Source organism: Schistocerca piceifrons, chromosome X (assembly GCF_021461385.2).
Source record: "Schistocerca piceifrons isolate TAMUIC-IGC-003096 chromosome X, iqSchPice1.1, whole genome shotgun sequence".
Taxonomy (NCBI): domain Eukaryota; kingdom Metazoa; phylum Arthropoda; class Insecta; order Orthoptera; family Acrididae; genus Schistocerca; species Schistocerca piceifrons.
This window is the reverse complement of record NC_060149.1, coordinates 576037021-576109109: the sequence shown is the minus strand read 5'-3', so window position 1 is coordinate 576109109 and position 72089 is coordinate 576037021. Positions and strand designations below refer to the sequence as shown.

The 72089-nt window shown below is 41.7% G+C and overlaps 1 protein-coding gene across 1 annotated transcript; it reads left to right on the top strand.

The window, feature by feature from the left end:
• Positions 1 to 15015: 15015 nt before the first annotated feature.
• On the top strand, positions 15016 to 59770 carry LOC124721106 (phosphatidylinositol 3-kinase regulatory subunit alpha). The gene is made up of 10 exons (XM_047245926.1): positions 15016 to 15679; positions 18426 to 18560; positions 46889 to 47384; positions 54304 to 54432; positions 56506 to 56713; positions 56822 to 57052; positions 57242 to 57518; positions 57625 to 58049; positions 58134 to 58382; positions 58470 to 59770. Exons 1-10 carry the CDS (start codon positions 15095 to 15097, stop codon positions 58723 to 58725), a joined length of 2991 nt encoding a protein of 996 aa, XP_047101882.1. The 5' UTR covers positions 15016 to 15094; the 3' UTR covers positions 58726 to 59770.
• The last annotated feature ends 12319 nt before the right edge of the window (positions 59771 to 72089 follow it).

Below are 72089 nucleotides of genomic sequence, written 5' to 3'. Positions count from 1 at the left end.
AGGTGGGTTGCGGAGTTAGAGCGGCACGCACGAACAAACCACGTACTCATATTTTGATTCCTGTGTCGTGGCAAACGAAAATTTCTGCTATACTGAGATCCGAACTGTAGATTTGAGTTGGTCCTGGGAGCGTGCACACTCATGGCATTGTCTGATCTGTTAGGAAGGCCATCCATTTTCAAATCCCAGTTTGGAACAAATATTAATGTTCACGGCACACAAAAAATATAGTTGGAACTGCAAGAGTTGATTTCAGTGTTTCCATATATTTCTAGTTCTTTTCAAATTTGTGTGAAGTTCTAATTGTCACCGTCATCCCCGTGAACTTTTCAAGCAGCTCACCAAATGTTGGTTCATTAAATTGTTTACTGTCGAAATTATTTGGCACCGGACTGTAAATTTATGTATAGTACTCCTGGACTCACTCATTCCCAAGGTACACGTGTCACAGTAATGAAGTTTCTAACCGAGTGCTTAAGTAATACGTACCCAATCGAACCTTTACTCAAGCTGTTCTTAAGAATAAAAGAAATTTATGAAAGTTGTCTTCAAACTAGTACCAGTTTATAATGAACAATGAATTCACTATGCTTTAACTTCAGAGAAAAATGGCCTGATGATATCTTTGACTCACACGAGTCCGTTGTTCCTTCTTGAGTTATTCATTGCTCTTCGAGTAGATAGGGTTGCCATAATATATTGAATGTTCTCTCAGCCAATACGAAACTTCAGTTAATACATGATTATTACACGTCGTTGGACGTTCCCACACATCGCGGTCTCTCTCCCCCCCCCCCCCCCCCCCCCGACCCGACTCGACCAGCTTCCTGCTTCCGACTGCATCAAATAATATTCCATCCTGTGTTGATTAGCATAGAGCTGACGTTAATCCACAGCAATTAAACAATTAATGTTCTCGCAAAACTTGACTCAGTAGGACGCGCCATGGCGCGCAACCGCGACCTGCCGTACAGGTTCACGCAGTCTGAATCATACCTGATGTTACGGTCGCAGGTTCGAATCCTGCCTCAGGCATGGATGTGTGTGATGTCCTTAGGTTAGTTAGTTCTAAGTTCTAGGGGACTGATGACCTCAGATGTTAAGTCCCATAGTGCTTAGAGCCATTTGAACCATTTTGAATCATACCCTGGCACCAAATCGGCAGTCGCCAAAATCACAGCTAACAGGGATGATGAGACATTTTCGTGCTCCTGTGCTACTCCGAAATGACAAAGATAAGTATGGGTAGATTTGCTTCGTGAACTACGCTATCGATGTATGAACTCTTCCGAACTGTAGAGTACTTCCACTTACCTTTATACGTTTACTGAAAGTATATACACCATGGTGATATTTGTTTACATTCTAAACTAGCAATAAGTTCTACCTTTCTCACTAGCTCATCAAATCATAAATGACTTTTATTCCTGTAAAAGCCGGAGAAATAAACTGTTTCTGTAATGTACAGTTGTCACTGAGGAAAATGCTTGCTTTGATGATTCCGATACGTCAAAGGCCGTGTGAGAAAATGCTGCTATGACCTATCTACAAGAAATCGTTAACTTGTGCGATAATTAAGCTTTGTGACCATGACGAGTTCGTCAGCAAGTTACTCAGTTGAAGAATAAAAACTCTGTAATCGTGTGCATATTTATGAGATTAAATCGGGTGAACGTTGGTAAAACTCCCTGTATTGTACAGCTGTTTTGGAAAAGGATGTTAAATTTTGCCATGATGCTGGCGGCTGTGACTTAATTTTCATGGAAAACGACTACCGTCCCCATCGAAACGCCCGCGTTGGTGTGATATTCTTAAATGAGGATACCGCTCGAATGGAATGGTCTGAATACTCATCAGACTAGGGTTTTACAGCGTTTGTATCGGATACTCTTGCGAATGTGTTGCACTGCTGATGACCTCGCCGTTGAGCGCACGTTAATTCCAAGATTTGTTGCGCAGAGAATGGCATCACCTGAGTTAACAAGAAACCCGAACTTTTGAACAGCCTCATTGAGTGTGTCTGAAATCCTGTCATATCACACACAGCTGTCTGCGTGATGGTGGTCCCAACTGCTTCTTTTTTTTTCCAAGCATGGGGCACAAACAAGAACTGTCTTGAACGATTTTCCTTTAGAGTGCCCGTGGTGGGAATTCCTGCCGTCGGTATATTCAATATAGACAATCTACCAAAAAGATGCAGCGCCCAGAAGACATGATCGGATGTCAGTCTGACTTCACACACACACACACACACACACACACACACACACACACACACACACACCAATCGGCGTGTATCTAAAACTGATTAAGAATTGCAGTTCTCTGTGACAGAACGGCCATCAGGGTTGCGTCAGTGCCGAGCGGGGTAGCCGCACGGTCTATGGCGCCTTGCCACGGTTCGCGCCGCTTCCCCGCCGGAGGTTAGTCCTCCCTCGGGCATTGTGTGTGGTGGTCTTTGCGTAAGTTAGTTTAAGTAGTGTGTAAGCCTAGGGACCAATGTCCTCAACAGTGTGGTCCCATTGCCACCGCTTGAGTGCACCAGTATTGTTTGTGCTTAGTTTTGTTACCATACCTGGTAGGGTATATAAGGGGCGTGAACACCCCCAGATGTTGAGCGATCACTATGAAGGACACGTAGATCCCGCATACTCTTCTGAGAGAGCGTTTTCTGAGAGAGCGGTATCAGTGCCTGACAGTTTGAAAGAGGCCTCATTGTGGGTGTCCATTTGGCTGGCTGGTCGAATTGTTCAGTATCCAGATATGTGGGGCATTTGGATGTGACAGTGGCCCTACGTTGGACTGCATGGGAACGTCCCTACGTTGAACTGCGTGGGACCGTGAGGGCAACCTTTTCGTTGCCAAGTTTCCGGTCGACCCCGTCTGAAAACCACAAGGGAAGATCGTGGTATTGTGCACCGAGCACATCGTTATCCTTCACATCTGCGTCAACCATCCGAAAACAAGGAATGTAATTTCTGCAACATTTTGGTCATCCCGCACCATTGGTAGGAGGCTAGCAGCAGCCGGACTAGAGAATTACCGTCCCATACATACACTTAAGTATTGGAGGGCAGCGTGGAGGGTAAAAATCGTAGAGGGAGATCAAGAGATGAATACACTAAACAGATTCAGAAGGATGTAGGTTGCAGTACGTACTGGGACATGAAGCAGCTTGCGCAGGATAGAGTAGCATGGAGGGCTCCATCAAACCAGTCTCTGTACTTACGACAACACATACTTTGCCGTTAACACCACAACACAGAGCTGCGATTAGAGTGATCCAGTGGCCGGGAAGCGCGGACTGCTGGTAAGTGGCTTCCCATTGTTTTCAGCGATGAATAGAGCTACTGCAATACTCTGGATGACTATCTTTGCGAGTATGATGGCGAATAGAGGAGAAATCCCATTCTTCCAATGTTTGGGAGAGGCCCGGTGATGTTAATGTGGGTGGCATGGTATGGGCACCGATCGAGTGTGATGGTAGTGATGGAGAGAATTCTGACCGAACTACGGCATGTCATGGACATCGTTCGACCTTATGCTACCTCTCGTGCGACAGTGTAGTGGAGCCATTTTTCAACAGAACAATGCTCGTTCACTCATGGCTTCTCAGTATGAACCGTGTGCGTGATATTGAGGTATTCCCATGGCCAGAAAGATCCCCAGATCTGTCTCCTATAGAACATGTGTGGAACCATCTCTGGCGTCAACACCGTCCCAGTGCTAGTGTCCGGGCAAGCTTGCCGCAGGAAAGGATACAACGGATGTATGCATAAAAGGCCAGAGCGGACGCAACGTCATACTGATGTGGGCTCATACTGCCAAATTCTTTGTAAACTTGGCTCGATTTTGTAATAACTGAAGTAACATCACATATACCTTCAACCTGTAAAGTTCCATTTCGTTTCCTCCTCCCTCCTGAGTGCTTCACTTCTATTGTCTGGTTGGTTGGGCCCAACCAGCGAGATCATCGGTCCCATCGGATTAGGGTTGGATGGATGAGGACGGAAGTCGGCCGTGCCCTTTCACAGGAACCATCCCGGCATTTAAATGAAGTGATTTAGGCAGATCACGGAAAACCTAAATCAGGATGCCCGAACTCGGGTTTGAACCATCGTCCTCCCAAATGCGAGTCCAGCGTGCTAACCACTGCCCCCAAATCGCTCGGTTTTTTGTCATGTAGTGTGTGTTCTCATGAACTTCTGATGCCTCAGCCCCCACGTTAACAGAATGATGATCTATGATAATTCCTAAAAATGTAATCAGTAACAATTGTCACCTTTCTTCTTCTCCTCCACGCTCAATAATTACAAACCTTCTAACAAAAATTAAAAAAAAATTGAGACAGACTGACGCTACTAATAAGGGGACCTCCCCATCGCACCCCCCTCACATTTAGTTATAAGTTGGCACAGTGGATAGCCCTTGAAAAACTGGACACAGATCAATCGAAAAAAAAACAGGAAGAAGTTGTGTGGAACTATGAAAAAATTAAGCAAAATATACAAACTAAGTAGTCCATGCGCAAGATAGGCAACATTAAGGACAGCGTAAGCTCAGGAGCGCCGTGGTCCCGTGGTTAGCGTGAGCAGCTGCGGACCGAGAGGTCCTTGGTTCAAGTCTTCCCTTTAGTGAAAAGTTTACTTTCTTTATTTTCGCAAAGTTATGATCTGTCCGTTCGTTCATTGACGTCTCTGAAATATGTTTAGTGTCTGTTTTGCGACCGCACCGCAAAACCTTGCGATTAGTAGACGAAAGGACGTGCCTCTTCAATATTCATTGACCTTGTTATTGAAGTCGCGAGCTACATTTGCTGGATTCATATTGCCCACGGAATACATCTCAGGTATTTAATGCACTCTCGTCCAAAGTAGCGAACAGTCAACTGCCAGCCAGGGAGCCTCGTTAGCAGGAATACTCTCTCTTCCGTGCGCTGTAGTCGACTGACGTCGTGAGTTTCGATGTTTAAGTGTAGCGTCCCCATACTACGGCGCAGTTACCTCGCATCGGACGGACGGACGGACGGACGGACAGATAATAATTGTCTGAAAATAAAAAATTAAACTTTTCACTCGAAGGAAGACTTGAACCAAGGACCTCACGATCCGCAGCTGCTCATGCTAACCACGGGACCACGGCGCTCCTGGGGTCATGTTCTCCTTAATGTTGCCTATCTTGCGCATGGACTACTCAGTTTGTATATTTTGCTTATTTTTTTTTTCATAGTTCCACACAACTTCTTCCTGTTTTCTCGATTGATCTGTGTTCAGTTTTTCAAGGCCTATCCACTGTGCCAACTTATAACTAAATCTGAGGGTGGTGCGATGGGGAGGTTCCCTTGTAAGTGCTAAAGTATGGAGTGTACATCCCTCTCCCATCCTCTATACCCACAAAATCCTAACGCGACATATCATTGCTTTAGCTAATTTATCGTGGGTTTCTGTTTACCTCATGTTCCGTTTCTCCTTTCGAACTCTAGAACACCATGTTCAGTACTTCCTTTATCACACCTGTTAATATTTCTGAGAGCCCACGAACAAGTCTGCAGTAAACCGCTTATCCAGTGCAATTGAGCTGATTAGTTTTTATAAAACTGACCCCAACGCCATGACACTGTTAAAGTTCGAAAACCATTAGCTTATTAATACCTACGAGAAAACGTTTCTTAGTTCCAAGACCGGAAGAAGGCCAACACCGGTCGTCTTCTTCTTAAGTTGCCAATCCTAAGATTGATTTGCAGCAGCTCTCCATTCAGTGCGATTGTCGGCCAGCCTCTTCAATTCCGTGAAACTTCCGCATACTAGGTCCTGCATTATCTGGCTTATGTACTTTCTTCTAGGTCTGCCTCTTGCCCTTTTGCCCTCCACAAGGCCTTCCGTTATAGTGTGGAGAAGACTTTCATGTCTCAGAATGTGTCCCATCCATATATCTCTCCTCTTCTTGACCGTCTTCCAAAGAACTGGAACTTCCTCCGCTCTCTGCAGGACTTCTTCATTTATCATCCTGGCCGTCCATGGAATTTTTAACATCCTTCGCAGACACCACATTTCGAATCCTTCAATCCTTCTTCTTTCGTCCTCTCCAAGTGTCCAGGTTTCGCTGCCGTAGAGAAGCACACTCCCAACAAAGGTCTTTATTAACCACTTCCTTAACGACAGACTTATCATATTTGATGTGAGGAGTCCTTTCCTTTTATAGAATGCAATCTTTGCCTGATTTATTCTACTTATTACATCTTTCCTACTACGACCATCTGATGTTATTCTGCTTCCCAAGTAGACAAAGTCTTGTATTTCTTTCAGCTTCTCTCCATTCAGCCTTATATTCGTAATTGCTTGATTATTTTGTTTGCTTGTAACTAAGATTTTTGTTTTTGACTTATTAATTTTCGTGTTGTACCGTGTAGCAAGAGTGTTTTCCATTTCCTCCAACACTACTTGTAATTCTTCCTCATTTTCCGCTAGGACAGCAATGTCATCCGCAAAGCGCAGCATATCAACTATTTTTCCCTGGATCCTGATTCCATTAGCTTGTCCTAACTTTTCTCTGACCTCGTCCATTGCTTTCTGTATGTACATATTAAAGAGGACAGGGGAGAGTGCACATCCCTGTCTCACACCCTGTTTAATTTTTGCTTGTTGTTGATGTTCCCCACACCTCACTATTGCCACCTCTTCTTTGTATATGTTCCATATCGTTCTCCTGTCCTTGTACTTAGCTCCAGTTTCCCTCAATATCTGGAATAGTTTTTTCCATTCAACCTTATCAAAGGCTTTTTCGAGGTCAATAAATGCTATGTAGGTGTCCTTTCCTTTTTCCATTCTTTTTTCTATTATGAGCCTTAGGGCCATAATGGCTTCTCGCGTACCTCTCTCTCTTCTAAAGCCAAACTGGTCTTCTGTGAGCATGCATTCCACGTTCCCTTCAATTCTTCTGAGGAGGATGGTCGTCAAAATTTTTGATGCATGTGATGTTAGGCTGAGGGTTCTGTATTGTGCACACGATTTTGCTGGCATTTTCTTTGGTAATGGAACAATAATAGACTTTTTGAAGTCCTCAGGCAGCTCTCCAGTATCATATATTTGGCAGATTAATTTATACAATTTATCTTTTATTTCTGTTCCAGCTGCTTTGATGATTTCTGCAGGCAATGAGTCAATTCCTGGTGCTTTTCCGTGCTTAAGTGCCTGTAGTGCCTGATCAAATTCAGACCTTAGTATGCTGTCTCCTAGTTCATCTTTATCTACTTCGTCCTCACTTTCAATCATGTCATCTTGTACGTTGCCTCCATATAATTTCTCTAGGTATTCCTTCCACGTAAGTGCTATATCTTCATGATTATACACCATCTTATTATCCTCTCTTATTAGGGCATTACATCTAATCCTTTGTCCTCCTGAGAAGAAGCGTTTCACTGTTTTGTATGCTAATTCAAGGTTCCCTTTCTTCAGAAGGTCTTCAACTTCTTTGCATCTGTCTTCAAGGAATCTTTCTTTTACTTGCTTCAACTTCCTGTTGATTTTGTTCCTAAGCACTCGGTATGCCGTTTTCCCTTCTTCCGTTTCATTATTTTTGAGCTTCCTTCTTTTCCTCAAACATAAGTATTATTTCATCAGTTATCCACTCCTTCCTCTTTTCAGGTTTTTGTTTTCCAATTATCTCTTCAGCTGCTTTTATTAGGCCATCTCTCATATTTTCCCAATGTTGTTCTACATTCTCTATAGGATGCTGTTGAATTAGATCCTTAGCCCTTTCTTGGAACTCCTTCTGCGTCTCACGGTTTCCAAGCTTCCCTATATCCAGTTTTCCATTTCCTATTTTCTTCCTTATGCATTTGAACTTGAGTCGGCATTCCGCAACAACCATGTTGTGATCACTCACAATATCTGGGCTTGCGTATGCTCTAGAGTCTTTTAGTTGATTTCTAAATCTATTTTTGACTAGAATGTAATCAATTTGGTATCGTTCTCTATCCCCTGGTGACTTCCAGGTGTATCTTCTACGGGGGTGATGTTGAAACCACGTGTTCGATATTATCAGTTGATTCCTGTTACAAAATTCTATAAGTCGGTCTCCTCTATCATTCCTTTTACCAAGGCCGTAGCGTCCAACAGCTGGCTGTACCTCTTTATCACCTACTATTGCGTTCCAGTCTCCCATGATTATTAAATTTGTTTCTCCTTTGATTCCTCTCAAGGTTCCATTGAACTCTTCATATACAGCTTCAACTTCCTTAGCCTCCTGGTTTGTGGTAGGCATATAGACCTGTATCACAACCGTCTCTGTAGATTTGGTATCCAGACTGACAAGTATTATCCTTCCTCCATATTGTATATATCCCTTCACTCTCTGCCCCAATTTTCGACTCATAACTACTCCAACCCCACCTGCTCCAGGTCTATCTTCTATCGTTCCTCTGTGAATTATCCTGTACTCATCACTCCAGAAATCTCCGCAGTTAGGCCATCTCATTTCAGACACTCCTAGTATATCCAACTTCATTTTCTTCATTTCTTGCTTAAGGTTTTCAGGCTTCCCCCATCTGCAGTAAGGTGCGGACGTTCCACGTTCCAATTCTACTATAGCTCTTTTTATTTCCTTTCTTCCTATGAACTGTTGAAACGAGATCTCTGGTAGTCCCCTCCCGGAGAACCGAATGAGGGGCTATTACTCCGGATTGCATTTTTACTAGAGCTTGTTTCATATTCATATTATGGCTGCTGATACTTGAGAAATCTAATTAGATCTTTAATGAAGTGGTTTCTCCTTGCCTTCTTCATTCTATGCCGTTGGCCATCATGTGGCTCTTCCGCCTTTAGGGACAGTTTCCCATCCCAAGGACAAGATAGTGCCCTGCCTCTACCTGCTCATCCGCCCTCCTAGGAGGCCGTTTCGCTTGGTAGAGGGTGTCTCCTTATTCCGGGAGATACTCGGTCGCCATATCCTCGTTAGTGGTAACAGGGTGTACCGTGCAGCAATCCTTGGCTGCAACTCGTGAAGGTGAGGTTGGCATTTGTATGGAGAGGCTGTTTGAGACGCATCACATACCTTACACCGGTCGTAAAATTTTAAAATATTTATTGCAGATCAATTTCAGCTACTGTGTTGCTATCTTCAGTGCTGCAAGAATGGAAGACCATAACGAGAATCAGGCATTAAAATACAGGGTGACAATTACTGAACTATATCAAGAAAACGTAAATTAGTTACAAACTACGGCGTGCACACACACTTTATTCCACCTGTAAACGTCACTACCAGTATTCGGATTTAGGTTATGCCATGTTCGATATGCCTGCCACCATTGGCGATGATATGGCGTAGATGAATAGCGAAGTTCTGCATGAGCCGCGGAAGTCTCGGAACATCGATGCTGTCGATGACCTCCTGAATTGCTGTTTTCAGCTCGGCAATGGTTTTGGGGTTATTGCTGTACACCTTGTCTTTAATGTAGCCCCAAAAAGGAATCTCATGTTTTCAGATGCGGAGAATGACGGCCAATCGAGGCCCATGCCAGTGGTATGTGTGTACCCCAGAGCCAGAATGCGGTCCCCAAAGTGCTCGTTCAGGACATCAAACACACTCCTGCTTCGATGGGGGCGAGTCCCGTCTTGCATGAACCACATGTTGTCAAAATCAGGGTTACTTTGGATAATGGGGATGAAATCATCTTCCAAAACCGTGCCATTAGTTTGTCACTGTGCCATAAAGGAATATCGCTCCGATTATTCCGTGACTTCACATTGCACACCACACAGTCTCCCGTTGGGGTGAAGAGACTTCTCGATCGCGAAATGCGGATTTTCAGTCCTCCAGGTGAAGAGACTTCCCGATCTGGAAATGCGGATTTTCAGTACCCCATTGCTCCATTTTTGCTTATTGACGAACCCATCGAAATGAAAGTGGGCTTCGTCGCTAAACCAAACCATGCGCATGCGCGTACTAACTCCTATCATGCCCCACGGCCAACCGTGCAGTTTGAACGTTTATATACCAGTTATAATCAAGCCATGATGACTCATCGTAAGTAAAATCGTACATGATACCACACTACTATTAAAAATAACAAACAGTTAAACTGAACTTGCTGCTTACATTTCCAGCAACTAACCTCGATATGTGACGTCAGTATTAATAGCGCCCTCTTTCTTATTGTCAGCAGTATACTAAATTTTTCACAAATATTTTTTAAAAAATAAAATGTATTAGTTTTACGGAAAATTACAGCGGCATCGTTAATACTAAAGTATATTCATTAATTGTGCTAAAACTAGAAGTAAGACTCCACACATAGGTGGCGCAAATTGAAATACGAATAACATTTGTTTTTGTATAGAACAAAAAATCAACACGAATATTTAAAAAAAAATTACAAATTGTGGATACTTATCGCACCCACACAGGGAACCCATTGAGTGTGAGGCCGCAAAAGGCCCATGATGTTTACGGCATTCGACGCCAGAAATGTTGCCTACTATGTAACTACAATATTGCCTACTAATGGCAACAGAGGGACGGCACTGGAGATATCCAATGGTGAACACAGCACGCGGCTACGGAGCGTAGTTGAACTGCTTAGTCGACGAGTAACTCAGAACATAGCTACAGTGCTAGCTAGCGGTGTTGATTCAAAAGCACCGGGCGAGGTGGCGCAGTGGTTAGCACACTGGACTCGCATTCAGGAGGACGACGGTTCAGTCCCGCGTCCGGCCATCCTGATTTAGGTTTCCCGTGATTTCCCTAAAACGCTGCAGGCAAATGCCGGGATGGTTCCTTTGAAAGGGCACGGCCGACTTCCTTCTCCATCCTTCCCTAATCCAATGAGACCGATGACCTCGCTGTTTGATCTCTTTCCCCAAACAACCCAACTCAAAGCAGAGCAATGGCAACTATAAACAAAGCAACAACGGTTGCCGAAGTTGACATTTCGTCAGAAAGGAACGCAAGGAATTTTGCTGAGTGAGAAAGAAATGGCAGATTAAATATTAGCGTTCCTGTAAGATGAGTCAGTAAACTGTGTGGTGTCGTATACGCTCGACTGTGCGGACAGTGTACGCGAGGAGTACAATGACGACAATATGTGCTTAAAAAGTGAGAATGATATTGAAACGTATTTCGAACTATGTAGTCCATCATCATTGTCTGACAGGGAGCCACAAATCCTGTCTCCAGTGAAACGTAGTAGGGGACAATCATTGTCAAAGGAGCGGATACTAAACATAATTATGTACATAAAAGATCACTTCAACATAGTAAGATAACAGTTATGAACATATTTCGAACTACAAATGATATCACATTAAGGCGGGGATTCACTCCCTTTCGCTTGTTGCCTGCTAATTTTTTTTTTTTTTTTTTGGTGGTGAAGACTAGTGAAAAATTACCACGGTTCATGTATCAAATACAGAGGATGAGGAACAAAGTGTGAAATCAGAACTGCGACCACTGTGACATAGAAATGTTACCTAAGGAATTGTAACCGCAGACATACACAAATGACCGCATTAGGACTCACATACAACCCGTGGGTATGTACGACTGAAAAAAAAAATGCAAACCCTCAAGGACTGTGTTCAGAGGCAAACAGAAGAGTTGCAGTGTTAGTGATTCATTTGTTGCGGTTATCGGCGATCAAACGGCGCTCAAGAGGCCTGTCCGTGCACCCTCTGTTTTGACTCTGCAGCCAGTAAATGTGCTGAGTTTAGAGGTGAATAGTGTTTGCAACATTCATTCTACGGTATAACCATGACCACCCTTCCAGTGCGTACTCCAGGTGGACAGCTTCAGTCGTTTGAACAGGGTCGCACCGAAAGATTGCGGGAAACTTGGATGGTCGTATCGACAGATTGCTGCACGTGTTGGGCACAGTGTATCGGTAGTGTGTCGTTGCGTTCAACAGTGGTCTGTGGAACATTCGCACACCCGTTGGCCAGGCTCTGGACGTCCTCGTAGTGCAGACGCGCGTCAAGATTCACGAGTTGTGCGAGCAGCGGTAGCCGACTGAACGTCGTCCAGGGGCGAATTCCGGGGACACGTTAGGCTGCATCTGGTGCGACATAAGGGACCATTGGGAATCGTCTGCTTGCAGTAGGATAAGATTACTTGTGTCTTTGGGCAACCTACCACTGGATACCACAATGCCACCAAGCATGGCTACCGTGGCGTAGTGAAAGAGTTGACCGGAGAGTGGAATGGTGCTCTTGTCTTCAGTGATGAGAGTAGGTTCTGTATTTATGCGAGTGATCGACTTGCATGTATATGGCGTAGACCTGGTGAGCTGCCTATTCCAAAGTGCATTCGTCCACAACACACAGGTCCCATCCCAGACGTCATGGTTTGAAGGGCCATCAGTTACAACTCGCGATCTCATTCGGTGTTTGTGCGAGGTAAAAGTATGTGTCGCTCGCTACATAGCATAGGCTGTTACCCCCGTGCTACTGCCATTTCTTCCACAGGAAGAGAGATGCTTTTTCAGCGGGACAGTACACGTCCACATACGGCCGCTGCGACGCAACGTGCTCTTCTGGTGTGGCCAGCAAGATCACCAGATCTCTCGCCAATTGAACGTGTATGAGACATGATGAAGCGGAAGCTTAGTCTTTCTCCAGGGCCTGCAAGAACCATTGCCGAATTGTAACAAAAGACGCAAGACGCTTGTGACAAACAGTTGCTGGATACCAGTCTGCACCTTTACGATCATTTGCATGCGAGAATACACGCCACCGTTGTCGCCAGAGGAGGGTACACTGTGTATTGATGCTACTGTTTGGGCGCCCTTTACTGTGAAGTGTGTGTTTCATTTTGTCTGAATTTACCATATACTCCTCACTTTCCAATAAAATGATCTTATCCTTAAGGGTGTTGCATTTGTCTCGGCAGCCTGTATCTGTTCAAGGAAAGGAAAACTAAACTAAACTTGTGAATACAAGCTTACCAAGTTGGCAACTTAATAAGTATATATACTTTTCTGCCTTCTTCTCAAACCTGTGTGAAGATAGCAATAAAAAAATTCAAATATAACCGATCTGTGGATTTCCTGCTTATGTTTATACACTAGGTAGTGTCTACAAATGGTTTAGTATTTTTTACGGTTTGGATATAAGGAAAAAATCTGAAACTGAAATATTATGAAACGTATCAATCCCAAATGAGTCCCAAAAGTCAGTCTGTGATAATTTTGCGGTTCTAGCTTGTCAGTGTTCTATAATGCTTTCGGTGTCACGCTGCTGTAGGAACATGTGCGGAACTAATAATGAGCCTTTTGTGACGGGAAAACGCATGATACGTTACCCTAAACAAACGATGGTACAGGGGAAAAAAGCTATTCTGTAGTTTTAATGAAAGTGTAGAAAAATGTTTTCTGCTGATTTACGAGGGAACAGCATTATAAGGAATGGCTCTTCAGTACCTTTAGCAACTCATTTCGATAGAGCTCATTTCATAGTTCATTTTCAGCGACTTAAGTTCATTGACGCCCTTGAATTTAATCATCAGTAATTGATTATATCTCTGCGTCGGAGAAGGCCTCGGAAGGCCCAGCGGTACTGACTGACCACCGTGTCATCCTCAGCAGATAGGCGGATATGGAGGGGCACGTGGTGAGCACAACGCTCTCCCGGCCGGTTGTCAGCTGTCGTGACCGGAGCCGCTACTTTGTCGAGTCCTCAATTGGCCTCACAAGGGCAACTGATTACATTGGTGAATCAGTATTCCATTGTGATGAAGATGGGTTATATTTTTGGCTGCATACTCCACATTCGGTGTTGTCATTGCATGGTGATAGTTGTCATAATAAACTGATTAACTCGTAGAGACGTTATACACTTTCTACAAGTCATGTAAAACGTCTAGATAGACAATATTCTGAATGGTTAACTTATATAAACTCCATCTCGTTACAAAAGGGAAAGTTAACGAACCTTTGACGCTTGATTGGCGACACAAAAAAGGTAGAGATTATGCGAATAATATTTTGCAGCCGTTCGCTAATGCTCCAGCAATATCATTTCATAGGTGAGGCCCAGTTTTTCAGAGTGGAGGTAGAGGATGGCACCTGCCCTTGATTCAAGATAAGTGATATACGTGTTATCTTCTTTGTTTTTCGGCCTCTTTTTTTCTCAGTTGCGCGCATACTAGTTGTGTAGGCCAATTGTCTTTAGCAGCCGAATAAATCTTATTATCATCATACGCGTTACGCTTTATTTTAGAGCATCTTCAGTGATTAGGTTTTTTTGTTTATTGCATTCTTCTTCGTCTTCCACATATGTGCTCGAGTTTTTGTAGAGGACAGTGATATTTCCCCATGCAGAATGTGAATGTGCAGTGAAAGTGCTGTGTGCAAAAATTGAACGCATACATGTGGAAAACGAGGAAGAATACAATAAACCACAAAAGAATCTGACTAATGAAGATGTTTTAAAATAAAGCGAAACGCGTCTGGTCTTAATAAGACATTTATTGCCGTTGCTAAAGAAGGCACTTAACCTGTACAAGAATTAATATGCGACTGATGATGCTTTGTCTTTGTCCCCCTTACACTACTAATACGCAAACTATTCTAGATTAGAGAAAGTATTTAAGAACAGTCATAACATCACCAACTGGATATGCAGTAATACACACACTATGGGGTCTCCACAACCCAGAATTTAACGTTAACACTGCTCATTGATAGTCAGCAAATTGGGTTCTGTCGTGGTCTACCTTAACAGCAGTTGCAGGAATGAGGGGAGGGGGAAGAAGGGTTTACTTGGACGAGAGGCAAAAATAATCTAGAAAACGTTGGCTGTGCTAAATGTGAGTACGTGCGCCACGGCGTTGCCCAGCAGCCGGCAGGCTTTGTTCTGTATGTGGCGAAGGTCGTGCCAATAATTGTGCCGCTCGGCGCGCTGCGTGCTGGCGCGCATGCTCTGTGGAGCGGCTCGGTTGTCGGTGGGGGGGGGGGGGGGGGGGGTGTCGAGAGGAGGGGGAAGTAGCGGCCTCGCGACTACCTTGCCAGTGCGAGTGAAGCCGGCGACGTGCGTGTACGCCGCACTGGCCGCGTCCCAGGCGCGCCGCATGCGCTGTCGCAGTCTCCGTGCACCAGCGAGTCATGAGGCGCACGCTGCTAGTAGAGTCTAGCGTACCTTCGTCCAATGCACTCAGTTCTGACAATGACGAAGAAGACGACGTTGTCTCGGTGCAACAGCCAGCCTTGAGACGTTCGCGGCTGCACAAGTCCAACATACCACTCCATTCTGACGACGATAACGACGATGGTGTCACCGAGGAGGGTCCCTCCTACTTTAAGCCGAACGTGGACGAAACTGCCAACATTGACTCTGACAGTGACACCAAGTCGTACGATAGCAAAATGCCAAGTGCTGCCGGCGCGGTAGCGTCGGCGCCGCCGATGCCACTGAACGTGGACGCGGACAACTACATGTTCCGGCCGCGTTCGCTGAGCTTCACTCAGGCGTCGGCGCCGGCGCCCGTACCTGCGGCGGCAGTGGCTAGGACGACGTCGCTGCACACACTCGTCTGCTCGTGCCACCTGTCATGCTGCTGCATGTGTGTGTCGCTCTCTGCCACAGATTGCCACGCCTGCTTCCACAACGTATGCCTGCGCTTCGCCAGCAACCATGTGTGCCAACGAAACAACGAGATCTTGCCGCCCATCACCCATCACAAGGAGAAGGTAAAAGTTTCTCTATTAACCTTATTTTGTGCCGACAGCTTCGCACGGTAGAACGTGGAAATTATATTAAGACGGCCCACGACCTGCTGTGCATGCTTAATGATTGCGTGATTGAAATTTATAAATTGGTAGTTACAATTAAACACGATTAAAATAAATAGTTTGTCTAGGCTGTCGTATGTTATGCGCGTTTTATGTTGTAGTTTGTGTTTTATTTGTACCGAGTACCGCCGGATAATACTGTTTGGTCCATGGTGGTTTAGGTAGTAGGGAGTCCCCTCCATTGTTATACCTTAATGGAAATAGCTTGTCATTTGTATAATTAAATCTGCCGTTCAGTGATCTGTTTTCTGATCCATGGTTTATTTACGATGTGCTTGATTTATTGATTCATTGTGTGGGTTGTTACAGAAACATTGTTGAGAGTCCCATTCTGTGAAGGTTTCATACGTTTTCCATAGTATATGTTGTCCTGGAAAATACTCGTAGAATATTCACTTTTTCATTTTGGAGTTAACCCTCCGCCACTTGTTCTATAACGCGGCAATTGCGGTGTCCGAAAGAACGGATCGTCTATGGAGAGCGGAATGTGAAAACAATTTTCTTATCGCTGTGAAGGGTTAATAAATACTCCGAATTGTAATTTACGTATTTTTGCCCAAATGCGTTTCAGGCCTATAGCCTATTGTTTTAGGCTAACTTTCTTTGCGAAAATTAAGTTTCTTGTTATAGTGCCGTAATTGCATACATCGTCGTGTATGCCACAGAGTGGAGAATCGCCTTGACGGCAAGAAATTTGCGTAAGGTCAGTGCCACTGTTCAATGCCAAAGATTCAAGGATTGCTCCTTCTGCCGTTTTACAATCCGGTGCAGGTATGTCGCGTTGTGCTGTTATTTTGTTTTGTGCCATTTAAAATAGATATTCGATGTCACTCTTCACTGTCGAATGACATTTTCCATAGTACGCCGGGTACAAAAAGTCAACTTGACATTTCTGATACGGGAAAATTCATTTTGATGTAGTCAAATGCTGTGCAGTACACGACTTTGTTATTCATTATGCTAAAATATCAATTTATCAGCTCTGCCGCCACAGGAGAAACTGTGCGCTGCATAGGTACAAAGGCCTCGTTATTTATATCTTATGAAATAACGGAAAAAAACTTTTTCATGTCTCGCCAGCTCTGTCAGGTAGACTGATATTGTCATTCCGACAGCCTGTCGTAATTCTAAGTCTGTATATGTTACTTTTTTGTTTGCTAATGCGGGACCTCTCGTCCCCCTGTTCTTTTTTTTTTTTTTTTTTTTTGTTTTTTTTTCAGTTCATGGAAAATGAAGTGCAGCATAGTGTGATTAAGGAACTTTAGAGTATACTGCTTCCTATTGGCCCTCCACAAAATCATTGATTCTCGTGAAAGTAAGTTTGTGTCAGCCAAGTACGTTCCCTTGATTACAGCGTACTGTGTTCACCGCTGATCTTAGATAGTATATCAAACTCCCTCGTGACTGTAATAGCCCCCCCCCCCCTCCACCCTATTCCCCAATGATCAGTGTGTGTGACACTTGAGAGTGCCAACAGAAATAGCCTTATCTACACATTTACTCGCGCAAAATTCCATTCTACATAATTCAACTATGTATTAACAATAAATCGCCGTTTTAATTACCTATTCTTGTCACTGTGTCCGCTAAATGGAAGCTATGTAAAACGCGACAGCATTAGTAACAAAATGGTTAAACTGTTCAGTAATGTGCCACGATGTTAATAAATTGTCATCTTACTGGAAGTGCGAAAGTATTTTGTTCTTTTGCAATCTTCTTTCATCAGGGATCCGACCTTAAAGTGAAAGTTGAGTTTTATGTATTTCGTGAACGAAATAAAAATAGGACATACATTTCATGAAATACTTGTCCCATTTACATACCTTGTATATTGTATAGTCACACCTGTTAAGATTTCGTGTAGTCTGTGATGCGGTTTGTGCCTGTGGAAATCTTGTTTAGGCACAAACTTACATGCTACTTTTACTGCGGATCATACAGAAAAGATGCGTATTGTTGATCGATGACAAAGACGAGTGCGTTACGGACTTCAAAATCATTTCATTGTATATTATTAATTTTCGTAATTGATGCTGATTAGGCTTTGATTTCAGATTAAAATTTGTTACTTAAAGCTAATACCTCATCGTCACAGTAACCACCTATTAGTGGAAAGGTTTACGCACGTCCATCTCAAACTGTAAGAATTGACGCTAACCAAACAATTTACGAAGGGGCGTTACTGGGAACCCCGCCTTATTTTCTGCTGCAATTCTCGTCTGCTGGGAAACAGATTCCCTCGTTCACGATTTAGTGTTTTCTCTCCGTGTTGTTGAAAAGGAAATAAATGGGGCAAGTGTGCCTACACTGTATGGTAAACGTTACAAAAATCGGAATTGCCCGTATTTTGAATGCTCGAAACATGGCTGTGTTCCACTTTGAGGTCAAAGCTTTGCATGTATGTGGCAACAGGGTTCAGCTATGCCGCAGCTCAAAGGCAGTCTGCTGCCATTGGCAGACAGCGGGCCAATCACAGACAGGCGGCCACCAGCGGCTGTGAGTTGTTGCCGGGCCACTCCCTGGTTTGCTATACATTAATGCCGAGTAACATTTTATGAATATCGTATTAACCCGTCCTCACGAGCCTTCGACCTAAAACCCAATAAAGACTTTCTTCAGACTCTTTCTTTCTCAATTTTTACAGCCCATCAGCGAATGGACGTCCGCCAATGTTGTGGAGTGGATGGCAGCTCTCAATTTGTACCGCTATGCCGGCGTGTTCAAATCGAAAGATATCAAAGGCTCTGATCTCATTCTCTTGGATCGCGAGAAGCTGATGGTAAGTATACGGTAAATTTTATTTATGATTGTACATGATTTTTTTTAGGACCCAATGATAATGAGAAGAAAATTGATTCTAGCTGTGCTGGCGACATTGTCAGAATTAAATAGAAAGCATAAATTTCCACAACGATCAAACTACGTACGTAACATCAGATGCCAGTAAACCCGCGACTGCATATAATAGGAAATTAGCAATCCATATAGAATGATTTTGTTTTGGTCTTCATGTGTTGAATATTTTTCAGTTTTCCTTAATTTTATTGTTGTTTTATCCCCCTCCTGCTCTTACCATGTCACAGCTTCATCTTATAAACAGTGATGGGGTAAATGCTTTTCGTAAGATTTCTCAGTGTATGCTGACGCTTTCTGTAACCAGTCACCAGGAGAGCTGTACGTAATACTTGTCATGTTTATTATTAAGAAAGCGCTCTACGTTCCATTGTTAGATTTTGCATTTGCGTTGAAATACAGGACTCCTACCGGAAGACACCCATTTCTCAGGTGTACAATAAAAACAGCAATGGAAGTAAAATTTAACTAGTCCTACGTTAGCTACAGGGCCATGTGTAGAATATAGTTTCGAAAACATCACAATATAATTACTGTTGCGTATCTGAGTAGCGTCCAGTTCCCGTTCTGTACATAGCCTTTTTCTGCCCCATATACTTATAGAGCCTGTAGTGTCGCGTTGTACTTGTACTGTCCATGCATTTATCGGGCATCTGTACTGAAAACTCATTTTCAATAAGCTGCTCTCTTGCAATGTTTAGCAGTGGGTTCATAGAACCAGTTTGACTATTTCTCGGTTGTTCCACTCTGGAATGGCCCGTGGGAAAAACGAACACCTATATCTTCCCGTGAAAGCTCTGCTTTATTTTATCACGACGGTCGTTTCTCCCCAAGTACGTAGGAGTCTAAAAAATATTTTCACATTCGGGGGAGAAATTTTTTCATTGAAAATTCGTGAAAAGATATCGCCGCGACGAAAAGAACCTTTTTTCGTTTTTTAACTATGCGACCTAACTTCTGAGGTCATCAGTCGCCTAGAACTTAGAACTAATTAAACCTAACCAACCTAAGGACATCACACACATCCATACCCGAGGCAGGATTCGAACCTGCGACCGTAGCGGTTCTCGGCTCCAGACTGTAGCGCCTAGAACCGCACGGCCACTCCGGCCGGCAAAAGGACCTTTGTTTTAATGATTGTCACCCCAGCTCGTGCATCGTATCCATGAGACACTCCTGTATTTCGCGATAACACAAAACGAGCTGTCATTCTTTGAATTTTTTTCAGTGTCCTCCGTCAATCCTATGTGGTAAAGATCCCAGAAGAGGTTGAACAAGTGCATATTGTTGACATGCTCTCTAGTAACTGTGTTGCATATTCTAAGTGTTCTGCCAGTAAAACGTACTCTGTGTGATCATTCCACTTGAAGCTGTTCGTAATTGTATTCCTAGTATTTATTTGAATCGATGACCTGTAACTTTGTATGATCTATCGTGTGACTGAAATTTAACGGAATTTTTAATGCTAATTGAAGGACTTCGCACTTTTTGTTGTTCTCGGTCGATGGCCACTTTTCGTACCATGCAGATATCTTTTGTAAATCATTTTGTAATTCGTATTGATCTTCTGACGTTTACCTGACTGTAAACGAAGATTCTTTTAATATTAACTGAATTTTCCGTCGGTGCTTGGCAGAATACGATGATAATATTAGGAATGAAAACACTTCCTAACGTTTTGCAAAGTTATATTTATTTGGTCACGCACCGGTTTTCGGCTTCTCGGGCTATCTTCAGGTGACAGCTGAATGTCGCAGCCGTCCGTTGTGGCCGAGCGGTTGTAGGCACTTCAGTCCGGAACCGCGCTGCTGCTACGGTCGCAGGTTCGAATCCTGCCTCAGGCATGGATGTGTGTGCTGTCCTTAGGTTAGTTAGGTTTAAGTAGTATTAAGATCTAGGGGACTGATGACCTCAGATGTTAAGTCCCACTGTGCTCAGAGCCATTTGAACATTTCAATGTCGCAAACACAGGTAAGCACGATGCGCGACTTTCACAGATATAATTTGTACAGAAGATTCAAAAATGAGAAAGTGATTACCTATGAAAAATTGCGATAAATCATTTCGTAAAACAGGGGTAAATGTAAAAATTTTGTTTACCCCGTTTTATATAGTGTAATTATTGTAATGTTTTCCTATGTAAACACTTGCCATTTTCGTATCCTCGGTACAAATTATATCTGTATAAGTCGCATATCATGTTTCCAGTGTGAAGATTCTTTTTATCATAAAAATATTCCATTTGATATGTCCCTGAGGATTCAAGGAATTATCAGTTTCGTAGTGGAAGGGGGGGAGGGGGGGCGGCATTAAAATTGTAGATGGCGAGCAAAGAATGAGAGTACAGTAAGAACGTTCTCAAATGGATGTAGGTTGCAGTAATTATTCAGATATGAAGCAGCGTGCACGGAATAGCCAAGCGTTGACGGCTACACCAAACCAAACACGACAAAATATTTGATGTAAGGTTCTGACACTGATTAATTCATATTAATACTGACCGCCTTGTGTCAACTGCCTAAACTAGTTGCTCAGTGTCATAGTTCGTCGCGTCTGATTCCTGGATGGCTCCCAACTATCAACGCGGCGTGTTAATTGGAAGGCGACTAGCTGCTTCACTCTGATGCGCCCTTAAGATTTCCCAAATGTCGAAACGGTTATATGTCTACCATTTTCCAGAAGTATACTTCACGTCTGTTGATCCACAAAGCTGACCGATTTTGCAAGTTTTTTAAGTTCAGTTACCGCTAAGTATGATGTCATCTCCAGTTTGTAGCCATTTAAATAGCTGTGGTCATCACTGTCATTTTGCTACATGCAGGTCTTCCTTTATGTTAAACGTCCGGATAGCCGTGCGTGTTAAAAAGTGCCACTTCCGTGACAGTTAGGTCCGCCTGGCGGATCGACGATGGGGGGTCGGTGTGGCGGCCAATCTGGATGTCTGTTTTTAGGCGGTTTCCCACATCCCACAAGGTGGATACCGAGCTGGTACCTAAGTTTCGCTTCAGTTATAAACTTCGCAAACATTTATAAAACTTTCGCTCATTTTCACATGAAAAACCCTGCATGCGGAGAGAAGGGGTGCACATATTCCTTCCTTGGGGGAGGGGGGGGGGGGGAAGGAGGGGGGGCGGTATGGGATGGCGACAGGAAAGGCATTCGGCCACCCCTTTAATTAACCGTGCCGTATCAGTTAACCATGACAACCCTGTGCTGATGCCGGACAAAGGCACAAGAAAAAGAGTAGGAGGTCTTTATATTGTGTTCATGATACTGATCTTAAATATGGAAAACCTACCTAAAGATGAAACGTAGTCGTCCTGTTACTATGAATAGACACAAGAGACACTGAAAGGGAAATTTTTGTGCTGTAACTAATTTGGTTATGAAAAGAATCGATATGTGGTAGTTTATAATGGTATTTGTGCACGAAAAACGGAAAAGAAAGTAACCACAAAACAAATGCTGACTTCTGTCTGTAAATAAGATCATCAGACGAACGTTGCAAGCAAGTGCGTGGATGAAAAGACACTCTAGAGATTCTTCTCTTTTCATACAGAAATAAGTTATTAAAATTCTTTTAGCGCAAATTTTCCTATTTGCAAACTTGTTATGTGTAAAACTTTTATATTAGGAGGACAGAAGTCCGTCCGTCGTAATACTAACTAAACTGAATGTGATAATTTATGTGCTGAACCAGAGGCCAAAAAGATGCTGTTGAATTCCGTTAAATTTATCAGACTTATGTAGACCTATCTTCATACAATGCCTCTCTGGGAAATATGCTCTTCAGTTACGCTTCAGAACGTTCTGAGACAATCTAACGCCCGACTTGTTATTGGTGTAGCTAGTTGACCTTAAGTAGCTTTTATTTAGCCGCCGGGGCACACGGCGCTAAAACTCATTCAGCTTTCTGCGTCAGAAGGGAATGTATGCTAGTCGCTATGTTGAAGAGGGTTCTGACGTTCTCTCTTCCTCCGCGGTAAAGGACCGAGTTGTTGCACTTTTCGTAAGTTACATATTTCCTGAGAGCAAAGTACTTTCTGCAATATCAATTGCAGGTTTAGTGTATTACGTTTCACTGCTGTTCAGTGGGTATTATGGGCATTTAGAAATGTCGAAAAAACGAAGGTAATCGGTCGGGTCGTGCCCTTTCAAAGTAACCGGCCCGGTGTTTACCTGGAGCGATTTAGGGAAATCACGGAAAATCTAACTCCATATGGCCGAAGGCGGATTTGAACCACCACCCTCCCGAATGCGAATCCATGTGCTAACCACTGCACCACCGTTTATACTGAAGAACGCGAAATGAAGTAGTCAGAAAATATGCCGGGTGTCGCTTTAAAAGATCATCTGTTTTCCCCCAAAGTGATTGTTTTTTGGCGAATGTGGGGATAGAACTGTGTGCAACCTATTCTGTCTGAACTTGAGGTGATTCTCCACTTTTAAATACCATACTGACGTTCGGACCTTAAGTCGCAATAAGAGTTACCCGTCGTAACAAACTCACCGTTCTGTAACTCGTCCATATTATTGTCGAGACATCAGTGACCAACGAATTATTAGCTTCCAGAACCGGTTCAGGACATAATTGAGTGATCTTGAAAACATTACGATCAAGAGTATGAATGGCGCGACTAGTTTCATAAACCTTCCTGGTGTTCACATGGCGTGAGATAGTTACGCCACGCTGAACCTAAATTATCGTGGCAGATCGAAGATTTCATCCCAACTCGTCACTGTTAAGAGTTTAGTTTCTCGACTACTGACCCATCTCGCTCCATGTCTGAACTTCATATCAGATAATAATTGACAGGGTCATTTTTTGCATGCTTCATATTTAAGCCGCAGAAATCTTCTTGAAAACTGTCGATGTCATTGTCATGTGGTGCATATATTGATGTCTGGCCAAGTTATGTAAAGGATCATGCACTACCATTGTAAAATGATACCTCACACCTTAAAAAGCACTAAAACATTGATAAGCGACGGATCTTAGCCGTGTGGGGGCAAATAATTGAGTGGTGGGTATCTAAACCAGAGTTCTAAGCCAAAGTAACCCTTTCTTGCTCACCTCTTTGGGAAGGGCCAACTCCTGAATGAATAATCCAGATACTGCGTGAAAACTGAGAAACAACTTTTTGTCCATAAATGTTTTTTTTTACTTGCCTTATTAGAACAACTGTCATAGCTGAAGATAAATAACAAAATTGCGCCAATGCTTTTTCCTGTTTTTCCCATGGAATCAGTGTTCTGTAGTTCTACATTGTACAAGAATGTAGTGTATCTCATCCTGTCGCTCCCTTTCGCTTCGAAGTCTTTAATTTTTTAATAGCAGCTCTTTCGTGAAAATTGTGTGATACTACAGGTGTTATTCCACAGTAAATGCTAGGCGCTGTATGGCTTAGGCAACCTCATAGCATCTGGAAAAGTGTACCATTCTAAATTTGCCGTTTTCAGTTCCATGATTACATACAATCGCACATGACGTTCCAAAAATGTCCAACGTATTTAACAAGGCACATATGCAACTTCCAACAGACATATCGCTATTTCCCAGGCATTCTAAGCCTTAGTACTGTGCTCGAGGAACGCTGTATACGGGCGAGTGCAAAACAATACTGGGAGTAGAAGTGGCTTCAGCGTAATAAGCGTTTCAAACACTGTCAAGCTCTTTGAATACACGGTGGCGTGTCATCTATCTAGTGTGTAAATGGTTGCGTGCGAGCGCACCCCTCTACTTCCGACACGTGTGCATACTTTCTGCGCTCGCCTGATGGGACGTGACGTGACGTGGAAAGTAGCGACTAGACACAAACACCGCCTCACATTCAAGCAGCCTTCCAAGCTGCAAACATTTTGCGTAAGACAGAGGCTGTAAGTAATGTTATCTGCATAAATCGTACGGAAAATTTGTTGACTGAAAAAAGAAGGCGATCTGGTTGTAATGAAGGGTAGGCAACTACGGATGCTGACTATGGGAGAGCAAACACTCTTTTTATGGGAAATCCTTATCGGCGCAATTGAATTGATGCAGTGCTTCCTGACGGACCTCCACAATTTGCAAATGACTGTCTGATCACTGGGAAGTTCTACGACAGGGATTCAGGAGTTGGAGGTCAGGAAAAATGTTGCTGAAACTCACAGTATAATGCACGTGATAAAGAAGGCGGAGATGGATATTAAATAATTTTACTATGCAGCCCTGAAACAGGTAATGGGAAGTCAACTGACAATTACTGTAGTGCATGTGTACATCCCAAATGTATATTGGGCTTTACCTTTAAGTTTGGCAGTCCTTTCTGTCTTGCTAGTATTTCCCTGTGCATATTTTCACCTCCTTCGATAAAGATTTGGTGGATCAGAACAAAATGAAAAGTCCCAATACACCAATCATTCTGTTTTAAATTATCACATTTGGAACATCGATAAAAGAACTTCCGGAAAGACTTATGGGTGTCAGTGTGTCGGAAAATACACGTTCTGTTAATACGACACACTAGCAAAGGTGGACGGTGAGAATTGTAATATGGAGTATTTATGCAATCGGAACAGTACCGTGTCGCCCTGTACGGCGCTCCATTGTCTCTACTGGTGACATGGCGTAGTTAGCATGTGAATTAAGAGCGGACTAATTTATAATAAACGGCTAGTACCTCTCTCAGTACCGCACAGGCTCGCAAATACTCGTCCATTGCTACAGCAGTGTAGCGCACCAGCCGCTTTGACTTCCCTGTTCATACGACGTGACAAGGTATTTTACGAACAAAAACTTTAATTCTGGCTTTTGTGGTGTAAAACTGCTAAGAAGTTACTTCTTTACTGAGTTGTCATCAATAAAGATGTAACCTAGGAGGAGAAACAACTGTTGCTAACACGAAAGAAATTGTTTTAGCTACATGATGTAAAATTTTAGTCGCACGGAAACGCCTGAACACTCGTCCATTCATCAATACGGCAGAGAGATAAATAAAGTAGTTGCCTTTGCAGGATATATTCACTGATACGGCTGGCTAAAGTGGAAATGGTTTTGTATAAGCAGGATCAAGGATGGAAAAACAGTACGCGATCATCAGTTAGGTGGACAACGGAAGGTGGCCTCTAATACCTGTTGCGAGTCTGACGACAGCTTCAAACACCTGCGGCGTAGTATGCGGAAACAGGAAGTATGGCAGCAGCAGACTATCCTATCGTTAATGGATGCGAAATATCAGCAGAGTGGCAGATAGACGGACAAAAATTGGCACTTTCTGATTAGAAACGTGTCGTAATTTCAGTCCATGTAAGAGACTTTCAAACTCCAATACGGAAAATATTTAAAAACGATTGATGACTACGTGCTCGCGACCCAGAATTGCCAGTAAAATTAACTTTTGTATTTGGCATACAGTGAGAATGCCGAAAGGCAGAATACCGCTAGAGATATTCAGAGTAGATGTGGATAGCAATACGGGACGGGGAAGGCTACTAATAAGCTGTAAGCGTAGCACCGACATAAATACTGCAGAGATGAGTAAGGACAGATACCGGCGGGAAAGCAGAGAAAGCACATAATGAACTAGAAAAAAGCGATGAATAGCAAAGAAACAAATATGAAATTCGTTTTACTCTCGACAAAAATAGCCCACCCCGTTTTCCCGGCCACAAACCGCGCGTTAAGAAGAAATGTTCAGTGTCGTGTTAAGAGTGGCGGCGAAACTGGCGCGCACCACTGCTGTAGTAGTCTAGTAGAATGTCTGGAAGCCTGTGCGATAGTCATGTTATTCATGTTACAAGTGCAAAATAATGTGATAGACATTTCATCGCCCGAACTGGTTTTCTTTGATAACGGCGTTACATTTTCTCCCATCCCTCTGAACCATAACAGATCAGGAAGTGTTGCGCGTTTCCGTTGCGTCTATGATCTACCGTCATATCGATTATTAACAGGTTCCCAACGAGGGCATATCGTCGGAGCTCGTTTAGTTAGCACATTAACGATACACACAAATCTTATAGGGGTATTTGGAGCCACTGTATCTGTTGTACAGGGTGTATAAAGTAAAAGAAGTCTGCTAAGCGCAATACGACACTGATAACCAGGAAGATTATCGTTACCTTTATTGAAGTATGTGTGAAACAGAGTACATACAGCGACGCGTACTCAAACAGAAATATCATAGTACACGTGTTATTGTCAGGCCTCAGGAAACAGTGATTTCAAAGAAGAAAGGTGCACAAAACCTGGACCACTGATTACCTGGACCGGAAATGCCTTGTGATCCGACGAGTCCACGTTGATAATTCTCAACTGCAGGACACGTTTACATGTGGATAATAACAGGGATGGTGTATAATCTAGACAATCATCTTCCGTCTTTGAAGCAGGTGGAGATTCAGTCGAGGCAATGACGGCTATATTATGGTCACAACGGGTGAAATCTGTGAAACTATTTCAGGTGGCCACGTTCACTAAGTCGTACACGAGTTATTCCAATCAGGGGATCGCATCTTTCAGCCTCTCGCATTTCCGGAAATGTTTGAACTTGATCAAGAAAATGAAATAATGTCTTCACTGGCCTCCATAGTCAGTGGCTTCGAATAGTAACATTCCCCGACTGTCTCTCTGGTAATGATAAATTTCTTTGCAAGAAATGATAAGAAACAGTTTTGCCCACCATTCAAGATTAATGGAAATTGATGTCAACTAGTACCCAAGCAGTTTTGGACGCCAAATGTGAGCCTATACAATATTAGGTGGATGTTCGCATTGTTTTATCCAATCCTTGTATCCGATTTTTTTAAAATGGTGTATTTCCACATACCGATGTATTTCGGTTACTGACAAATCGGGCCGGTAGTGTCTACTATTGTTTCTTTCGTTTTACGTTCTGCAGTTTTTTTTCACTTCACGCCACCTGAATCAGTGTTATCTATCGCTGAAATACATTCCGCAAATCTTAACAATGTTTGCACGAATTGGTTTTCCTTGTCAAGCTATCAGTTAGGGATTTTTATTTCGCTACTACTATTTTCTATGGAAAATTTCGATGCCGTGATAACTATTTATAATATCATAAACAATTATCATGACACCGAAATTTTCCCAGGTGACACACAATGTAGAGTGTCTCGGTGCTTCCGTTTGCTTCACCATATTCTCTCCACAAATCAAGGTCACTTTTAGGATTGTCTGGTCCCTATATACATAACTAGTTTCAAATCTGTGCTCATCATTAACACATCAGTGCCGAAAGGGTATTTTATTTGAAAATAATACTCTGTGGTCAAAGAACACGACCAACATTGCTCCGCACTTGCATGGCACGGATTCAAATATATTGATAGCCTGTCGTCAACCAAGTGAGATGTCCGCCTCGGTAACTGCGCTGTCAGAGCGGTGGATTGCTAAGCAGAGGGGCCCGGATTCGATTTCCGGCCGGGTCGGTGTTTTTCTCCGCTCGGGAACGGGGTGTTGTGTTGTCCTAACGTTCGTATGTTCCTAATTGACATTACATTATTGAAGTGGCTGAATATACATTATTGAAATGGCTGAATAGAAACGGCCCAAAAGCCAGTAAATTGCAAAAAAGGAAAAAAAGCTGAAATGTACAAAGAAAGCATTGTAGTTCATAAAATGGAATTAAACACAAGTGGCACCAGCATACGGCAGATAAAAATTACATACAATCTCTTCTATACAACATAGAGGCTTCAAAAAACGTGACGTGGATATTATTACTTTGGCAACTCTGTATTATTGCCTATACCAGTAGTTTGTCACTACGTTATTGAGATAATTCACACGCATGTATATGTGGTTTGTGTTTGGAGACTTGAGCCTTTGCAGAATAAACGCTGCCTCATTCGGTGTGCTCTTATACACGATATCCCTTCGACCAATGTCATCAGTCATTACAGGGTAACGTCTTGTTGCTAATTCACCTACTTGCATAAAAAAGTTATGAGATCTATTAGTTTCGACTTATATTATGTGTGCTGTTAGTGTTTTAACGTCCTACAGGTAAACTATTTTGTGACGCATACTCCGAGGGCTGCCTTTGTTTCTGACTATAGTTTCCCTGATCTCCAAATACCTCCCTTCGTTCGAAAGCGAAGTCACATTCGTGGAATTACTCTTTGTGACGGTCCACTGGCATTTGCGTCCTGGCGCTGTGCCTAACCAGCTTCTGTCCTGCCAGTACTATTCCTTGTTACTGAGATAATGCATCACTTTTATTCATATTAGCCCGAGCTCCGGCTGCTTCTGGAGCACTAGTGCTTCACTTGCCAGTCACGTATTTAGCTCACAGGTAACTAAGCGAGCCGGGCGGCTTTTTGCTTCTTCCTGTATCAGTACAGGGTGCTTACACTGTTTTATCCGGAACTGTTTATTGTCTTTAGGATATCATGGTCGTGCTTCTCTGACCAGCATGCAGAATGATAGTTGTCAATGAAAAGACTTCTGCGGTTTGCAATACTTGACTATTAAAGAAAAAGAATTAGGCACCACTAGAATTTTTAGCTGCCAACAGTCAAAACTTCCTCTAAACGGTATTCTGACTATGAGCCAGCCAGCACCTTTTGCAATTGAATTTTGTTTCTTAGCCAAGCACATTTGATAAAATATTTTAGGCACCTTCAGTAGTCTCCTATTTTCTGTTCGTGTCCACTGGCTCTTCGGTTAGCATGTGTGGAATTATAATCGCGAAACTTCTCTCTATAAACGCCTGCAATGATCTTACTGTTGCACTTGATCGTGCTACCACTCTAATTTTTAGAGAGAGTTGCGGAGAGAAGTGCTGCCGTTCAGAATGGCAGGAGGAGAGGGAATAAACTTCCTCCCTAAAGTAGTGTTACCAATGAAAAGAAAAATGCAAACGTAAGGAACACGTATATGTTTCATGTAGAACGTGAAATTATCGAGTACGGAAGTAGATTCGCATAATGGTAGGAACTGCATTATAAAAAAATGAGTTTTAACAAAATTTCGAAGTAACAAAGGTTGAACATAGGCTTTATTGTTGTTATTATGCAGAAGAGTTCCTAGACTGCAAAGACTGGTTGTTACTTCAAATGGTTCAAATGGCTCTGAGCACTATGGGACTTAACATCTACGGTCATCAGTCCCCTAGAGCTTAGAACTACCTAAACCTAACTAACCTAAGGACAGCACACAACACCCAGTCATCACGAGGCAGAGAAAATCCCTAACCCCGCCGGGAATCGAACCCGGGCGTGGGAAGCGAGAACGCTACCGCACGACCACGAGCTGCGGACTTGGTGGTTACTTACTGGGGACTATGGAACCGACAAGTAAACAGTCATCAGCACGGTGCATTTACAGAGGTTGAAACACCGTGAGAAATGCATGCTTGAACATACACACGCTAGCCAAGCAGGCAGGCTGCGCTGTTCTATTTGACCACAAACGCTACCTGTGCAAATTTCCTCAATGTGTGGTCAGAATAGTGTTCTGTGTGTTGTGCATTATACCGGAGCTACGTGAATTCGAACGTGGGCAAAACGTTGGCGCTCGAATGGTGAGTGCTTCTGTAACTAATCTAGTCGAAGTGTTTGGTTTGTCAAGAGGCACTGTATCAAAGATTTGTAACGCACACAGGAAAAGCGGAAAAACATCATCCGCTAAGTCGCAACGCGGACGGACGCATGTGTTGAGTGTTCGTGACGAAAAGTAAGAGGACGACAGCTGCAGAAGTCGCTGCAGAACTGAATGTCGCACTCGCGAACCTTGTCAGTACAGAAACAACACAAAGTGAGCTCGTAAGCAGAGAATTTCAGAAGAGCTGGAATTTCAATCATGGACTGTGCGGCTGGTCTCGGCGGAGGTTCGAGTCCTCCCTCGGGCATGGGTGTGTGTGTTTGTCCTTAGTATAATTTAGGTTAAGTAGTGTGTAAGCTTAGCGACTGATGACCTTAGCAGTTAAGTCCCATAAGGTTTCACACACATTTGAACTTTTTTTTTTTTGGCATTTCAGAACCGCTCACCAGTGATAGAAATGCCCATAACGGGAAAACCTGGACAATGGAGCAATAGGAGAAAGTAATTAGATTGGATGAGTCTTGTTTGATTCTGTTTTCAAGTTCTGGCAGAGTTCACGTCCCAAAAGTGAAATATGGCGGGGGTTAGGTGATGATTTGGGCACCCATATCATGGTATTCCATGAGCCCCATGGCTCCTCTGCTAGGTCGCTTTACTTCCAAAGATTGTGACCATTTTGGCTGATCAGTTCATTCTCATGGTACAACATTTGTTCCTCAATGGTGATGCTGTGTTCAGAGACGACAGGGCCCCTTCTCACACACCTCACATTATCTAGGACTGGTTTTCTGAGCAAAAGGATGAATTGTCGCATCTACCCTGACCACCAGATCTAAATATGGTATATTTTGGAGAGACTGGTGCGTGATTCCTATCCATCGTCATCATCGTAACCTGAACTTGCCACTATTTAGCGGGAAGAATGGTAGGATTTCCTACGCCTATTAAGTATGGTTAGTTGTTACGTACGTTGTTTCCATATTTTTATCCACTCGTCTACGTGTGGAGTAAAATGGCCTGAATGCGGGATGGGATTCTTGCTGTGCTTCCTCGAATGTGTTAATTTCTACGCTCAGTTCTTCACGCAACGGATTGATATGTTTATGTAGAACGAAATACCCGATGATTTCTGCAGTGCCGCCATCGATTCCATGAATCATCCCTCACAGTAGACAGAAGATTCTAAAAGAATATTCGGTGCACAAATAATGAATAGACGTAGAACTACGGTATATTTGATTATTTTTTCACATACCCAAAGTGTCCTGGAGGTGACAATCACTTTACTGTCCTGGAAAAATACCTTGGTATCAACCAGACACTGACTGTAGGGCCTTCCCATTCTAAAGTCTTCACTTACACAAGTTGCAATTATATCATCTATGAAATTAGTTACAGTGTAACTAATATTATAAATTAAATTAATATTGTATAAAATGAACGTCAGTTGTCCTCATCGCACTTCCAAGGGATAGACACACAATTACTTTTGTCTCTGTGGATGTAAAGTTTGGCCGCCCGGGGTGGCCGAGCGGTTCTAGGCGCTACAGTCTGGAACCGCGCGACCTCTACGGTCGCAGGTTCGAATCCTGCCTTGGGCGTGGATGTGTGTGGTATCCTTAGGTTAGTTAGGTTTAAGTAGTTCTAAGTTCTAGGGGACTGATGACCTCAAAGTGAAGTCCCATAGTGCTAAGAGCCATTTGAATAATTTTTTGACGTAAAGTTTTATTTTGTGCAAACTAATAGGTCCTCACTTCTCACTTACATCTGGTTAGATATCCAACACAAACATATATTCTTTTGTGTCTGAGGCAAAATCTTTTCGAAAGTCGGAAAACACCAAATCTACTTGGTTATTTTGTTTACTGCTAATAGGATATTTGTGTGAAGAGCAATCGTTGTTGAACACTCTTTGTTTTGGGACTCGTGTCAATGAGCATTGAGAAGACGGCTCCCTTAAAATTAGGACATGATATTTGAACTCTGAATCTACACACATCAAAAAAAGTTTTGTATCACCCCAGTTCCCAGAACTCCTGAAGATTGACGTTGATTGTGGATACTGTATCACAGACACAGTCCCTTTGACTGGTCAGAGAGGTCACTAAACCCGCCCAAAGATGTAAACAACCATGCATGAACAGCGCCTATTAGACGAAGGGGGTCAGACAGCCGATCAGTACCAGTTATTCCACCAGGAAGGAGGTACACGGCTCGTGTTGTCTGTAGTTCAACCATGCCTAGACGGTCAATACCGCGTTTCGATCGCGTCCGCACTGTTACTTTGTGCCAGGAAGGGCTCTCAATAAGGGAAGTGTCCAGGAGTCTCGGAGTGAACCAAAGCGATGTTGTTCGGACATGGAGGAGATAGAGAGAGACAGGAACTGTCGATGACATGCCTCGCTCAGGCCGCCCAAGGGTTACTACTGCAGTGGATGACTGCTATCTACGGATTATGGCTCTGAGGAACACTGACCGCAACGCCACCATGTTGAATAATGTTTTTCGTGCAGCCACAGGACGACGTGTTACGACCCAATCTGTGCCCAAATAGGCTGCATGATGCGCAACTTCACTCCCGGCGTCCATGGCGAGGGCCATCTTTGCAATCACGACACCATGCAGCGCGGTACAGTTGAGCCCAACAACATGCCGAATGGACCGCTTAGGATTGGCATCACGTTGTGTGATGAGTGTCGCACATGCCTTCAACCAGACAGTAGTCGGAGACCTGTTTGGAGGCAACCTGGTCAGGCTGAACACCTTACACACGCTGTCCAGCGAGTGCAGCAAGGTGGAGATTCCCTGCTGTTTTGGGGTGACATTATGTGGGGCCGACGTACGCCGCTGGTGGTCATGGAAGGCGCCGTAACGGCTGTACGATACGTGAATGGAATCCCCCGACCGATAGTGCAAACATATCGGCAGCATATTGGCGAGGCATTCATCTTCATGGACGAGAATTCGTGCCGCTATCGTGCACATCTTGTGAATGACTTCCTTCAGGATAACGACATCGCTCGACTAGAGTAGCCAGCGTGTCCTCCAGACATGAACCCTGTCGGACGTGCCTGGTATAGATTGAAAAGGTCTGTTTATGGACGGTGCTACCCCTTTCTGTGAAAGAATATGACCTGGCCTCGCTTTTTCTTGTATAAAATATTTTTCTGTTCAGTAAAGAATGTTAAGAGTGGCGCTAAAATCCTGATACAAATTTAGACTGCTCGCGGATGATCCCAGCTTTTCTTCTATCCACTTAGTACCGATACAAATACCGCTCATTTTAGTGGTGCGGCAGTTTTATATGAAGCAGGATTACTTAATTCTCTCCATTTGAGAAACATTTAGAAAGTGAGTCTTTTTGTTGTTTTTGCCACTCCTCGTTAAGTATCTGACAAATAATTTTTGTGCCACTGGCAACCTAAACGTATGACCAAAATTTCTCGGTGTTTTGGACGTGGTCATGAGGTAAGGTTTTGCTTCGGTAGTCTTGGAAATGAGTTTCGATTAACACCTGTCTGTCCGAATCTCTACTCGTTTCATTGTGATTATAGTGAAGGGGGCACTGCTTCTCAAGAAGCGTCTTACTATATACTTTTTATATCATGCGAGGGTGTCAACCATTTTTAACTGCTCTGCAGGCTACACGTTTTATGCAACGTTTTAACAGCTATTTATCGGAAGACTAGCCACAGACCACTACATTTCCAAAGCCAAAATTAAGCAGTTCAATTTCTCATGTTTCATATGCTACACGACCTCCTGCCAGAGTAAATACGAAATTCGTACACGTTTTGTTGCTTTTCTAGCCTTTCGGCCTCTTCGTAATCATTATTACATCTTGCTCATTGTCACAGATCCTAGTTTCTATGCGAATAGAGTATCTTCCAAGGCATCTGATTACTTCGTCTAGTAATTTTTCATTGTTAATGGTTTCGCAAACAGTCCTCTTTACGTACAAAAATACGGAAACACCAAAAACACAACACATTACCATATCTAACACCGTGTATGAAAACTGGTGGCATTTAAAATAGCTATCACTCGTCGCGGAATGGATAAAATCAGCTCCTGTATCATTTTCGAAGGAATCTTATACCATTTTTGCTGTAGGTTAGTGACAAGTTCAGGTAACGTTCAAGAATGTGGATGGAGATCACACACCCTTCTTTGCAAAGTAAACCATGAATGCTCAGTATTGAGTCTGGTAATTGTGATGGTCGGGGAGATACAATAATTCATCCTGGTGCTCACAAAAATAGTCCTAGACGATGCGAGCTGTGTGAACAAGTGCCCTGTCCTCTTGCAACACAGCATCACCATTGGGGATCAGATATTGAACAATGGGATGGACCTCATCAACCAAAACGGTGACGTAATTCTTGAAGTAATGCGACCTTGTGAAGTACCCATGGAACCCATAGCACACTATGGTTTCCCAGATAATCACCGAATGCCCGCTGTGTTTCAAACAGTTTGAAGCACTGTACAGCAAGACCCATCCGACCGAACGACACACTTCCATTGCTCCACAGTCCAGGTTTTATGGCTACGGCACCACGTTTTGTTATTACGGGCATTTGTATCACTGATGAGTGGTTTTGAAATTCCAGCTCGCCTTGCAATTCTATGCTTCTGGGTGTGTCTTCCTGTTGTTTTTGGTGCTGTGAGGGTTGTGAGTGCGACATTCAGTACTGCAGTGACTCTTGCAACTGTCGTTAGAGCAGCTCCGACATCATGCACTGTCTACTGCACAGAAGGCTGTTCTGACCGCGATTGACACTTGCAACGTCACGAGTGCATTGCTGAGATCAAATACAACAGTGCGACCTTCAAAAGGTTCAAATGGCTCTGAGCACTATGCGACTTAACTTCTGAGGTCATCAGTCGCCTAGAACTTAGAACTAATTAAACCTAACTAACCTAAGGGCATCACACACATCCATGCCCGAGGCAGGATTCGAACCTGCGACCTTAGCTGTCGCTCGGCTCCAGACTGTAGCGCCTAGAACCGCAAGGGCCACTGCGGCCGGCCAGTGCGACCTGCGGACTTGGCTAGCATCTGCATCTCTGTTCAGGCATGCACGTCTCGTGGTGCTTCCATATTTTGGCCAAGCTCTGTACCCATGGGTATATGGGAAACGTAACTGTGGACAGGGCCGTGTATATGATCTATAGACCCCTAGGCGGATCTAAATAGTGAAAATACTGTGGTAACTAAGTCGAAGCAAAATCAGTTTCAGAATTAATTGTTTAACGCACTATTTAATTGTTTAACGCACTATTTAAGGCTTAATATTTGTGTAAAGTTTTATTACTCTTTTTATGATAGAGAAGACAAGATAGAGAAATTAGAGAAAGAAGGAAAATATGATTTCAAGGACAAAGAAGCAATGGATTTGACATTCAGGGAAATAAGGAACAACAATTGACTGAAGGAAGTAGAGACAGCAGACGGTAAAATGGTGAGTGAACCCCAAGCAATAATGAGAAGATTGAAAGAATATATAGAATGGCTATACGCTGCAGACAGACGACCAAGTGAAGAAGAGCTTGGGGTAGAAAAAGATGAAGTATCAGATGATAACTAGTGAGATTGATGCATCTATGAAGGAGCTGAAAAATGGAAAGGCAATGGGAATTGATGAGATTGCTGCGGAACTGTTAAAGTCATTGGAGAAAGTAGGGAAAAGGGAGTTGATTGAATTGTGTAATCAAATATACATGACAGGAAAATGGCCAAAGGACATTACAGAAAGTATGTTAATACCTATAGAAAAGAAAAAGAACATCGAAAAGTGTGAGGAACATCGAACAGTATGCCTGATGCCGCATGCAGCCAAGGCTGTATGGAAAGCTTAATAGGAGATGAACAATTTGGTTTCAGGCGAGGAGTGGGGACTAGAGATGCCATTGGGCGACTGAGAGTGATAGGGGAGAGGTACATGGAGAAGAAAAGGAAGCTGTATGTTGTGTTCATTGATCTTCAGAAGGCTTTTAACGGTGTCACATGGGACAAACTAATGGAAATCCTAAGGAAACATGGAGCTGACTGGAGTGATATGCGGCTAATTAGAAATTTATATTTGAACCAGAGAGCAAGAGTAAGAATATGAGGTGTGATGAGTGAAGAAATTGAACTGGGAAGAGGTGTAAGACAATGTTGTTTATAACCAACGCTGTTCAGTATCTATCTGGAGGAAATTAAAGTTTTGATGAAAGGAGAGGAGTTTGTATAGGGGGTCGGAGAGTGGAGTGTATAAGATTTGCAGACGACATGATTGTGATGGCAGAGAGTGAATGAGAGATGGAACAAATGTTAGGTTATCTAAACACAAAATTACAAGAATATGGAATAAAGATTAACAAGAAGAAAACGAAAAGCATGGTAAATGGAGGAAAGGGCAGAAAATGTCGTATGAAAATAAGGGGAGAGGAAATAGAGCAAGTGAATAACTTCAATTACTTGAGAAGTGTAATAATTGATTATATGTATTGCTCAACAGAAATTGGGAAAAAAAATTGCAATGGCAGAAGGAGGATTCAAGAGGAAACAGAAATTACTTTGCGGACCACTAAATAAAGATCTGAGGAAAAGACTTGCCAAATGTTACATCTGGAACGTAGCACTGTATGGTGTGGAGACCTGGACATTGAGGAAGGAAGATGAATGAAGATTGGAGGCACTAGAGATGTGGATATGGAGAAGAATGGAAAAGGTGAAATGGGAAGACCGAATAAGAAATGAAGAAGTATTAAGAAGAGTTGGAGAAGAAAGAAACATGTTGAAAGTCATCAGAAAGAGAAAACGGAACTGGATTGGACATTGTTTGAGGAGGGACTGTTTATTGAAGGAAGGAATGGTGGAGGGAAAAAGGGGAAGAGAAAAAAGAAGATATCAAATGCTGGACAATATCAAAGGAGACAAATATTCAGACATGATAAGATTAGCTATGGACAGACAAAAGTGGAAGAGGCTTAACCCGTAAAAAGACCTGTCGTAAGGCAGAATACCATACTATTACTACTTATGATTTTAATGTGTTGATGAGGGTAAGTAAATAAAAATAATTGAACTGTTTACAAGAAATTTAACATCACTATGAACAACTACAATTAAAAACAATGTTCAGATTCATATCCATAGACATATCTTGCGCAATAGATTAGACTTGGTAATCTAGGGACACAAAAACCTCAACGGCAAGCAACATTTCAATGTAAATTGAAGAGTTGGTACTTAGATGTATATGTAATATTGAGCTCATCACTTCCCCCTCTCCAGAGTTCTGAGGATGATTCTGGATGACAAGTGAAAGTATATCATTGATGTTTTTCAGAGCAGCAAATGAACTTACCTATAACTTGATTTTACTGTTATTTCTCTTTTGTAATCTTTCGTTTAGAACCTCCGCTTTTTAATTCCTCTCCATTTTAATGGCGATTAATGTACTTTTTACAGCGGTACGCAGCGATAGGTATACTTCCGTTACTTTACTGGTATTAGCTTGCAATGACGGGTACAATACTGTGTAATGCGCTACGATGATGGCATTTGTTTATCTTTTGAATTTCCCGCGAAAACGCCTTCGATGACATTATGACGTCACGAGTCAGTAATCAGGTTGTCAGGCGCTATGGAAGTTAAGATAATCTTGTAAGTTACCCATAGTATCGAGTCAACGAATGATGTTACTTGAAAATAGTTTTCCCTAGCTTCAGCAGCTCCAGAAATCGGGGTTCCGCGTTATGTTACTTATTTCAGAGTCCTAAAATTCCGTTATTATGCATCCAAAAGTCTTAGCGATTTTGCCAACGTAAATATCACGCGTTTGATTGGGCGAAAAAATAAATTTTACGAGAGGGGCAGAGGTTTATGACGTGAATCTTATCTGCTGTCCATTGAAAAATTCAGGTGAATAATTAAAAGATGAGTAATCTCTCCCTCAGCAGACCTGATATTTGAGACTAGTTCATCTCCAATGCCTTATACCCTGTCCTTTCAATAAAAACCTGAGAGATCTCACTGCTACCAATTTCTGATTTTAGGCAGCTGTCGGAACCGCATATGACGTGAGCTCCTCTCTTATTAGGAACTGTTTAACTCTGGTACGTTTTTTGCCAAAGTTTCCACAATTTTTCGTTGATTCATCTGCCCACATACTAGGCAGGCCAGCGTGTGTTGCCTGACCGAAGTTACCATCTACCACTACTAGTCATTTCCTTCCCGCTTAGATTCGCAAACAAAGCAAGAGAAAAACGACTGTTTATGTGCCTCCGTATGAACTTAAATTTATCTTCGTGATCCTAACGCGAAATGGACGTTTGCGGCAGTAGAACCGTTCTGCAGTCAGCTTCAAACACCGGTACTCAAAATTTTCTCGGTGGTGCTCCGCAAAGAGAACGCCGTATTCCCTCCAGGGATTCCTATTTGAGTTCACGCAGCATCTCCAAATACTCCCGTTTTGATCGAACCTAGCGGTAACAAATCTAGCAGCCCGCCTCTGAACTGCTTCGATACCTTACTTAATCCGACCGGGTGAAGATCCGAAACACTCGAGCAGTACTCAAAAATGGGTCGCACTAGTGTTCTGTGCACCATTTCCTTCATAGACTAGTTAATTTCCTAAAACTCTCCCAATAAATCGAAGTCAACTATTTATTTGCCTTCCCTACTGCGTCCTTAAATGCTCTTTCCATTTCAAATAGCTTTTCAATGTTAGGCCTAGATATTTAATCAATGTGACTGTGTCAAGCAGCACAACACGAGCACTGTATTCGAACATTACAGGATTGTTCTTCCTATGCATCTGCATTGACTTAAATTTTTCTACCTTTAGAGCAAGCTGCCATTCATCGCACCAACTAGAAATTCTGTCTGTCACCTTGTATCCTCACACTCAACGACGACATCTTCCAGCACACAACGGCATCGTCAGCAAACAGTCGCAGATTGTTGTTCACCGTGTGCGTCAGATCATTGATGTACATAGAGAAAAATGCGGATCTGTCACATTTCCCTGCGGTACTCCTAACGAAAATGCTGTATATTATTAATACTCGCCTTCGGAAACAACATAATGGGTTCTATTACTTAAAAAGAAATCTACGAACCACTCGCATATCTGGGAAACTATTGTGTATTTTCGTACCTTCGTTGAGTATACAGTGGGGCACTATGTGAAACGCTCAACCGGAAATCTAACAATATGGAAATTGCGTGTTGACCTTCATCCATGTTTCGCAGAATATTATGCAAGAAAAGGACAAGCTGAGTTTCCCACGAGTGAAAACCTATGTTCTGAACCGTAGGTAGTACTTCTTGGGATTGATAAGTTGTATAGCTACAGTCATTCATACAGGACTGAGAAACACACAGTTTTACAGAAGAAAACTTTTTTTTGCTCCACGCAGTCAGCTACAGTAATGGTCCACATTCAGTGACTAATGCTCCCCTTACTATTTCGGAGTACCGTATGGAGAAATTCTAGTCACTACCTATGTTCTCACAGGAACGCTAAATCTACAACCAAGACGTTACACTCGACTTGAAACCAGATTCTGCGACCTATGATTAATATCTTGTTTCTCGTCGAAATACCTCGACAAAGACAGCTCATTTCAAGTGTCACTGGCTAGTACCTAGTATGACCTCTTGTCCGAGGCAACAGAAATCCCTTTTTTTCCGAAGTTTGCAAGTGGTTGCAATAGATACCCCCCTCTGGCGGTTGGAACTGCTTCTTCAAGAAATTGCGACAGGACGCCATCTTGACATTCCCCAACAGTAAAACTGTCACTGGGTTCCCTGTCAGTTTCAGGTAGCACTTCATAGTTGTTAAGAGGGATGGGAACAGCACACACAGATGTCACTGACGCGCCATCGTGTTGGCTGGCAACTCGCAAAGGAGTCGCTTCTGAAAACAGACATGGTCAAGGCGGTCTTGCAGAATTTTGAGTTTCACCCTTTGGAAATCTCCGTTACCTGAAAATGAAAATACGCTCTTCTAATATGTCAAATCGTATTTGCAAATGGATATGTTTCAGTACGTGTGGCCGTAGTGGGTTAATTCACGATGTGTTTCAAAATGATGCTGAAAAACTTAAAGGTATTCGCCCACCGTCAGTTCGATCACCTGCCTCAAAGTACGAGTGTGTGCTGAAGAGTAATACTTCCGAATTTTTAATGTGAATATTTATTTCTCAACATAGTCACCCTGGTGACGAACACATTTCCCCAAACGAGAAACCAGTTTATTAACCCTAGGACTCTCTCTGGGGTCATAGGTGACCCCAATCATCTTTACTATGGATAAAATAATATTTCTATTTCTTGTAAAAATCCAGAATTTTATGACTTTTACCACACGGTATTGTAGTTCTTTCACAAAAATTTTTAGAGCGCTTGACGCAACATTTAAATCAATAATTAACAAAAACTACTGTTGGGGTCAATTATGACCCCAGATAGATTATATGTAACATTCATAGAATGTATAGATTATCAACTATCAATCTCTTTCTTAGGTATTTTTAGTTGGTAACACTGAATTCAGGTGTTATTCAGGTGTTACTCAGAACTAACCTCAAACTGGAAGTTCGTTTGTACGTTTGTTGTTGCAGTGTAATTTCAGCATGGATGGAATACGTTTTGCTCCTGGCTATAGTGTAGAACAAGCTATGGAAGACTTATTTCGTAGCAGTGGTGATTCAGAAGGTAGTGACGCCGGGGATGATGGAACAGACACACAGGTAGACCAAAGTGATGAAATTTGTTTACATGAATTAGAAGAAAATGATATTCTTGCTGAAAATGATGACAGTGGAGAAGATGGAAGTGCAGTACTGGTAAGCAGGGGTCGGGATATTGCATGGAGTACAAAAGAACCATCAATTCGTAGATTTCCAATCCGCAACATACAAAGTTTTTCAGCAGGTATTGCTAGTACAGTTAGTGTTAGCTCAGCTGTTGACTGTTTCAGGCAGTTTATTACTAATGAATAGCTGGATATAATAGTTCAGTTCACAAATCAACGAGGAAATGAATTGAAAGTGTCTGGAAAATTAGTTGACTGGCGTGATACAGACAGATGCGAGCTTCTTTCATTTTTAGGCTTGTTGATTCTATATGGCGTACAGAAGAGCCGGGGGAAACCTATTGACGAATTTTGGGACTCTGAATATGGCGCTTCTCTATTCCGTGCTACTATGTCGAGGAGGCGATATCAGGACATTCTGCGTTCACTTCGTTTTGACGACCGCATCACAAGACTTGAAGGGAAAGAGAGGACTGGAAATAAGGCGGAAGCTGTACAGGAAATATTTGATTTGTTTTCCGTGCAATGTCAAACATCATTTATACCTTCCAGCAACATTACTGTTGATGAACATCTTTGCGTGTACAGGGGTCGGTGCAGTTTCAAGGTCTACATTCCTTCAAAGCCAGGAAAGTATGGCATCAAGATATGGTGCGCAGTAGACTGTGAACATGGTTATCTGACAAATCTTCAAATGTACACTGGAAGGAGTGGTGATGTGAGAGAAGTGAATCAAGGCAAGAGAGTGGTCTTAGATTTAGTGCGTCATCTGGCTGGCAGTGGTAGGAATATTACCAATGACAATTTTTTCACGAGCTATGACCTTGGCCAAGAATTGTTGAAAATGAAGTTGACACTTGTAGGTACTCTACGTTCTACAAGAAAAGAAGTCCCAAAAGAGTTTTTTTTTTCCTTCGAAAACTAGGGAAGAATGCACTACCAGATTTGCATACAGTGGTAAAACCCTATTAGTTCCGTATGTTCCAAAAAGAAATAAGGCTATGCTATTCCTGTCAACACAACATCAATCATTTGAAGTGCCCAAAGAAAACAACTTGAAACGAAAACCAGAAGTAGTGTTTTAATACAAATCAACAAAATCAGGTGTTGATACGCTAGATCAAATGAGCTCTTACTATTCTGTGAAAAAGGGTACAAAACGTTGGCCATTAGCAGTATTTTATGATCTTGTCGATCTAGCTGCACTCAATGCCTACAGACTCTTCTGTGTTACTGTTGAAAAAACAGAGAGACGTCTTTCTCTAGTGAAGTTGGCCAAAGAAATGGCAAAGCCCCAAGTGGAACGTCGTTTGAGTTTACCACAAGCAAGGAACAAGGATATTATTAGCAGTATCAAACGGTGTGGATTTGATGATCTGTTAGACAATGGACATCCAGACGTAATACCCGACAATCAGAAGAGAAAGCGAGGCAGATGCTCCATTTGCCCCAGATAAAAGGACACAAAATACAGTTCAACATGCAAGAAGTGTAACAAATTTGTTTGCAAGGAACATTCTGAAGTAGTTACTACTTGCAAAATATGTGCAGATGACTATGGTACGGATTCCGGTTAGAATTATGTTTCCTGTTGAGTTGTTCATCACATTTTCTGTAAATTTGAAGCCATTGTGTAACATTTATGAGTGAAACAAATTATGACTTAGAGTAATATTGTAACTTCTGATATGTAATTACTCTGCCATATGTAATTTAATTCTACTATGTACATACCAGTTAAAAAAGCTGTGAAATGTGTAAATAATAAATAAAATGTAAACAAACAGTATTTAACGACAGTATGTTGTTCTCTGAATGATTAGTACACACAGTCAACTATGTATTGATTGGGGTCATGTATGACCCCAGATGGAGTACGAGAGAAATTTTAGCAGAGTGAGTCCTAGGGTTAATACCGTAACTGTAGAATCTTTGACTTTTTTGGCAGAGTCACAGCCTCACCTCTGCTTGCACCATTTCATCACTGTCAAAGTGAAATCGTAGAATGCGTTCTCAAAGTTTTGGAAATAAATGAAAATCAAATGGGGCCAAGTCAGGATTGTAAGGATGATGATCGATGACAGTGAACCGAAGACACCAGATTGTTGCAGATGTTGCAGCGCTTGTGTATGATCCGGCATTGTCATGCTGAAGAAGAGGGTTCTCCATTTGTGGACGAACTCTTAGAATTCGAAACTCTGTTACAGCATGCTGTTTCTCACGCATCGACATAGTTCGTTATACCGCCATGTTAACGCGCTACAATTCGGAGGCCTCTTGCAGAAAAGGGCTGCAAATATGCAGATATGAAAAATAAAAATGTAGAATGTTAATAACGTTTGTATTACTTAAAAATCTTTGAGTTTTCACATAAAAAATTCGGAGCCATTATTTTTCAGCACGCTCTCGTAGCTGGACTTCTTGCCTGGACATTCGAAGTTCGAACACCATCTTTAATTTTTCTTCTCCTTATAGCATTAGCATGAATAATAACACTTATTTCTTCAAACTGTTGTTTTTCCGAACACAGTAGGAATGACGAAATCTTCAAACGTGTATTGTTACTTATGAATCTCGAATTAATTGCCGCATTGCCAAGTGACGACGATAACTGTAACTTGGGCTGTGACGGCACACTAGTAAGGTCGATCCCATATTTTAACCCCTCTGTAACATCGTTGGATGAGGTTTCAGAGTTTGAATTCCGTTTCGTAACTTGTTTCTCCAGGCACAGTATGAATTTTGAAACTCGCTTTATATTCCCTTAGCCGATATTACATGGAACATGAGATTGACCGCAAGTGACTCCATCTCATGTCAGGGCGAGAAAATAAATTTTACTGAAAGTTTACAGTTAAGGACTGAGAAATAGACTTCAAAATGATTATAAGCTAACTAGTTCACAGTACCATTCATTTATGACATTAATGCATAACAGCTGAAGTTAAGAACGGCGTAGCCGGCCGCGGTGGCCGAGCGGTTCCAGGCGCTTCAGTCCGGAACCGCGCGACTGCTACGGTCGCAGGTTCGAATCCTTCCTCGGGCATGCATGTGTGTGATGTCCTTAGGTTGGTTAGGTTTAAGTAGTTCTAAGTCTAGGGGACTGATGACCTCAGATGTTAAGTCCCATAGTGCTCAGAGCCATTTGAACCATTTAAGAACGGCGTACGAATGCCCAGAGCGATGTGACATGAAACGATCAGATCAGCTCTGTTGTAGGCAAAGAAAGAATCAGCTTCGAATTAATAGAAGCTCTCAGAAAACGATAACAACTTAGAAAGCATTTACTAGTTGTTTTTTTACTGGAATACGTTTCAGTATGACGTTTTAGGAAAGACTACAAGGGTGGTCATCGCTTTGTTCAACACATTACACCTTATTTCCGAAACACTGAACAGACTAAATTTCTAAGACATTTAAAGAAAGGGAAGTCCTTTTTGCGTTGCCTTTTCACATTCCTTTTCCGTTCATGAAAACACAAGTACGTACGTCGACGATGGAATCTTTGGAATTCCCCTCTTCCCTCATAATAAGTATACTATCGGTGATACGTCTTACTGATTTCTTTGGAATACCATACGCAGTACTACCGCAAAGCCAGTAGTGGCTTCCTTTATTCGATTGCACGCAGCGCGCAGGCGCCCAGCTCTTGCTGGCATTGGACCAAGCGAGCGGGCAAGACACTGTAGCACGCTCGCAATTAACGTCAGGACGTAACGCACTTCCGCGCTCTTAAGTAAAACGTACAAACACTTTTATATTCTCATATTGACATGCCCGCATCTCGTGGTCGTGCGGTAGCGTTCTCGCTTCGCACGCCCGGGTTCCCGGGTTCGATTCCCGGCGGGGTCAGGGATTTTCTCTGCCTCGTGATGGCTGGGTGTTGTGTGATGTCCTTAGGTTAGTTAGGTTTAAGTAGTTCTAAGTTCTAGGGGACTGATGACCATAGATGTTAAGTCCCATAGTGCTCAGAGCCATATGAACCATTTTTCATATTGACATGAAACCGGTTACGGTACGTGTCCTGCAGTCACTGCGTCTGAAAGAGCTTTCTATTTTTGCGCTTGCTGTTGCATTTTTTAATTTTTTTTATTTTATTTTCTTTTTTCCCCTCAGGTAACTGTATACCGTGCACGACATCGCTATCAGACGCAGGTATTTTGATTGTATTTGTGTCCTGTTGACAGACGGAATGTGGGAATCATAAATCTTTGCATATCTCTTTGTGCGACAATGATGATAACTTCATACGAGGACTATGGATAGTAATGGCTTAAATTCTTTACAGAAACAAGAACCTCACAACTATTAAAGGAAAGTAACAGGTCTCTTCAATGCCATCTATCCGGAACTAACTCTCTCTCTCTCTCTCTCTCTCTCTCTCTCTCTCTCTCTCTCTCTCTCTGTGTGTGTGTGTGTGTGTGTGTGTGTGTGTGTGTGTGTGTGTGTGTGTGTGGCGCGGGGGAGGGGGGGTGCAGTCCAGTGTAGTAGAGGACGTTATCAGTACGAAGAGTGGCCAAATTTGCTGATACAGCTCCTAGTCGAACTTGCCACTGCACGGCGGATTCGGAAGACCACAGCACGCCGCGTACTGTCGGCGGTATTTCGTGCGTTATTCCTGATCAAATGTATGGGACTCCTATCTACTAGTCATTTTGAATATGTGATTGTTCGTTGACTGTAAAGATTTTCAACGTTCCACAGAGAGGTAAATAAACAGAATGACTATGAAATTGTGGTTGGTGGATGCGATAAACACGGAGGGGAAAAAATGGGGTGGCGAGAAAGACTGCGGTGACTTCGGTCCGATTACACATCTCAGTAATGGAAAAAGTGGGAAGAAAATGAATAACGCTCTTCATATCATTCAGTATTCTCGAAATATCTTTTGCGATCTGTCCTAGAGGGCGTTCCCATTTTCGGCAACTAACTTGCGGAAGATGCGTTTTGACTGAGGTTTCTACAGGTCTGTCTTTGAAAGTACTTCAGGAGCAACAGATGCGAAGGAACTCCTGCACTTTACGAACTTACTCCTGCACTTTACGAACTTACTCCTGCACTTTACGAACTTACTCCTGCACTTTACGAACTTACTCCTGCACTTTACGAACTTACTCCTGCACTTTACGAACTTACTGCATGATCCCCAGCAGACGTTCAAATCACTCACCTTTATTCGAGACAAGATATCCTCGCTTTATTAAGTACACTCGAGCTTTAATACTGTCAGTTCTCGTAGGTTAAACTGCCGACTCATGTCGCCGATTGGTCATTTCGTGTAAGCACCTTCACTCATTTAGAAACTTTGTAAAACATATTTATAAAGCATTTTTCTTTTGTAAGAATTATTTCGAACTCTTTTTAAGAGGTCTGTAGATACTTGCAAAAAGTGAGAAAAGTAAACTCACGAACAGCGCTCGGAGCAATTGGAATCCTATAAAAGATAGATGAAAATTACTGACACGGACATAAGCCTTAACGTATGCGTGTTGGTAGGTCCATAGCATCAATAGTTTTTCGATTTGCGGGGAACGTTAAACGAGGAATTCAAGCTTACAGTTAAGGAAAGAGTAAACTGTAGTTTAGCAGGCTGTCTGGCAAATAAAAGCAGATAGTAGAAGTGTGTCAGTAGTTGATTAGATCGTCAGGTACATATGATGGTAGATTTTAATTTTAGTCATCCATTTGGTTAACTTTTTTTGTGCTGGAATGTCCACGGGATAAACTTCACGAGAAGATTTCTCGTGTGGAAGGAAAAATGTTTTTCTGTCTTAATAGGTTCTAATTACGTGTACATTGCAGTAATTGAATAACAGATTTTCTGTTTTCTTTAGATCAGTGCTGCAGTTACATGTTTGAATTATTCCCCTTTGTAAAAGACTGCAACTGATGTTTCAGAATATGGGCATAAAGGACGAATTCCATCAAAAGGCTATACTGGTGTGTATCGATGAACTGTGCCGGTCGCAAGAACAGGAACCTACTGTGGCCGAAGAAGAGCGTGGTGGTACTCCTCACAGACTGCGGGAACACAGCTTCTCTAGCCTGGAACGCTGTGACAAATGCAATCGATACCTTCGTGGGCTGGTGCACCAGGGTCTCCTGTGCCAGGACTGTGGATTTGTTGCTCATCGCACATGCCGAGCCACTGGATTGGGCTCGTGTCTATCCGCTTCACCCGCATCGTCTTCTGCATCGAGACCTCGCTTCTGTTCATTGTTCGGTGTGCCTCTTTGTGTTTCTGAACGACCTGGTCCCCCTGCAGTCGTCGTGAAATGTGTCGATGAACTAGAACGCCGAGCGCGCCTCGTCTACAATTTGGACCTGTACAAAATGTACCGTTCATCACCCAGTGTCGATAGGGTTGCTGAACTACGACAAAAGATTGATGACGGTAATATATTACTCCTGTTTTGAGATAATTTCAGGCATTTTTACTAGAATCTTAGGTGTATTGAAAGAGTGAAATTTTGTTTTCTTTTATGTACTGAAGGAATAATTAAGTGTACAAGTAATATGGGAATTATTTCCTCTTTTGTGACTATAAAAAGTCTTATTTGGACCAGACTCATTTCACTTTATAAAGTGTCTTCAGTAGTCAGTTTTTTGGTTCCTACATTATTCTTAACTGCAATGTGTATAGAATAATTCATGGGAATAATGTGAGAGCCAAAAACCAACCACTGAGATACATAAAGCAAAAAATGTGTAGCACACCCCCCAGGGGCCCACAGTCCCTTTTGTGGGTACGTGTGTGGCTTGCATGGGTCTCCGAGCTATTGCAGCCTCCTTCCTTTTTCCAGACTGCATTACTGTCCCTGTTCCTCTCCTTCCCTGTCCTTGCTCCTTTCTCCCTGCCCCCTCCTTTCCCTCCTGGTGGACTTCTTTATATAGACCTGGCTATCCTCCCAGCTTTGTTTTGGTATGTGCTATTGTTTAGTTTTGCTGTTTCCATCTCCTTTTCGGCTTTTTTGGTACCCTTGGGGTTTGACTGCCATTTCCAATGTTTTCTGTTCAGTATGATTCGTTTGGGGATGAACTCCCAGCCGAGTTTCCATGATGCAGGCTTGTCCCCCCCTCCCCCTCCCCTCCCCTCCTCTCCCTTCCATTTACCCCTTGCACCCTTCCTGGTAGGTCACCAGGACGGTAGCCAGTCCGTGTGGTGGATCTGTCAAGTACCCATTTGGCTGAGCCCCCTGACAACACACAGGGATCACACTGCTAGTACCTGAGCTGTTAACACCTCGTGTATGCCAAGAAGTCAGTGCTCATCACTTTGGGGCATCAGAATTCCCAGCAATGGCCACTTTGCCAGACGGCCCTTGTTGTGGCTAGGTGGCGCCAATGGGGCGAGCCCCTGGTCGGAGTGGGTGGTACTAAGGCGGACGCCTTGCACATGAAGAGAAAGAAGCTTCAACATCCTGGCCATTATGCGGCCGTCTCTAGGAGTGATAGAAGACATGACACTCCTTTTTCTGATTCTTCAACCTTCCCCTCCCTGGCCACCCCCTGAGAAGAGGTTCGAGCTCGCCAGCTTGGGTTGAAACCTTTCCCTCAGAGCCTGGTTTGTACCAGGACAGATGGCGAAAGTTTGGCCATGACCAAACCTTTGTTATTCATGGAGACAATTTAAGATAAGTATGGCAAAGTGGAATCCATGAGTAAAATGTGGTCTGGTTCTTTGCTCATAAAGACATCTTCTGCTGCCCAGTCTGAAGCCCTGCGTGCCTGTGACCATCTCGGTGACATCCCAGTCTCTGTCACACCCAGCAAATCTTTGAACTCGGTACAGGGCATCATTTTCCATCGGAATCTTCTTCTCCAAACTGACGAGGAGCTCTGTGCAAACCTCGAGTGGCAAGGAGTCCGATTTATCCGCTGTGTACAGCAAGGCCCTAAAAACAATCGCACCGATACAGGTGCCTTTATCCTGGCCTTCGAGGGGGTACCCTCCCAGAGAAAGTAAAGGTGATGGTGTATCAGTGTGATGTAAAACCTTATATTCTGCCACTGATGAGATGCTTTAAATGCTTACGGTTTGGACGCATGTCTTCCCGCTGCGCCAATGATCCCCTCCGCGGTGACTGTGGGTGCCTCCTCCATGAAGGGAGTGCCTGTGCTCCCCCACCTGTGTGCATAGATTGTAATGCGTAGCATTCTCCACGCTTGCCAAGATGCCCGGTGTTTGTGAAAGAACAACGGATTCAAGAGTACAAGACCTTAGATTGACTTGCCTACACCGAGGCTTGTCGAAAGTATGACTGGCTCCATCCCGTGCCTATAGCTTCTACTTTTGCTTCAGTTACATCCATTCCCCCTCCTACCCCTTCCTCTTCCCATCCCCGCCCTATTTGCCCCGAACCTTCCAACTCAACCTCACTCTCCCACTCCCGTTCCCCCTCCCCATCAGTACCCATACCCACCCCTTCAGTGCCCATACCCACCACTTCAGGTGCTGTTCCCCCTCCCCCACCAGAGAAGCGCTCCCCTTCTTCAGCAGCCACTGGTACTGGAGTTCCCTCCCAGGACTCCTCTTCCTGGCACCCCCCCTGAAAGGCGATCTGCAGCTCCACATTGGCTGCGCGATCAATGGCCAGTGGGCGCCAAGATTGCAAGGTGTAATTCCATGCCTAACCTCGCTGAAGTCTGCTCTTCTCTCCATTCACAAGAGAAGAAGCAGAAACACAAGAAAAAGGGCAAGGCCTCTCCGGTACTTCCTGAGGTGCTGCCTCCCCTCCTCCAGCCAATGAACAGAGTCTGACCCTACCTATATGGACATTACCCCATCCTTATCAGTGACAGATGGTGACTCGGCGGCGTGACTGGCTCCAGTCCATTCGCTTCCCATTTGGACTCCAGCTTGAGAATCCACCAGTGGAATTTTAATGGCTATTTGTGTCACCCCCCCCCTTGTTTCCTCCCACTCTGCTGCTTGCATTGCTCTCCAGGAGACCCATTTTGTCAATTCGTACTCACCCACCCTTTCTGGGTTCCACGCTTTCTGTCGAAACTGAATTGGCCCCTTGCGGGCTTCTTGTGGTGTTTGCACCTTGGTCCACAAGGACACTGTTAGTAAATGGGTTCCCCTCTATACCACTCTGGAAGCAATTGCTGTCAGGGCCCATCTGGTCACTCCAATCATAATCTGTAATCTCTACCTCCCGCCTGACAGGCCACCCACATCCCGTGGCCTAATCACCCTTCTTCAACAACTCCCTTCTCCCTTCCTGCTTCTAGGGGACTTAAATGCCCACAGCCCTCTTTGGGGTAGTCACACGACTACTGCCCTGGGCAGGACAGTTGAAGCTGTTCTGACAGGGTTTGATCTCTGTCTTCTAAATACCAGTGCTTCCACACACTTTAGTGTGGCACACGGCACTTTCTCTGCCATTGACCTCTCCATCTGCAGTCCCAGCCTTCTTCCCTCCATTCAGTGGGGTGTCCATGATGACTTATATGACAACGATCATTACCCAATTGTTTTGACCTTCCTTCAGTATATCTCACCCTGTCACCCTCCCAGGTGGGCCTTCTCTAAAGCTGTTTGGGTTCCTTCTCCTCTGCTACCATCCCTCTTGTCCTACCATACAGTAGTATTGATGAGTCTGCACAGACTTTGACTGCCACCATTCTTTCCACAGCTGTTTCATCCATCCCTTTTTCCTCGGGTTCGCCCCGTCGGAAATTGCTGTGGCCATGAAAGACTGCTGCTGTGCTGTTCAATGCTTCAAGCGGCACTCTTCTACTGCTCACCTTCTGGTCTTTAAATGGCCCCGTTACCTCATCAAATTTCAGAAATGGATTTGCTGGGAATGATATGTGGCTACCATAGGACCACACACCCCCTCTTCACAAGTCTGGGTGAAACTCAGGCGAATTTTGGGCCATTGTCTTCCCACCAACATTGCAGGAATTTCTGCACGTGGTGTTGTCCTTACCCATCCGGACTTTGTCGCAGAGCATTTCGCCAACACTTTGCCCAAGCATCTGTATCTACTCACTATCTGCCCATGTTCCTCCTCCTGAAAGAGTGCTCAGGGCGACTACCTTTTTCTTTCGTTTCTCACTGCTTGGAGCCTTATAACGCCCCATTTAGCAAGTGGAAATTCGCCAGTGCCCTCGCCCTTTGTCCAGACACGGCTCCTGGACCAGATTGGATACACAACCAAATGCTCAAACACTTATCGGTGGCTGGCCACCATCGTATACTGACCCTTTCCAACTGTCTGTGGAGTGAGGGGGTCTTTCCTATCCAGTGGCAGGAAAGCATTGTTATTCCGGTGTTAAAGCCTGGGAAGCCTCCTCTTCAGTTGGATAGCTATTGTCCAATTAGCCTTACCAACACCCTCTGCAAGCTCCTTGAATGCCTGGTGAGTCGGCACCTGTTTTTGATCCTTGAATCCTGTGACCTTTTGTCATCGACTCAAGGTGGTTTTCGCTGTGGCCACTCTACAGTGGATAACTTTGTCTACCTGGCGTCTGCTATCCGGTCAGCTTTTGCCCCTCAGCAACACTTTGTTGCAGTCTTCTTTGACCTGCATAAAGCCTGCGACACCACCTGGCACCACCACATCCTCACCACCCTTCACAAATGGGGCCTTCATGGCGCTCTACCTGTTTTTATCTTTCCGGGTCCAAGTTGGTTCCTCGTACAGCACTTCTCATCAGCAAGAAAATGGGATCCCCAGGGTTCCCTGCTGAGCGTCCCTCTCTTTCTCATCACAATTAATGGACTGGTGGCAGCTGCTGTGCCAAAAGTGTCCCACTCTTTGTATGCTGATGATTTTTTTATATCTATGTTGCTTCCTCTGTCATGTGCGCTGCAGAATGGCGTCTACAGGGGCAATCTACCAGGCGCAATCTTGGGGTCTCTCCCATGGCTTTCAGTTTTCGGTGGCAAGTCATGTGTTGTGCATTTCTGCCTTCACCGTACAGTCCATCCCATCCGGACCTGTTCCTCGATGACCAATCCCTCGAGGTGGTGGGCACCCATCGCTTCTTGGGTCTGGTCTTTGATGCCCAGTTGACATGGCTCCCTCATCTTTGCCAGCTGAGGAGGATGTGCTGGTTACATCTCAGTGTTCTTAGATGTCTGTGCAATACCACCAGGGGTGCAGACTGCTCTATTCTCCTGTGATTGTACAAAGCGCTGGTCCAGTCTTGTTTAGACTACGGGAGTCCTGTGTATGGTTCTGTGTCACCTTCGATATTGCAGATACTAGACCCCATCCACCATTGTGGGGTATGACTTGCGACTGTTGCCTTCTGGACTAACCACGTGATTAGCCCTCTCACAGAGGTGGGGATTCCACCGCTGCGAGTCTTGCACCAACAACAATTGATACCTCATGCGCTCCACATTTGCTGCACCTCAAAGCACCCTAATTATGGTCTTCTTTATCCAGACACGGAGATCAACCTCCCGTGGCGGCGGCCACGATGTGGGCTTACCATAGCTGCCCACATTCAGTCGCTCTTTTCTGAACTCCAGCACTACCCTTTACTGCCTCTTTTCTCTGCTCACGCATGTACCCCTCCGTGGTGTGTCTCTCGGCCACAGCTCTGTCTTGATCTCTCCATCAATTCAAAGGACTCTGTTCCTCTGGAGGCCCTTCGCCACCAATTCTACTGCCTCCTCAGTTCATTCCAGGGTTCAGAAGTGATTTATACTGATGGCTCCATGGTTGCCGGTCACACTGGTTATGCTTACACCTATGCGAGACACATGGAACTTCGTTCCTTGCCAGATTTCTGTGGTGTTTTTACTGCAGAATTTGTAGACATATTGCACACACTGGACCACATCTGCTTCTGCTCAGGACTGTCCTTCACTATCTGTAGTGACTCCTTGAGCAGTTTGCTATCGGCCAGTGCTTCCCTCGCAACACATTGGTCATAGCTATCTAGGACTCCCTTTCTCTCCTTGATCAATGTCGATGCCCAGTGGTTTTCATTTGTATCCCAGGCCATGTCGGGATCCCTGGCAATGAACTTGCCGATCGACTGGCTAAATTGGCTACTAACCATTGACATTCCGGAAAGAGACCTTCACTTGACATTATGTCATCAGGTTTTCGGACTTTGGAATGCAGAATGGCACACTCTTTCTTCGCCGAACAAGTACAGGGTGATAAAGGATTCTACAACTATGTGGCAGTGCTCCTTATGAGCCTCTCGTAAAGCCTCTGTTGTCCTTTGCTGGCTATGCATCGGCCATACTTGGCTGACTCATGGTTATCTCCTCCATCATGAGGGGACCCCCCCACCCCCCCACCCCTCTCTGTTGTAGATCAATGTTGACCGTGGTTCACTTCACCTCTTACTGGACTGTCCCGACTTAGATGCCCTGCGACAGATTTTTAGCTTTCCTGAATCGCTACCCCTGACAATGGCTCAGCGGCTGAACTAGTTTTATGTTTTCTTTGTGATGGAGGTTTTTATTGCTTTATTTAAGGGTGGGACCTTCAACCTTATCAGTGGGTGGAGGGGATGGCAGGCCGTCTTGCTCCCCCCTTTGCCCTGATTGATTGGACTGGCTTCGACTGGGCTTGGTGGTTCACCCCCACCCTCTGCCTTCCCACTCCTTTATTTATGGAATCTGTTTTATCTTGAGTGTCTATCTTGTCTACCTGTGCTTCTTCCTTCATGCCCTTGTGGTTAGTCACTTTCTTTCTCTCCTCTCTCCTCTCTTCTTCCACCTTCTTCCTTCCTTCTCTGTCAATAATTTGTAATTTTATGGCCGTTATAGTTCCCTCTTAGTGTGATGTTTTGTTGGTTTTAGTTATTCCAAAGTGTGAGGGACTGATGACCGCGTAGTTTGGTCCCTTCTCCAATCCAACTAACCAATGTGTAGTCCAAATAAAATTTTTTACTCGCAAAAGACTGCCGAACTCCCATATTACTTGTAAAATTGTGACTACACAGGAGAGTGTTTGAAGAAAAAAAAAGAAAAAGAAATAAAAAAACAACATGAGTAATTAAGTGATATTGCCTTCCTTTGTATACCAGTCTACATGTAATTTTACTCATGACAATGTGTTCAGAATTCTCCCATGTGTGGCTTTCAGTGTGTTTTGCCTCTTTTTTTGTGCACAGAAAACTTTAAGTTTACTTATTATCTCTCTCTCTCTCTCTCTCTCTCTCTCTCTCACACACACACACACACACACACACACACACACACACACACACACACACACACACACACACACACACACACACACACACACACACACACACAAAAATTGGTAAAATGTAGTTCTTAAATGTTATGTTCTGTACTTCATTTCAGAAGGCATTATTCTTTTCTCCAGATATCCATGGTGTGGATTGGTCATCGTATGAACCAAACTGTATTGCAAGCATCTTGAAAAAGTTTCTTAGAGAACTTCCAGATCCTATTATACCTGTCCAGTGGTATGACAGATTTCTGGAAGCGTCCCGTAAGTACTTTATCTAAAATCTGATGTCCAGTTGAGCAACATGTTCATTATCAGATGTGCAGAAGCATGTTTATTATACATTAATTCATTCCAAATAGGAATACTCAATGTGACTGTGTTACTGTTGAACGTCAGCATGGTTACATAAGTATATCTGGTCTTGGTTCCACATTGGTGGAGCAAAAATTATGCAAGTGCATATTTGCTATAACTATGCAGGCTACATTCAGATCAGAATCCTATTAATTGCTGTAATCAGATTTCACACAAGTTAAAATCCTGACATTTCTGTTTCAGCTAATTTTATGAAACACAAAAAGTAGGAAATGTTGTACTCTGGCCATCTAACTTTTTTGTTAGCTTCTTAGCAGATAATCATTTATGTGTTTTTGTAAGTGTTTGTCATGTTCACTGTAAATTTCTGCTTTTGTATCAACCCGACATTTGCAGAAGCCTTTAGTCATTATGGCTAAAATGATGATAATACATTTGTTTAAATGATGTATCAAACCTGTTGTAAAACACATTCTGTAACATTGACTAAATTGTGCGTTTGACCAAATTTGAGGGGAAAATTGTGATGAGCATAACTTTCCAATTTAAAATTAGTTTAACAAATCACTTATTAGATTTTTGATTTGTATAATAATGTTTGTGTTATTAGAAATAATAGTAAATAATAGAGGATGTAAGTATCACGGTTTTAAATTAAGACCCAATTTTCATGTAGTAAAATCTTGGGAACTTCCCAGTTTTTCTCTCTTCACCAATGACATAATAGATTAAGTGGACATCATTTGTGTAAATATCTCAGTTTGATCTTAAAAGTGTGCTGCACCTAACATAATTTATTATGCATAACATTAAGAATGAGTTTTGTAGATATAATGACATGAAAGTATACATTGTGATTTAAACAAATTGTCACATGTGATCTGAGGCTTTCCTAGCATATACACTGCTTTCTGGGTTCTTGGGTGTGTCGTATTCCTACAGGAAGTAGTATTTGTCAAAACTAGGAGTACAGCTCCTATGTTTAAACGTCCAGAAACCCAATACCTGTTGAGATATGGGCCAATCTGTCACTTCATTCCTATGTGTCTGTTACATACACTATAAGCAGTGCTGCATGTGGTTACCACACATTGTCACACACCCTTCAGTCCTTCTTCACGCTGAATTGTGCAGTCTTTCAAATACACGTGGCTCCTTTTGAATAGTCAGATGCATTGATCACACATTGTCAGGGGACTGGACACACACCAGTGCCTTTAAATTTCCACATAGCCAGAAATCCAATGGATTCAGGTCTGGTGAATGGGGAGGCCACATTACTGTATCATCTTAACAAGCATCGCACATGAAATGTGACAGTGAGGTCCTGTCACATGATCTGTGGAAAATTAGTAAACCACATTGGTTGTCTTTATTTAAGGGTAATGGTAATCAATAGCACTGGTAATTCATTGTGCAAAAAATCAGTGATACGCAGCACCTGTTAATCTGTTAGGTAAAATAGGTGGCCCTTTGAGCTGTCACTGACAATTCCTGCCCATACAATGATTCTGAAGTGATCCTGATCCCTCACCTCCAGGATTTGATCTGCTCACATGTGCTTATTATGGTAATTTACAATGCCATCTCATGTGAATCCTGCCTCATCTGTAAATAAAATACGAGTAACGGATCTTCAATGGACTACACCTCAATAGGTATTGGTTTCTAGGCATATCATTAAAGAAACTTTTCTTCTAGTTTGGACCAGTACTACCTCGCACAGAAATAGACACCTTTTTTATGCCCTGGGATTGATTTGGAGCTCTCCTGTAGAATTGTGTATTATAAATGCAATAACTGTTTGATGTGCATTCAGATTTATAGTATTTTAGCAAATTATTTGGATTCAGAAAATCATTTGTCTTGTGAAGAAGGCCCAAATCTTGTACTGGAGATGATAGCAGGAAAAGAATGTTGTTGCAGATCTGTGTTTACTAAACTGTAAGAACAAGTACGAAATTCTTGGTGAATAAAGAATTTTTTGTAATGTGTTTTATTTTAACTGTCTGCTTACAGGAATCAGGAGTGATGAACAGTGTGCTGCAACTCTTTGTCACCTTGCAGCTGAACTACCAGAACATCACAAGGCAACTTTAAATTTCCTGATGGCACATTTCTGCAGACTCTGTCAAATGCAGCATGCAAGAGGATTCAGGGAGCCACCTACAGTGTTAATTCAGGTCTTGTGTCATATCTTCCTGCGTCCGCCGTGGGAAAGGATAATGTAATTAAAAAATTGCAGTTATACAATTATTTGGCCTAGAGAAAAGGTTTTGTGTGTGTATATGTATTGTGTTAATTTTGATTGCATTATTTACTCTTGTTATTTCAGACAAGTTGTTTACAACACAGAGTCTCATATACGTATTATGGAACTGTTACTGCTAAACGGGAAATGGGGGGAGAAACTGCCAGAATTTGCATCTGCACCAACACTCCCTCCAAGGAAGGTTTCAAGACCCCATCTTCCGGCTGTGGAACTGGAGACAGAGAAGGAGAAAACTGTCTCAGATTCTCCTCCAAGCCTCCAAGAAGCGGAATGGTACTGGGGTGATATTACAAGGTATGCAAGTGGTTGTTGCATGATAAAACTGGAGTTCATTTTGAATGTGTGCTACACTCTAGTGTAGATATTGTACAACTGTGCAGTTAACTCTTACATTAATATGTCAAAAATTATTTATTTCTTCAAAAGTTTTCATCTTATTACTTTTATTTTATTTTTGGCCTACATTTTCCTTACTTTCTTCAGGGAGGAGGTGAATGAAATACTCAAGGATACACCCGATGGGACATTTCTTGTACGAAATGCATCCAGCAAAGGTGGTGAATACACTCTGACATTGCGGAAGGACGGTACGAGCAAGTTGATTAAAATCAGCCATCGAAATGGAAAATATGGTTTCTCAGAGCCTTTCAAATTTTCCTCTGTTGTGGAACTGGTTAATTTTTATCGGAATGTTTCTCTTGCTCAATATAATGCCACACTAGACATTAAGTTGCAGTATCCTGCCTCCAAATTCCAGCAGGTATTTGTTTCATGCTTTACTGATAAAGAAAAAAAAACATTGGCCTTTTGTCTGTTATTTTTTAGTGAAAAATAATTTGCTGATTGAAGGTTGCACTATGTTACAGGAAGACGAAATATCAAGTACAACTGATGTTCAGAAGGTGGCTCAGAAACTGAGGGAAATATACAGGGAATATTCTGTGACAACGAAAACATATGAAGTTCTTTCAGATGACTTCATTCGAACCAATCAGGAAATACAGTTAAAAGTACAAGCTCAGGAAGCATTTGCGGAAGCTATATCGATGTTTGAAGAACAGATTAAACTGCAAGAAAGATTCCAAAAAGAAGCGCAACCTCATGAAATTAAGTCTCTTCTTGCAAATTCCGAAATTTTAAAACAGAGATTAAAGTCACTCATAGAGAGTAAGAAACAACTAGATGACAATATGAAGCAACAAGTTGCTTATAGTCGCAGCTTGGATAGGGAGATGAATTCTCTGAAAGCTGAAATAATTCAGCTTCGTAGGCAGGAACAACGTCACTTGAAGTAAGTGAAATGAAGACCTGACTGCATATTGAGAAGATGTGAATGTGAAATAATTACTAAAGTGTGTAATTTGTGTTTTCTCAGGTGGCTAAATGCCCATGGAGTTAAGCCCCACCAGATAAAAAATATATTATCAGATGAAGCTGGAACATCGTCAGGACTAGGGCAGATCGAGATAGATGGTGATCTTGAGTCTCTGCCTCATCAAGATGAGAGTACCTGGCTTTTGCGTGACTGTTCACGTGATGATGCAGAGCAGCTGTTGAAAGGGCGGCCAGATGGAACGTTCCTTGTTCGGCCGAGCCGCACAGGGCAGTATGCCCTTTCCATAACGTAAGTCAGTTTTATTTGCCCATAAATGTAGCTTAAATTTATCTTTTATGTCATAACTGCCACTGAAGATAATCTGTCATTTTGCAGGTGCAAAGGCACAACAAATCACTGCATAATTTATAAGACTGAGCGTGGATACGGATTTGCTGAACCGTACAACATTTACGAATCACTGAAACTATTGGTGCTCCATTATGCTCAGAACTCTTTAGAGGAGCACAATGATGCTCTGAAGACAACATTAGCCTACCCTGTGTTTGCCTCTGGACCCACTCAACCAAACCAGACGGCTTCGGAAAACAGCAGCTCGAGTTCTGGTTATGTATATTCACAGCCACGATGAGAATTCAGACTGTTCCATGACACTGCTGACTGTGATATGAACTATGTGCCAGAAAATATGTCAATGTACAAAAAGGAAAAAAGCCGTACATGCATCGGCAAATATAAATATGAAGAATTGTTGTTTTGTGTTACCAAAATAGGTGTGTGTGGAAGTGACTGACTGAAGAAGCATGATGTGTGTACTTGGTACTTTTAAAATGTCAGTTTCCAGAAGACAAAACAGGAAACATTGCTTTCAGTAATTACATGTGCTGTGTTTCTTGTGACTCCATTCTTTACCTTTGAGACTGATAAATGGACATTCCTGTGTACAGATTTTACTCTAGGATTGTACCGGACATTTATAGCCATACTTTGTGATGTTTTTGTACAAGATTAGTATTTTAAATATTTATTTACTATCGATTTGGGGTCTATTGAAGTAAGTGTATTTTGGCAGTGATCTTGTGAATGATAACCAAAGAAATGTGTGTGTGCTATTGAAAATATTGGCAAGGACGTGCAGATTCTGTATGTAAGAGTTGGCAAAATTTGATGAAATATCTTTAGGCTTTGTCTCATATTTAAACACATTTCTGTATATCATGCTACCTTAACAGAAAAGAAATGTGTTTTATAGTTATTCTGTAAGAGTTTGTGTGTTGTGACTATTAACAGGAAACTGAAGAATGAAGAGAGTCAAATTCTGTATTTCCAGTTATGCGAAGTATGAAATTGGCTATGTGCTTTAAAGCTTTTATGAATGCTTTAAAGCTGTGCTCCATAAATCTGCCAGACCTCATTAAGATGTAATTTAAATTTGTGATGTCTTAGAACCAGAGCTTACTGTAATATATTCATCATCCATAACTCTCACTCTTATCACTGGTCATACTGAAACAAACATCACAATTGCTTTGTAAATGAAACTTGGTCAATAGAGTGAAATATTTTGTTCTATCATTTAAGAGTTTAGAGTGATTGGTGTCCACATTTTCTGCAACCTGAATTGATCCTGCTCTATGTAAGTACAGGCCACTGCAATATAAGCATTTTTTCCAATTTTTGGCTGAGAGAGAAGAGATTATTATAAACTAATTGGTTCTAGCCAACATAGCCAGAGAAAACCAAATAATGCTTTAAAACCATATGCTAATGTGATGCACAGTATAAATTTATACAGGGCTGATAGGTGAGCCAAAACTTTGGGATGATTCTATAATGCCCATAAACGACCTATAAAACCATGAAGATACTACATTAAGGATGGTGAATAAACTAGATTTCAGTTTGTTTTAGTATGAATGTGCAGAAATATCATTTGGTAAATCATAATTTGGTTGTTGCCAGATTGTACATTAAAGAACTTTGGTGCTTTTTTTTTAAATGAAACCATAAAAAATATCAGATGTTTCCAAATTATTAAAATCTTAATGTCAATATATGGTATTGTCCACTAAGTGTGAGATATTTGTTAGTTTGTCTTCCTGTTGCACCCATTCACAATACTCACAATAATTATTGTAATTCTAATAATCTGATGAATTGTAAATGATTTATGTATACCTAAATTTGCATTCTTGCTGCACATCATCCACAGTTGGTCTCCATTCCAGTTCAGGATCTTTTAATTCTTCCATAAATTATAGTGGAATAGTTCGTCTAATCATTAATGCTTTATATTATACAATATTTTTCTTACATTTCTTATATTTCCCATTCTGTTGGTGGTGCAAACAATTCAAGTTTTGCTGTTTTTGATGTCTCAACCAGATCACTAACTGTTCAGGCATTAGAATACCCACTACAGGAATGTTACTATGTTTCACAGTTCAATTAAACTAGCTGTGAAGAAATAACAACTGATGCTTGTTTTCTTTTATTTCTTCTACATATTACATGTACTAAATATTACTGATATTTCACATTGCCTGAAAACACCTCCCCCCCCCCACCAACCCCAGCTGTGCCTCTTTAGTACATAACAGAGAAAATAAAGTATAATAATAAATTGTACTGTTATGTTGTCTGGCTGTCATATATGCTGTCACTCTACACTTATATTCAATCTAATGCCAGTCTGCAGAAACTGAGTTATATCCTACAAATTATACACTGACAGAGAACAGTAGGGGAAAAACGGGACAAATTTTGGTACAATGTTGATTTCAGTTTGATACTGAGCAAAGTATGTTTTAGAGATAAAGTTTTGTGTGTTGGTATTTGTGTACTGTTACAATATTATCTTGTGATGACACTGACACCATTTACAATCGGCACATGAAGTATTTTCAAATTCAGTTGTCTCTCATAGCTGCAGTGTAAGAAAAATCTTAAAAGAAGCACAGGTGTCGATTGTAGTGTTCTTTATTATTTACACTAAAGGAATTTCTAGATAAAATAATGCAACCTATTGAAGAATGCACATATTTTTATCAATGAATCACCAGTATTCAAAGTTTCTAACCTTTAAATGAGCTCTCGGTAACTGTTGACTTCAGTCATTGCCATTTAATGCCATTTTACATTGTTTGTGCGAGACGTTGTCATTTGATTGCCAGTCAGGTTGTCTCGTATGTAAGGGATAATCATATCTTCTGTATAAGTTTTATTGTGTCTCATTCCTTTCTCAGATAGTTTGTGGGGAAAATATATGTATGGTACAGTGCATAACATACCATAAGTTCCTCAGTTTTTAATTTTACCATTATCATACAGGCAAGCATGAGGTACTCCTGCATTGTTCAGATTGATGAATGGTTTTATTGTGTCAACACTTCATTATGAACAATTATGTTGTTTGTCACAAATTATTAAGGCCACCGACATCAAGTTGCTTATTGGTTTCTACTGGTTGTAATTCATGTTTAATGAACTTTGCTATACAGGATTTTTTTAAAACTTCCTTTTGATTACTATATTACAATACTGAATTATATAACAAAACTTATGACAGAACATTGCAGTGGATGGGGTTTGAAGTTATTTGTATAGACTGGTCCAATACTCCAATTTATTCTCAACACCCTGAATATTTCTCCAAAACTTGTTGAACCGAACTATTATGGCAACATTTTGTTATCTTGTTACAGTGGGATTTATGATGTTTAACACTTATCATTTGCCTGTCTGTTGTCAGTAATGACAATCTCAGCCACCCATACTGAGCAATAAGAAATTATCTTTTATTTGAAGTAGATTGACTGTTGTCCTAGTAATGCATTCTCTCTTTCACAGTTGCATAAACTTTAAACTAATACTCCTACACCCACCAGGTGTGCTCGAGTAGTGGAGTTGAATTGAGAATGATATCTGTCAAAACACACACTAAAATGTTTCTTATGAAAGTGCATCACTTATTCTCATGTAAAAGGTTCTTCAATAATTTTGTGTGGTGTTACCATTTTCAGGAATGGGCAGTTACATTGACAGACAGTATAATATTGACTCTAAATTGTGAGGGTATCTATGCACATATCGTATACATGTGTGGTTTTGTGCATTTAATAAACATTTCCCTGTACTCTAAAACCATCTTGTTACTATAACTGGAAGGACTAACTTTAAACATGAAATGTCTGGTGCAATTTGGTACACTGTAGGAGACAATGTTTACTGTATTCATCACAACATCAGAGTCTAAATAAAATTGTGGGAAATGTAAGAATATAAATCAGGTGCTTTCTTAAATTTTAGCACATACAATACAGTTAAAATTATGTACTCTTTGGAAAACACTATGACTGGTCATTGAAGACCAATATGGCAAAAAGAATGACAGTGAGGTGTGGATTGGTGGTGGTGGTGGTGGTGGTGGTGGTGGTGGTGGTGGTGGTGCGGGGGGGGGGGGGGTGCTGACAGTTTTAGATATCACAGTCTTCATTCAAATTTTTGTGCACAATATTCATTGTAAACCTATGGTGACATTGGTAAAAGATGCCAAGCACTGAGAGCAGACTAGAGGTAAATATAGGAAGCACAAATGAAATGTAAGAAGCACAGAACAGAAAACAAAAACAAAAAAAAAAAAAAACCAGACATCGAAGTTAAAAATAGAAAACCAAATGATGTTTGATTTTGTGTGGACAATGAGCACCATAGTTGTTGAAGATGTGAAACGATGAAAGTAACTGCACTTGCCCCCACTTGGTCATAATGGGTAGTGGCGGTCATTGTGGGGATTGGAAAAAAAAGCACTCTTGTACTACCGATACTGTTGGGGTGTAACTGTGTGATCAGCTCACAAAATAATTTGGTAACCTTATCCAAATTGCCTAACTGGTCAGTGGACAGTACATCTTTCATACTTAGCATGCAGGACTAATTATGAGAAGAAAGTTACATAACACTTCTCCCTCCCATCTGAATATACCAATATTACAAAATCAATTTCATAATCATTGCTTGGTTCAATTGGTGTGTTCACTGACAGTCTCAACCTTGCCCATTTTAGATGTTCTGTAGTGTACAGAAATCATACCCACACGGGATAATGGGTGAAAATAAGATTCTGAGGTATTTAGGCAATTTCCATGTCTCGATCTGTAGACTGCTGTTAATTAATCTTTTGTATTAATTGTACCAAGTGAAAATATTTTATAATCTGTTTCGTGAATATCAGACAGTGGAGCAAATTGAAATCAAAGTAAAAATGTATTTTCAGAGCATCTTGCTGTATGTAGGAAACGTTAATTTTATTTTTGTGCTGTGGCAGCCATGTGTTGGTCATTCAGCTGCAGACTTACAATGGTGTAACAGCTACAGTGTATAGCAAGCACTAGTTGTAATAGTACATGTTTTAATTGGATGTCCACACAATATGCAAAATGTGTGAACAACAATATTTTGTGCTGTGCAGATCTTGCCCATCCTGTATGCATATCACACTACCATCTGTTGACAACTGTATGAAAATTCTGATGACAAAAGGCAAATGCAGCAACTAGCTGATGATTTCATATGGATGAAATCACATTATACTGCATAAAATTGCAGCATGAATTAAAAAAGTTACAAAAAAAATCAGTATAGTATATTTTTATCTGACCTAGTAGTCTGCACACTCTAATATACAATTAAAAACCCGCACTTAGTTCTTGTTGCACATTCTGTATGAGTAAGTAAAACACAAATTTTCTAAGTGCTCAAGCCAGTGGTGGCATTCAATTGGCTAGCTTTAAAAAATACAAGTATTATTAATAGAAAGTTTTTAGAAGACGTAATAAGAAACATACAATAACATTGGCCTGCAGACTGAATCCTATCGCTTTTTTTTACAGAATGTATGAAATAGATTTATGATATAAATAAAAACTGACATGAAAGTAAAGTTTTTTCCTCAAAATATTTCTCAGTAATGATATGTATGTGGGCAGTCAACTGTTTGACATTTCTGAAATGGCGTAACCCCTTCCATCCCTCCCTCCTCCCCCAACCAAATATTTAAGGGAGGAGTTGGTGAGCAATACCTGCGGTATTGCTGTGTGAATATTGTTAAAGTCTGTGTGTTTTCTATTAATTGCTCTGGTGTGATACTGAGTTCGTTCTACGAAATGGTGGATATATTGTTACTGATTTGACAATGCAGACTCGTACTATCATAAAAATACTCATTAGTTTTCAAACAGAATACTACTGTGTCAGCTTAGGCTTCATTCTTATATCTTGAAGTGTGTTTTAATTTGTAGCTCTTCAATCTTTTTAATTTTATTGTTCTGAAGTAGTTGTGTATTGTGATTCCTCAAACTTTATAGTATATTTAGCATGGTAATCTGTTTCATATATGGATGGTGGCACAAGCTATCAAAGACTAACACACCATCAGTAGGTAAATAATGGAAAAAATTGTCTAATGGTGTTTTAGGAAGTAATAGTGAAGCCCAGATAAATTGATTGGAACTAATATGACAAAATTATGAACTGTTGTTATGTAACTGTTAATGGAAATGGGGGAGTTTGACAACCTGTGTGGAAAATGATGGATATCTTCATTAATGTGTGCAAGATAATGTTTTTTATCCTATAATGAGGTGTGAAGGCCTTTTTAATAATGATACATGAAACAGGTCAGAAAATGTCAGATGCTATAATGCAGCTGCCTCATAATACGAGCAGCAATCCGTGTCACTGAAGATGGCTGAAATCGCAGAATTTAGAAACTTTGTTACTGTGGTCAAATGGATCTCCATCCTATAGCTGGGCGGGAAATGTTCCTCATAATTACCTACATACCAGGTTTTAATCAGTTAAATTATCCATTTAATTACTTTTTTAACTGCAGAAATATATGCTACTTATACGTTAATGTACAATATCACTCAAATTTCACTTTTCAAAATTTGCTCTTAACCTTGTGGTGTCATCTACACTCTTTCCTATAAACTAAAGTTAAAATGTGTTTAATTTCTGCTGTTCTATTTCAGTTTATTTTGTTTGCAATCAGTTTTTAAAGAAAAGCTTCTCACTTTTTGTGGACAGAAACTTAAATCATGTTCTTGTAATGCACAATGACAGTCATGTAACATTCATTACCTTCTACTGAGCTAATCGTATGTGGGATTATCATCTTAGTAAATATACAGGGTTAAAATATTTTTATAGCTTTCTTCTAAGAGATTGATGTTAACTGTCTGCTTAATACAACAGCAAGACTATGTAGCAAATGTAAAAAGAGATGTTGTCAGTTAAGACTTGTAATGTCACAACTATAACAGGATGAAATGATGAGACTGCAAGTGTCCCTTTCCTTTGGCTGCACCACCTCCATCTATTTTTGTACCCCATATGCTGTTGCTTACTGTGTAGGAGGACAATTAGTTTTATTACAATACAACTAGCATTCCATTAGCTGATGAATTTTAAGTGGAAGAGACACTGTACCATCATTTCAGTGAATTTCACAGTTTTTGTTTTTAGCAGATGTACAGTGGCACTGGCATTTCCAACCAACTGAAATGTAAGTGTATATGAGGATGGGGCACTATTGTGTTCCATGTAATAGTAACCAAGAAGGAAAGTATTTGAAAACATGAGGTGGTGTCTATTTTGCTTGAACATACGAAATGTGCTATTGTCATTTGTGTAATACTCTGACAAGGAATGGATGATAATTGTGTTTGTATTTTGGATTTTTTTATGTAATGCAGCAAAACATGTTTTCTTAACAACCTGCTAAATCATTTACATTACCTATAAATTTTTGGAAGTATACAGTTTCTAATTAGCATTGTTTTCCAATGCTTTGATAGACGATGTAAGAAATATCACCCACAAGTGCTGCTCACATTAGTATATACTGAATGAGAATTGCTTTGTGGGTCTCAATGTGTAATTATAGTTCAAAATGAAACATCACATATTTTTTACTTCCCAAAAATTTTAAGAAATTTATTGAATATTGAACGCAAGCCCTTAGAACGCCATAAAATTTTTATATAGCAAGAATTATCTTACGAAGGGCATCATTTGATGTTCTGTTTTGAACCAGTGCCTGAGTTATTCATAGAATGTAAAAGTAAACTAGTTTAATCATGTAAAAGTTACTGGTGTTTATATGAGAGTACCAGTGACTGTTTAATCTTTGTGTAACGCAGATTTTGCACATGTGAGGCTATATAATCCTAGAGTCAATTTTCATAAATGTACTGACCATATGTGAAAAACATTTTTTCTTTTAATATTTCTACCTGTAAGAACTGTGTCAACACTAAGTATTTGGGAAGCATTTTTATACACATTGTAACAGACAGCAGTAGAATGTAAAACATAGAGTATACATTATAGCATTAACTTCGCAACATTTTGTACAAATATGAAAGTATATCAAAGGATGTAACACGAATGTATTTTTCATACATGTGCTCTTTTATTTCTTCACATTTCATTTCAAGAAAACCATTGACCAATGTGCAACAGTGGTAACACATTTCCTACACCACATGAAATATTGGCTTTCATGTATATATGTAAGTGAATATGAAGTAGATGATAAATGTAGTCTGGACATGGTGAATATGATAAATAAAATCTCTGTAGGTTCAAGAAATGTTGGACATCGAGACTGCCTAATACTTCAGATGAAATATAACTTAGTAATCCATGTCAAATATGATATTCGTAAGGTGTGTATCTGCATTTGGAAACATAAGACTTTGCGGAACCTCTGTGTATTTTGTGCTTCTGTTGTAGGGAACCACAGTATTTTATTTTATTTGGCATGCAGTCTTTTGAGAATATATGTATAAGCTTTTATGCTAGAAAAGAAAATGGCCAACAATGGAAAATGTGCCTTGTTCTGTCATGTTTAACAATGAAGTCTGTGGTGATTATTGTGTGTCCTTGCAGTTTACTCTGTGGTATGTCTTTACTCATTATAAAAGCTCCTAATTAATGTGCACCATACATCATTCACTAGTAGCACTAATGAACCTACCTTATCATAAAGAAAATTAATTTCCTGTTCTCTTTTTTAACTATCCCCCCCTTTCCTCACCATTGACGAAATAGGCTAGTAGCTTAATTTACAAGGGCCTGTTAAAGATATGATCCTGTCAGAGGATATCTGTCATGATCAATTGTTGAATATCTTTGGTTCACAACTGTCTTGTCCTTGCCTGACATCCCTTACAATTTTATATCGTACGCGAAAAATGTCTAAGTAATGTAGTCTAGTCACATTATTATTATTATTATTATTATTATTATTATTATTATTATTATTATTATTATTATTATTTTAAAAGTGTTATGCCACTGAATTTAATTCATTTACTTGGTTTCCAGTGTGTGTGGCTTGTTACATTTTTAAATGTATACAGTTGTTTTATGTTTTTCAATGGTCTCTGATGCAGCTGTTAAGCATTAAAACATAGGGGCTATTCTCATGCTCACAAATATGTCTGTCATTCCAAAGCACAGCTATTTTTAGAAATTTGTATATGTATGTATGTATTGATATGTAAAACGCAGACAAGCAACAGATCATAAATTACTCATTTACGCTGAGTTTTCAAATACAGCTGGAAAAATGGGCCTGTACTTCTCAATACTGTGCATCTTATTTGACAGTGAAGAAAATATTTTTATTTTTGTATAGTGAGAGAGGCGAGTGGGAGGGGGGGGGGGGGGGAGACGACAATAGAGAACCTGTTCTGTTCAACTTGAATCCTCGGCTGCATTAATGGGAATTTATGATATGTTTTCCCGTGTGTGTGTCATGAGACATATTTTATTATGTATATAACTATCTACATAATCTGCCAAGTTGTTAGTACTATTATAGGCAAATGGCATTATTAACATCAGAAAACTGATTTATGGTAAATGTCTTACATATGCTGTACTTATTAATTTCATCATTCACACAATGTGTTCAAAGAGAACATGTTACAATTCATTTTAATTGAGGCTTTTCATTTTCTTCTTTCTGTCCATTTTATCAAGTGAACCTCAAAATACAAGATCAATTGTGTCTTTCTAGAAATGTTTCTGAGAATAAAATGATGGAGAAATAGTACTGTGTTTAAACTTTCACCCTGTAAAGTTTTGAAAAGTGGGAGTATTTCAATCCTCTAGCCAGTAAATTCCATCCATGTGTCTAACCTACTCATAATACTTCAAATGATTGATTCCTGAACAAAATGTAATGATTTGCTTAAATACCTCTAGAACAAGACCCATACATCCTCACTTAATAGAACTTTCAGAAACTGCTATGCATAATATTTCATTACATTTAATACATATGTGAAAATATAAAATGAAATTTTATTGTGATATTTTATGAAACAGTCTTCAGTAAAGAGCCATGCACAAGTCTTGAGACCAACAGGCCATCTCCTTCCTCTTTCCTCTCTTATTATTGCACACTGTGCGCCATCTTTATGAGTTTATTCTTTTCAGTTCATGGAATAATCTCCATGAAGTATCTTTCTGTGAGATGTTCACATATTCTGTATTTGTCTTCTTATTTGTCTGTGAAACAATATATGCTATATATACCAAAACGATCATCATTCACAGTGATGAACAACTTTGTACAGAGTTACATATTCGTTTCCTTTTGCCTGTGGAATAAAGTTGAAGTTTCAGATCAATTGGACTTTTTTGCCCAAAAAGAAAATAAATAAATAAAATTCACTAATCAGTGTAGATTATCTTGCTTTCTTTAGAACCAATTGCAACACATTATTATGGAGCACTTACGTAAAGAGCACACGTGTTGTCCATCCATTTCAGCATTATTAATACTTAGTTTACACTTCTGTAATTACTGCCCATTTGTACAATATGAGCAATGTGAAGAGGGGCTTAAGACAGTCTTGAGTTCTTTTGATTGTGCCATTGGGAATAAATTGTGTTACTGTCTCTGTGAAACTGCCTGCGTAATTTACAAATTGCTGTAGATAGGAAATGATGCTTCTTAGTATTCCTTTCCCTAAAGTAAATGATTCATGAATCATTGGGGTGAAGGGAATGGAAACGAAACAGGTTGTAAAAACCCGGCTCCTCTGCTTCTCTAGAATGGTTGCCTTAACCGCCTTGATGATCCAGATATTCTTTCCGTCAACCCAAATCCCCAACTTCCCACTCACTGTACCACAAGGGCCCCCACCCATTAACCCCCTGCCCTCAGGTTTCTGATTGCCATAGGAGTTCAGACATTATTTTTGCATCCACATTGAAGCTATTTCATCAAACGGCCATTGTAGCCATAGAATTATAGATACAAATGGTTTCTGTTCTGTCAGACATGTCCAGTGGGAGTTGGAAAATTTTCACCAGACTGGGACATTAACCCAGATGTGCTGCTTCTGTAGAACAGTTGCCTTAACTGCCTCAGCCATCTGGACACACTTTCCATCAGAATCCAATTGCTGAGTTCCTACTTGTCACACCACAACAATCCCCAGACATTAACTCCGAATGTAAAGCTTGTCGAGATGGCTGAGGAGGTTAAGGCAACCCTTCTAGAGAAGCAGAGCATCTCAGTTAGAGTCCCGGTCTGGTACAGGATTTCAGCTCTCGCCATTACATTGATGCAGTTCCCTGTGCTGCTGGAAGTCATTATTTTCTTTCCATTTTTTCACCCCAACTAATTACATATATCTCCCAGCTGTTTCATTGTGAGTGGTGTTTGTAAGTGATTCTGCCGCAGTAATATCTTCTCCATGTTGTAAACACCGTGAAGCATGTATTAAAAGTTTTAAATAACAAATATGAGCCAGAATAATACTTTGTTTTGTTTATATATATTTTAAATCCCTTTTCTTCACAAAATGGAGGAATATGGCAATAAGCGTAAGTCAGTCTTGCTACATTGTGTCGAGAAAAAAATATTGTCTGTGAGTGGATTTGTTTACTGTAATATGATTTTATGAATGGCTTTCAGATGACTCGCATTAGTGTCCACAACAAGAAAAAAACAAAGTTGATTTGTATCAGCACACCTGTAATTATGAAACCTTTGATGTGACTTTGTACCATTGTGTGACTGAATGTAATAAACAGCGTAAGTTCCATATGCGATTTTTGCTAGTATTGTCATCAAACAATAGTATTTCTACTGCAGAATGCACCAATTTTGTAGAGCAACACTTTCCAAAAAAAAAAAAAAAAAAATAATTCTTGGAAGGTTCATACTGGCAGTCCTCTTCTTGCTACTTCCAAGCTGCATCACTTTATAGCAGTGGCAGTGTGTGCAGTTTTTTCTATGGGGTTCACAGGAAGATGGACAGCAATGTTCTAAATAACTAACATGAAAAAGCTAAAAATTAATAACAAAATGATTGCTATACAGAAACACGTTTACCTTACTATGAATGTTTGTAGGAAAATTCCATTCTCCTCTCCTTGAGAGCAGAAAAATCCTGTCAATGATGCATTCACTGAAGACTATGGTGCTAGACACAAAGTCCTTCTCACTTGATGGACAGTGCTGGTAGCGCTATTAGTCGCTCTTGATCCATAGCACTCCACAGGAAAGTTTGCTCTCTCTAGAGCAGAGAAAGATCACTCCACCTCACACATTGTCATTAATATGGTAACAACCACTTTCAGGAGTTTCACTGTTTCAAGGCAGCTGGAAATTATTTTTGAGCAGAAATTGCAGAAGTGGAACAGCACCTGTGAGACTTCTAAACTCATTCCTTGTGTACAGTATCTGAAGTTCTGCTCTCAGCTTATTGCATTCAAGGAAAGAATGTATTTCACAAGACCTCTGCCACAACCTTTGCAGAAATTGACCTGTGTATGAAACAAACTTTTCAGAATTAGACCTGTGTATGAAACAAACTTTTCAGAATTAAATAAGTTGCAGCAACAAAGTGCCCTGTGAAGTCAGTGTTCAGCAACTTAAGCGACAATTCTATCATAGACTTCTTTTGCAGCAACAGTTTTTGTAGTTTTGCTTCCCTGCCACTGTCTCTTCGCGGGATACAGCACCTCTCTGTACGTGGGAATCGTGTCAATGACCGAGCGAGGTGGCCCAGTGGCTAGCACACTGGACTCGCATTCGGGAGGACGACGGTTCAATCCCGTCTCCGGCCATCCTGATTTAGGTTTTCCGTGATTTCCCTAAATCGCAATGCCGGGATGGTTCCTTTGAAAGGGCACGGCCGATTTCCTTCCCCATCCTTCCCTCACCCGAGCTTGCGCTCCGTCTCTAATGACCTAGTTGTCGACGGGACGTTAAACACTAACCACCACCACCACCTCGAAATTGGCCTATGGAAGCATCGTTTACTCCTCTGCATGGCCGTCTGTTCTTCAGCGTCTCGACTCTGTCCACCACCGCGGACTGCGTTTCGTGTCTGGAGCTTCTTACACTAGCCTTTATGCTGAGACTGCTGTATCTCCACTGTCCAATCGGCGAGCTATCCTTCTGAGTCGTTATGCTAGTCATCTGTCTTCCATGCCCACCCATCCAACCCATTCCCTTTTTTTCCATGCTTCCTTGCATTTAGGGTATGCAGGCCGCCCTTCCTCTCTACTACCACCAGGAGTCCACTTCCATCAACTGCTACGTTCTCTTTCCCTCCACTTTCCTAACTCTTTCTTGACAAATGGGGGTATGGCGCCACATTCGCTTCATCCCTGGAGCTGCCTTCTTCGTGACCTTTGTCAGCTTCCCAAGGATAGTACCCCCGCTATAGTTTACAATCAGGCATTTGCTGCTCTATGTGCACAAATGGAGGATGCCACATTTATTTATACTGACAGCGCAAAGACAACATTTGGTGTTGGGAGTGCCTATATTGTTGGCAACACCCCTAATAGGTTTCGACTTCCCGACCAGTGTTTGGTTTTTATTGAGAAGCTTTACTCTGTTCTCCAGTCTGTCCAATACATCCGTCGCCATAAGCGGCTACAGTATATTACATGGTC

What these genes read in the sequence shown, in the direction of transcription:
- LOC124721106 (XM_047245926.1), top strand. Translation starts at nt 15,095, where the DNA reads ATGAGGCGCACGCTGCTAGTAGAGTCTAGCGTACCTTCGTCCAATGCA. An exon ending in ACGACAAAAGATTGATGACG is followed by an intron (nt 47,385 to 54,303) that starts GTAATATATTAC and finishes TCTTTTCTCCAG; the next exon opens with ATATCCATGGTGTGGATTGG. An exon ending in TACTGGGGTGATATTACAAG is followed by an intron (nt 57,053 to 57,241) that starts GTATGCAAGTGG and finishes TACTTTCTTCAG; the next exon opens with GGAGGAGGTGAATGAAATAC.